Source organism: Juglans microcarpa x Juglans regia, chromosome 5S, assembly GCF_004785595.1.
Source record: "Juglans microcarpa x Juglans regia isolate MS1-56 chromosome 5S, Jm3101_v1.0, whole genome shotgun sequence".
NCBI classification, from domain to species: Eukaryota; Viridiplantae; Streptophyta; class Magnoliopsida; order Fagales; family Juglandaceae; genus Juglans; species Juglans microcarpa x Juglans regia.
This window is the reverse complement of record NC_054603.1, coordinates 4,103,610-4,173,853: the sequence shown is the minus strand read 5'-3', so window position 1 is coordinate 4,173,853 and position 70,244 is coordinate 4,103,610. Positions and strand designations below refer to the sequence as shown.

Sequence of the window (70,244 nt, the reverse complement as noted above, 5' to 3'; positions counted from 1 at the left end):
TATAGAATTTCGCAAAGTTTATGTAAGGAGGTATCTGGGTTTGTAGTTGTATTGATGCTTCTGCTTGATTCTGAATCATAAACTTAGATTGACTGAGTTTGGCGCTCATGAAAGTCTGTGGAATGTGTGTTTATGGGTGTTAAGTCTTTTGCTGGATGATCCTAGCTATTACGGAAGGTGAATTAACAATATGGAAAATGGTTCCTACTTGCCTCATACGGTGAATTTGGAGGGAAATGAATGATAAAAGTTTTGGCAATCATTAACCAATAGGAGCTTAAGATGTTCTTCTTCAATACTCCTCTCCTTTTAGCAACTTCTATAGGCTTCAATGGGTTAATTTACATATTTTTTATAAGTAAAAGATTTTATTCGTACTAGAATAGGCATAGCCCAAGTACACGGGTAATGGGTTCATTTACATGATTTTCTTGTATCATTTTTGCTTTCTAGATAAGTGTATTTCATGTATGCATCCTGTACACTTGGATTGCGCCTTTTGTGCTGTTTAATGAAGTTATTATTACTCATAAACAAAAGAAAGTATTTGGATCTCAGAGGATTTGTGTTAAGAATATAATACAAATAATTAAATCTACCTCTTCTTATCAGCTTGAGTTTTTGGGATAAGTGGTGATTTCATATGGTATCAGAGTAGAGGTCATGAATTCGAACTCTTGACTCTACACTCTATTCTATTTAATTAAATACTCCACTTGTTAGGCCACCCAATTAGGAGCAGTCTAGCCCACATGTGAGGGAGAGTCTAGCCCACATGTGAGGGGGAGTGTTAAGAATATAATACAAATAATTAAATCTAGCTCTTCCCATCAACTTAAGTTTTTGGGACAAGTGGTGATTTCACAATTTACTCAATTATGTGTCTTGTAATTTACTTTTTTAGTTCCCTTCTTATTGATGCAAGGACTGATTTTCCCTTAGCTTCATTACATTTGTATAATTTATCCCGAGCATTTGCTGATTAGTAGGGCTGATTTGAAGTATGCCTCTGTCTCATGAATGTGCATGAGTCTGGCTTGTGGCTTGAAATATGTGAAAGTGTTTGTATGTGAATTACGAACATCCTCTTTATTGTTTTATATTAGAACAAATGTCATTTTTGATGCTTTTAATCAATAGAGTAGTTTCTTTTTTGTAAAATCTTGACATTTGTCAATTCTTTAATCCAAACATAACCTAGTTACTTCTTGTTTCCTCCTTTTATCATGCCAAGAGTACCCATTTCTATTCCCTTGCTGAAATCGAAATTGCTGTGCAAGGTTGGGCATGTCTTACCCTAATCTTTGAGGTACCTTATTTTCAGGATGGCAAAGACGATAGTTGACGCTATTTTGGATCTTAGCTTTGATGACTCACCCAGCAATCTGGCTGCTGCAGCTCTTTTCTGTGTTTTAGCCAGTGATGTAAGCAATTGCAAATCTGCAGGCAAAAGCACAATTTTAGTGAACTGTGAAAAGATGACAATTCTCATTTTGAAGATCTTTTGTCCAGATAATCGTGGGCCTATTAAGAATAACTTCATTTTCTTTTGTGGTATTTTTTGAGTATGGAACAAAAAGTTGAATGATTTTGAGCTGCCAACACCCTACATCAGGCCCATGGATGCATGGAAATTAAGTTCAGGGACGTGAATTTTGACTCAAAAGTGATAGGGATGAGTGGTTTTCGTGTTAACTGAACTGGATGCAAATTCTGAACAATGCATTTGTCACACACAGTGGGATTCTCTTGGGTTATAAAAGATTTTTCCCTTATGGATATTGAAAAAGCATCATATCATAGGTTATATCTCCCATTTTGCGACATTTTTTATGATGTCATATGTGACTTTTAGCTCAAAAGAGAAGAAAAAGATCCTATCTTTGTTGGTGCCATGTGATGAATACGGAGAAGGAAAGTGTATATAGATATGAAGTGTTTGTTGTTAATTCTGCACCTCCCTCATTATTCTGCACATATCAGATTTTTTTTTTCACTTTTCTTTTTCAATTTAATCATGCACTAGGAACTTTTGATCATTCAGAAATGCACGTTTTCAGTTGCAACATTTTGTTTTTTACTTTCAAAATAGACCACCATTTTTTTTACACACCTTTCATCATAGAAGTACTTCCCCGAAGGCCTGTCTAACTGTACTATTTCAGGGTCAAGATGATCATCTTTTGGAATCACCCAACTGCATTCGTTTTCTAATCAAGCTGTTGAAACCAACGGTCTCAATGTCTGATGAAGACAAAGCACCAAAAATAGGCCGCAAGCTTCTATCATTATGTAATGTTGCCGACATATGTCGTGATAAAATGAAAAGATTAGATTCCAGTTATGTCGCTATTGTTTCCAAGGTTCAGGAAGTTCTGGTAAGTTGCAAGGAACTGAAATCAAGTTGTGCGGATGACAGTGGAATTGGGAGACTAGAGCTATGCCCAAAATGGATAGCTTTGCTGACTATGGAAAAAGCTTGCTTAACCACCATCTCTCTTGAAGGTAATGTGGGGATATACCCCTTCTACGCTTTTATGATAAGATTATAGTTATTTATATACTGGGATGAACTGTGATAGGGGTCCGTGCTGTCAAGATTAAGAGGGTTGCAACCGTTTATATTTTTTGGTAAAAATAATTCAATCCAATAAGTTCAAATAGATCTACAACCATAAAGACAAGAATTTGTTCCGTTTTGTACTAATTGGTGGAGCCAAATGAGTGATATTTTTTGTTATGTGTAATCCAGTATGCCTTTGTTTTTATCCATAAAACTCTTGATTACTTATAAAAAGAAGATTTACATTCTTTTTGTCTGGTATGTTATCCATTGATGTGAACAGTTTCAACGATCTCGCTTGCAATCAAATTATTACATACAAATACACCAACAAAGGAAAATTATGTAGGTCTTTTCAAGCTGTTATTCGAAGAGCTTATTAAATTTAGGTGCTTACCAACTAGAAATTGAATTAGGCCTCGTTTAGATGTTATCATGTTGAGATGAGATGAAAAAAATGTGAATGGTAGTGAAATAGTATGTGAATAGTAATTAAATGGTTTGAGCTAAGATGTTTTATGAGGTTTTGGGTAAGGAGAGAGAAAATTTGAATAAAAAAATTATAAAGTTAAAATATTGTTAGAATATAATTTTTTAATATAATTTTTTTTTTTGAGATATGAAAAAGTTGAATTGGTTTTTGTGTTTTGTTTGGAAGTTTGGGAAGGTTGTAAACTTGTAATGATTAGGTAATGATTAGACTTATCAAAAAAGATTAGGTAATGATAAGATGAAAAAGTTGAAAAGTTGAAAATTTGAAAATTTGAAATTGAAAAGTGTTAGTGTTTGATTGGTGTTTGGATGTTGAGACGATACAAGATGAGATGGGTTGAGGAGACCATCTCAACATCCAAACGGGGCCTTAGGGTTTTCATTTGTTTTGAGTTCTGATGTTCTTTTTCCTTGCATTCATTTGACCGGCTCAGGATCTGTTTTTTCCCATTGCAAGTCACTTCAAATGTATGTAAGTTTACTATAATCAATTGTCAGTCTAATTTAAACTGACAGTTAATCCTTGAAGACGTGCTGTTTTCTGCTTGTCAATTGCGGGTCTGAATTGCTAGTTTTCCTGTATTCAAATTTTTTACTTCTCACAATCGTGACTGCTTGTTTAATGATTTATAGGTAAACTGTCATGCCCTTTGTATCAATATTATATGACTTTCTTTTTCTTTTATTGTTATCTTCTGTTGCTCTGTTTTTTTATTTTTTATTTATTTTTTTATTTTAAACCATCATGCCCTTTATATCCATATTATATGACTCTCTTTTTCCTTTGTTGTTTTCTGTTACGCTTTTTTTTTTTTTTTTTTGTTTCTTATTTGTCTTTGCATCCATATAGAAACCACTGGTGCAGTAAGAAAGACGGGGGGCAATTTCAAGGAAAAGTTAAGAGAGCTTGGAGGACTTGATGCTGTCTTTGAGGTCATCATGAATTGTCATTCCGATATGGAGGTGTGAGCCTGTATGTTTGTTTGATCTCATTATCCGTTTCCTTATGGTACAAATGAAATGGTCTAAATAAAGGAGAAGAAATGAAGATATGTAGGTGCTATAATATGTGAAGAATATGTGCTTACCAAGAAAAAGCATGAACATTTTTCAACCGCCATTTCTTTCTCCAGTTAGTCCCCTGTGAGAATTTGTGTTTCAGTTTTTGAGTTTTCTTATTGGATAAGCTTCAGTACTGACACTACCTTCTGTCATTTCTCTATGGTATCTAAATTGATGTTGGCACAATAATATTGTTGTTTGTACTTGATAAGCATCTGAATTCTGGAGTTATGGTTGGTCCACTGCATAATATTAAAGAAAATCAATTTACAGTGTATAATCTCCTGTTGGTTTCTAAAGAGTTGATGGTATTTGATTATTATTTAGGGAAGTTCTCAAACTTGCAAATCTCATTGCAGGGTTGGATGGAACATAGTTCACCTTCTACTCAGGATGTCAAGACTGACCTGCATTTACAAAGTCCGATGCAGCTATTGAAATGTTTGAAGATAATGGAAAATGCCACATTCCTAAGTACAAATAATCAGGTAAAGTGGAATATGCATTATTTGAGTTTTATTTGTTTTCTTTTTTGATAAGTCTTTTACGTAGAATTTCCTGTAACAGAGTCATTTGCTTGGAATGAGAGGAAACTTGGATCCTCTGGGAACCTTACTATCTTTTATAGAGGTCATTGTAAATCTTATCAAGATTCTCTCAGGTAACTGAGAATAAAAGGGGCTGCTTCTTACATCAGCTACTACATCCGCCTTATTTGTTTTTTAGAGAGCATGACTGTTGTAAATCAATTCTTGGTCCAGCATCTTCGCCATAAATAGCATTTCTATGTTTAACTTTTTTTATGATTGATTGTTTTGAATTTTAGGTCTTTATCTACTTAGAAGTTCTTCTGCCGCCTCCAAGGATGAAAAGTCTTATAATCTGCCCAATGGGACAGGTCATGCTTCTGAGTTGACTTTAATTGAAGACTACAAAGGTACTTGGTTGCAAACTGCTTTATCTCTACTGTTTGTATCTTCATGGTTCAGATCCCTCATCACAATATGCCAGTTCTCATATGTTTTTCTAGAGTTTGCATAATATTTGATATGATATGACTAAGGAGCTTAAAATTGAACTAAAAGAAAGTCAGTTGTAAATATCTTCTCTTCATGACTTGCAGATGATGTACATTTGGGTAGAGCAGTTAAAATTTTATGATAAAAAAGCTGATAAAACTGATAAACTTAAAATATGAATGACTTGGGTATTCAATTTAGGGGCTTTACCGCATGACCCCTGGATTTTCTTTCTCCTGGATTTATCTTTTTGTTCAAGCTCTTATCTGAGATAGAAAATTATTTTTCCCCATGGTTTCGTACTATAATTCCCTTCTCCTAAATTTTAGTAACTCTGCAAAGTTGTTCTTTGAGATGTGAATTGTTCACCAAATTGTAAATGGAAACAGTAAAACTAAATTGATGGCTGTCAGCTGCTTGGTGGTTACAGCTCTGTAGACTGTAATCCTTAAGTTGACAAAACTCTGTTGACTCTAAATTCTAAAATGATGTTCTAATCCTCGTTGCAGTGGACAGCATTGAGTCCTTTTCCATCAATTCCTCTAGAAAATTCTGTAGCACGGAGAGGACCTCCTCTCAGAAGAGCTTCAATGTATCTGGGAGCAGAAAATTGTTACCAAGTACCGGGGAACAGAATTATTGTAGATCCAGTTCTGAGACTACAGGCACTTTAGTGACTGATACTTATTCATTAAAGATGAGAGTCAATTCTTCCATGGGTGGCTTGTGCAGTGGGACTTCAAGGGGTTCGAACAGTGGAATATTAACAACGGATAATGGTTCCAGTAAGCTTTTTGGTCTTGGCAAGAGACCAAACTTTACCGAAGATGCCAAGCTTGAACTTGAGGATGGTGAGGATCCTTTTGCTTTTGATGAAGATGAATTTGAGCCCTCAAAATGGGACGTATTATCTGGGAAGAAAAAAACATCTCGAACTCGAAAAAGTGGGGTATCATACAGGGAACTTGAAGATGGGTGTCAAGCTCAGATTTTGACGAGCCAACAAGAATCGAGTAATGGTGACAACAATCATTCCCATGAACTTTCCTGTCCAAGCGCTGTTGATGAAGTGGGTTCCAGTCTTCTAGCTGATTGCCTTCTGACTGCTGTTAAGGTTTTTCACCGATTTAATATTATGATTTTCCACATTTTAGTTTTGAGCTTTTGTGGTTCATTGACTTCTAGGCTATCAAGTGGAGGGGTGATGATATACTACTATGTCACATTATTGACAGCCTAGTAAACGAGATGTCTCTCCACTGGAACTTATAGTGTCCTTTAATACGCATCAGCCGATTGATTGAATTATGTTATGGAGGGTGATTGTTTCATCTCATTGTGGGAAATTTGAAATCAATTTAAATTTGTGTAGTAATTACTGGTTTTCATTCGTGACAGGTTCTTATGAACTTAACGAATGACAATCCTGTTGGCTGTCGGCAAATTGCTGCTTATGGAGGACTGGAGACCATGTCATCTCTGATTGCTGGCCACTTTCCTTCATTCAGCTCATCGTCATCCCCTTCTAGTGATATGAAGGAGAATGGTTCTAGCAGTGATCTTGACCACCAGAATGATTGGCACCTCACTGATCAAGAGTTGGATTTTCTTGTTGCTATTTTGGGTCTACTTGTGAACTTGGTTGAAAAAGATGGTCATAACAGGTTTCTTTCACTTCTTATTTATATATGTGCCTGCATTTGTATATCGTTCTTGGAGATGTGGTGCCTTTGACAATGAATTATTATTCTGATTCTAAATTCACCCCCATTCCCCCCCCCCCCCCCCCCCCCCCCCCCCCCCCCCCCCCCCCCCCCAATGCTTGTTCAATTTATACATTTTGGCCATTGGAAGTTAAGGTCAGTGCCTTTTTCAATTTTTAATGAGTCCTTTCTCAATTTTTATCTGTTTTATATTTTCCCTTACTGGGTTTCCCATAATCAGAAGAAGGAAACCGTTGAATTAGTAATCAAGTTTGAATTCTATTAAATGTAGAAGGAAATATTGATCCTTCAGATGGGTTTGAGCATTTCTATTCTTGATCACCTTGAAGGCAGGGGCAAGTTGGATGAGTCCTCTTTAGGTGGATTTCTAAACAAAATGACAGTGGAAGAAGGCATCGTGTTAAACACACCTAACTTTCGATGTTGAGATCTGCAGCTCCTAGTGCATGATGCTGATCCTCTCATATTATATGCGCCGATGCCAATCCTCGCTGAAAACTTTTCTTTGTTTCTTGCTTGCAAGTTGCAAGTTTGCTGATTAGACTTTCATTTTATTGATCTTGAAGTTCAGCCACTTAGATGCCTTTCGTATCTTGTCTCCTGCAGCATGGAAAGGAGTTGTCATGCAATATTTAGCAATACTTACAATTAAGTTTCCTGCAGATCACGGCTTGCAGCAGCCAGTGTTCAATTGCCTAGCTTGGAAGGGTTAGTAGAGGAGAGTCACAGGGATGTAATTCCACTACTGTGCTCTATCTTTTTGGCAAACCAAGGAGCAGGCGAGGGAGCTGGGGAAGGAAATCATTTGACGTTGGTGAGTGACCCACTGTTCAAACTTTGAAGAAGCTGACTTTTTTTAGGAAAATACTGTTCAAATTCAATTCAATTAGCCTAAATGATTAGAATTAATGGAGAAAGTGAAAGCAATTGATGGAAAAATGAAGAAAACTGAAAATACACTTATTTACATTCTAGACAGAAGGAATTTGATCCTAGCTGAAACCTAATCTGCATTGTGTTTCTTGTTACAGAATGATGAGGCGGCTGTGTTACAAGGAGAGCAAGAAGCTGAGAAGATGATTGTAGAAGCATATGCAGCCCTTCTTCTAGCATTCCTTTCAACAGAAAGGTTCATTTACCATTTCAAGATTTTCTTCTGTTAATCAAGCTTCAATTCAGGTTTTCTCTAAGCCTAAGGTGATGTTTACTTTTCTGTTTACAGTAAGACCATACGCGATGCCATTGCTGACTGTCTCCCAAATCGCAGCTTGACAATTCTTGTACCTGTGTTGGAAAGATTTGTGGTATGTAATTCTTTTGGCTTGTAAGTGGTGCAGTTGATGAAGCATGAAACCAGCAAACAATCAATATGTGAAACCCTGTGTGTCAAATAATAAATTGAAGAGGACCATCTTGTTGATTTAGCTCATCCCTTTATGAGGCCACCACTGGGAATTATGACAACTTTTAAAGGCATATAGCCCATCCAGTGGTCGGGTTATAAATTATACGGGGATGTGTATCTTGGTTTACTGGGCGTGCCTTTCTTTAGCTGCTAACTTACTGAGTTGCCTTGGTTCTTGGACAATTCATGCTTTCATTCTGGCATCATAAGGGTGAGAACATCATTGCAGAATTGAATTGTTTCCATATACCCAAAATAATTTACTGTCCTTTCCTACACTCTGTTGACCGTTCCCATTTATATACGCCCCGTGATCAATAACTTATGGCCAATGCATGCATGTCCATGATGAAGCAGTCGAAACCTGGAGACTCTTTTTGTCTTGGAGTGATATTATTACTAAATGGCGATTTATTTAGCTCCCAGTTATTATAACATAAATGTCTTTTCTTCTCTCTTGATGCAGGCATTTCATTTGACATTAAACATGATTTCTCCGGAAACACATAAAGCTGTGAGCGAAGTGATTGAATCATGCAGGATTCCATGAGAGCTCAAGAGAGACTTTGTACAGCCTCAGCATTCATTTCACATATCAGGCAAACAAGCTCTATCAAACTGAGGAAAATCATGTGTTATATAGTCTGACTGATCGTTTTGTTTGCTTCTCTTATTTTCTTTCTTATTAGGATCCTTTCCTTTTCTTTTCTTTTTTAATCTTTTTTGGGTTTCTTTAGCACATCGAATTCTTTCTTTTAGGTCTTTCTGCGCCATTTCAGGCTGAGACGAGACGCTTGTTGTATACACGAAAAAAAGGAATGATAATAGAATGAAAGTGTTCACGTTTGTGCATTATCCCTGTATTTTCATTCTGTTTTATTCATACTCTTTGTAGGCAATTCATCTCTTGCCTCTATGAATCATTTTCCCATGACATTGTGTGAAAATATTGATTTGGGTGCTTTTGGCCATGGATTCTAACACTTATTTTAATCATGTTAAAAAGAAATTTCTGCCGTCAATTATGATCTATTTTAATTAGAATGGAGGGTTTCTGTAGAGATCTTCCCCCCTTCTTCTTGTCTCTTTAATTTTACTTTCACTATTGAATTTTTTAGAAAAATAAAATCTCAAACTGTAAAAACTACAGTTTCGCCCCCAGGTTGAAATATAATTTAACGGTCATAATTTTTTACAATTCCATCAATAAAAATAAGAATTCTATACCATTGTTTTTAATTATATTATAGGTTTATAAAAAATTTCTTGCGAATTCTAAAATTTTATTAATTATTGTTATCCAATTTCCAATTATGTGTATTCCGTCTTCTATCAAAATTTTATAACGGGCAATGATACGTACATTCGTGAAGTGTGTAAATATTGTGTAATTTTTTTTAAAAAAAAATGAGTAAATATGTCACTCATATGAAAAAAAATTAATTTTTTAACAATAGATTATATTATTTTTTAAAATAATTATGTGGTATTTACGTATTTTACGATTATATGTATCATTACTGAAAAGAAAAAGGGAAAGAAGTTATGGATAGATGTGATGCGATCTCAACCATCGACTCCATAGACCGGTCAACGAAACAAAAGAAGTTGGGGCCGAAATGTAATTTCTTGAGTATTGGGGCACTTTCGAGAAATATGCAATTCCTTCCGTCGTTCGTACTGTCTCTCGCTTTATAAGCTTACAAGTTACATTAGTATCAAAGTGCTTCAAAGTTCAATCCCATTGATCCAGACTTCCTGGATGAGTCGATAGCTCAACAGAACAAAGAGCCTCCTGTTTAACCAGAACCCGAAGGAGAAAGGAGGATCTGGGCTTCAACGACCTAATATCTTCCAACAAGGTAATATAAGTTCTGCTCGATCTTTCCTTGCTAGGGTTTGTTTCGATGTATGTTTCTGAATATCCGAACTCGGTTTTTTACGTCGAAGAAATTATACTTAAAGGGGATAAAAGAATATTGATTTTTTCTAGCGTTTTATTTGCTCTCCTTCGATGTTTTCTCCAGTATTGGAGATTAATTTTAGGTTTTTCTTAAAGAGTTTTTACGAACAATGGGCTTTTCTTTTGTGGTTGTAATTTTTTAAAGTACATTTTTTTTTTCTCTAAAAGTTCGTATTTCAAGTGAGGAAATACTGGTATGTTGCACATGAATTTGTGCTAAAAAACAAAACTAGATCGCAAAATAGTGTGTAGGCGTGTATTATATATGAAATTTAGCTTAACGTGTTGTGCACAGGGTTTGTAAAGAAGTAATGTTGAGGATTTTTATATTAGCTTTGGAACGATTTTTCATAGGTTAACTTGTATAAAAAAATGATTTTTCATAGATTAGGAAAAAAGGAGATATGCTAATGTGCTTTAAATTGTTTTTTCCATTAAAAAAAATTGAAAGTCGTTGATATACATCTTTAGTAATTTTATAACTCAGAAAAACTACCAATTCAGCTAGTTAATCAAACTCTAAAAATTTTCAGGAGGGCGTGTAATATCAGAGCTTATACAAACGTAGCAGATCATGGCAGACCTAGAGAATTTGCTCCTGGAGGCTGCAGGAAGAACCAGTTCAGCTGGCAGAAACCGGAATTCACGTCCACCATCTAGAAGGCGGCGTGAAGGCTCATATTCTGATGGTGGAAGTGATTATAGGGATGATGACTCCGATGATGATCGTGGTTATGCTAGCAGAAAGCCCTCTGGATCTCAAGTTCCTTTGAAGAAGAGGTTAGACCCTACTGAAAGAGATGATGATCTGGGCAGCCAGGAAGAAGGCGATGATGGTGGGCTTTCTGACCGTGAGGGTGACAGCAGTGATGAATCTGATGTTGGTGATGATCTTTATAAGAATGAAGATGACAGACGAAAGCTTGCACAGATGACTGAACTTGAAAGGGAGATGATCTTGTCAGATAGAGCTTCTAAGAAAATCGATAAAAATTTACGGGAGAAAATAAGATCAAAGCGGGAGAGTGGAAAAACCACCCAATCTAGAAAAGAGACTCCACCACTTCCATCATCTCGTATGCGCTTGTCAGCGAGATCTGCTGACAGATCAGCTGCCAAAGATGATGCATTGAATGAATTGCGAGCAAAACGGTTGAAGCAGCAGGACCCAGAAGCTCACCGTAAATTGAGAGATGCAACGAGAGGCAGTTCAGGGGGTCGAACTTTCTCACCAAAGAGAAAAGCCTTCACTAGAACAAGTCTGAGCAGCTCTAGTCAGAGTGAGAGTGAAAGTAGGTCCCACAGTGAAGATGAAGGGTCAACAGGAGATGGTGCCATGGTTGACAGTGATGAGGAGAGAGGCATGCTGGGATCTGACGTGCCGTCTTTTGATGATATAAAGGAAATTACCATTCGAAGGTCTAAACTTGCAAAATGGTTTATGGAGCCATTCTTTGAGGAGCTGATTGTGGGTTGCTTTGTGAGGGTTGGAATTGGGAGGTCAAAGTCTGGGCCTATATACAGGCTCTGCATGGTCCGGAATGTCGATGCCACAGAACCTGACCGGCAGTACAAACTAGAAAATAAAACCACATATAAGTATCTAAATGTTGTTTGGGGCAATGAAAGCTCTGCGGCCAGGTGGCAGATGGCTATGGTTTCAGACTCCACGCCACAGGAGGAGGAGTATAAACAGTGGATTAGGGAGGTAGAACGAAGTGGTGGCCGGTTGCCAAGTAAACAGGACGTGTTGGAAAAGAAGGAGGCCATTAAAAAGACCAACACATATGTTTACTCTGCAGCCACCGTGAAGCAGATGTTACAAGAGAAAAAATCTGCTTCATCAAGACCATTAAACATTGCAGCCGAGAAGGACCGGCTGAGGAGGGAGTTGGAAATTGCACAAAGCAAGCACGATGAGGCAGAGGTGGAGAGGATCAAGACAAGACTGCAGCAATTAGAGGCATCCAGGCGAACACATGAGAAAGATTCCAAGGCTGTTAGACTAGCTGAGATGAACAGAAAGAACAGGGTTGAGAATTTCAAGAATGCTTCCGGACTGAAACCTGTAAACACGGGTTTGAAAGCAGGGGAGGCTGGTTATGATCCCTTTTCAAGGAGATGGACTAGGTCAAGGAATTACTATGTTTCAAAGCCCGGTGGAGCAGCAGCTGCAGTGGCAAATGTTGATGCTAATGGTGCATCTACGAATGCAAACAGTAATGGGGTAGGAGAAAAGGTAACCACAGAAGCTGGAATGGCAGCTACAGCTGCTGCCTTGGAAGCTGCAGAGTATGCGGGGAAGTTGGTTGATACCAGTGCTCCCGTGGATCAAGGGACCGTGTCAAATGTGTTGCATAATTTCGAGCTACCAATTTCATTGGCTGCTCTTCAGAGGTTTGGTGGGCCTCAGGGAGCTCAGGCTGGATTCATGGCAAGGAAACAAAGGGTAGAAGCCACCGTTGGATGTAAAGTCCCAGAGAATGATGGAGGGAGGCATGCACTGACCCTGACAGTTAGTGACTATAAGAGAAGAAGAGGCCTTCTCGAATAAATCTACCCTTCATCCGGTTTTACCATCACACGCCACACGAAGGCTGATGTGGCAAACCCGGTTTATTTACATTCCGGTCAGTGGTTAAATCTCCATCTTCTCTCTTCTCCTGTGAATCCCTAAACAAAAATTTCTCATCTAAGAACTACTTTCCGCGTAAACTTCTTTCTCGTAACTTCTTTTGCTGCAATGAGTTGAAAATTCCAATTTTAGAGGTGGCCATGTTCAATAGGAAGTAGACAAAAAATACAAAAGAAAAAAAAAACTCAAAAACTTTCACAGCTGTGATTTTCGGTGCATGATAAAAATTAAAAAAAAAAAAATACCCAAACTTTATCTAACAAACAAGCACTGATCTGGAGGCCTATAACCATCATTTTTCTTTAACCATAGATGCTTGAAAGAAACTTACAGGGCATAAGAAAATGAGAATAACTTCAAATAGGTGTCTCCATTGTTCTTCAAATAACGGAAACCAATCACAATGGGCCACGTGGGATACATATCTTCTTATTAGTAAGATGCGTTGCAGAGGAAAAAAAATGGATCACTGCTCTGTTGAAACCCACCCCCTTCTCCATCCTCTCTCTCTATCTCTTGATTTTGTCGGAACTCACTACTCTCTCTTGTCTCTTTTAGTTCTTCAATTCTTGCTAGACTGACGAATTCTTGACAAACCCCCACCATGGCCTTCTGGAGCTCCACCTCGAGGAGGGCGCGCTCATTTATCTCTTATACTTCTTCAATTCTTTTGTTTTTATTTTTATTTTTGATGGGTTTACTTCTTTAATTCACTAACTAAAAACTTGTTTGATTTGTATTTCAAGGAAGCAAATGTGAGTTGAATAGAGGCAGTGCTTCCCACACAAAAATTCCCAGAATCTCTCTCTCTCTCTCTCTCCTTCCCACCAAAAATTTCCAGATTTTTTTTTTTTTATTTGAAAACAAACATGAACGGCGATTGTACTGCATATGGATAACCCACTATCAAGAGCTGCTGTTCTGGAGAATGAAAAACTTTGGTCGCAAGGTTTTTTTTTTCTCAGATTTTTTTCTCTCATTCCCACCGAAAAATTCCCAGAATTTTTTTTATTTGAAAACAAACATGAACGACGATTGTACTGCATATGGATAACCCATTATCAAGAGCTGCTGTTTCGGAGAATGAAAAACTTTGGTCGCAAGGTTTTTTTTTCCTGCAAGCGATACTTGTATCTTAACTTCCATATGCACCGATGAAAAAATTGAAAACTATAAGTTTATGTGACAATGCTTCAAATTTATATAAGATTGTGTGGTTGATTAAAATTTTTGCTCTTGTGCAAATCGTGCAGCTGGGTTTATATAAAGGGGACGAGATGAATTTGTGAGGATAAAGTACTGCTGTGAGGATAAAGTTGCAGGTCTTGAGGTCCTCGACGGGTAAAGTTGCAGGATTTGAGATCCTCGATGGTAAAATTGTAGGTCTTCAGGCCACGAGAGGGAAGGGGAGAGAGAGAGAGAGAGAGAGAGAGGTTAAGGATTTTAGTTTCTTGAAGAGAGAATGAGAGCAGACAGATGGGGTGTTGGGAGTCTCGATTCAAATCTCCTACTGTGCGTCTCACACTGATTTTGCTTGTACCCATTTCGTGGCGAGTCTCCATTGGTATCTGATAATTTGGCTTCGTAGGAGATACCTGTTAGAAGCGTTTCTGTAAGAAAAATAGAAAAAAAAAAGATTTTTCAGGATTAAAAAAGAAAGAGAAAACATGTGTGAGTCAGTCGTGGTTGGGTTTTGTCCGTCGCTCGGTCAGAGCTTTCTTGTCGGAGATCCCGAGGGGTGGGGGAACCAACGATGCTCTGTTCTGCTTTGAGTTGGGTATGAAAGGGATTAGTTGTAAAATTAAACGCAACGTTTAGTTAAAAGATAAAAACTAAATCATCAGTTCGTGTGTTGAATGTGGAAAGGAGGCAAATGGGTAGCTTTACTCCCCAGTACCCTCACCAATATCAAACGTGATGGACTCACCCCAAATCACTATTTACAAAATGATGTTCATAGCTCAAAAACTCAAAATACTTCATAATGTTGGTCTACATTTTTAGGTTTATAAAATGATATTTATAGTTTTAAGATGTATAAGTTTCATGTCTTCCTTTTGAAAAAAATAATAAATTTGGAATTTACATCAAAAATTATTTTTTTAATGATGAATCTTACTTTTTTATCAAAATGAGTTCGTAAGGCTTGCACATCTTAGAATTGTAATTAACAGTAATCTTTTAGCCTCTATTTTCTCAATATTGAGTTAAAAAAAATGCATAGTAAAATGCTTACATAATATAATTTGATTTGAAAAATAAATTTTAAAATTTAAATCTTACAAATTAAATTTTATTATTTAAATGATGTGAGTAGTGTGTTCTACACACAACCTTAAGAATATAATAATTTTTTTTATTTTTATATACAAGTAATGTTAGGTTCAAAATATTTAAAAACATAGAAATGTAGAAATATCGTACTTGCCTAAGGACCCATTTAGATAATGAAATAAGTTGAGATGATTTATGAATAATAATGAAATTATTAGTTGAATGAATTGAGATTAATTGAGATGAAATGAGATATAAGATGGTTTTATCTCACCTTTATATCCAAACTGGTGAGATAATATCAACAACAAATTATTACGCGGAGTAATTTCTTTTTAAGAAGAAATGTTATTCTAAGTTTTTGTATTATTACTATTATTATTTTCATCATCTTATATTATAACGTTAAATAATAAATAAAATTATGTTTTAATAAAAGACTTTAAAAATGTAATTTGGAGCAAGGTCGAAGTTTAAGCGATTTTCTCAACACTGTTCCTTCACTCGTCCTTCCGATATTTTGACGCCTCCGCCATTAAAATGCTTTTCAACCTTCTCCGCAGTATGCTCTCAGCTTCCCACTACACCAACAACACAAAAGAGAACCACACTCCAACTTCTTTTAATGAAACCCACTTTAGCTCAAACAAGCAAGACCATGTACGAATGCCCCGTCAAACCCTCCGAGTCTGATCCTTTCCTTCTCTTTCTTGTTCGTCAGTTACAGGACCTGAAGAGATACGTCCTAGCTCTTATCCTTTGCTTGCCCACTTCCCTTTTCGCTCTTATTCTCCTTCTCCTCTTAATATACAATGGCTTCTCTGTCTTCGACCTTCACCTCCCTTTTCCGGCCAAGTCCCCGGCCGTTCCCGCCAATTTCTCCCCGGGGAATTCCGCCGGAGAGTCGATGAAAAAAGGGTCCTCTTTTTCGTCTTCTTCTTCTTCGTCCTATTCTTCAAAGCTGGCTGCTTCAGTGATGTATGCAAGGAAAGAAGAAAAGCCATCTGTGATTTTGAAGACCCAGTCGCCCCTTTTGCGCAAATCACGCTTTTCAATCCTACCCATAACCAATTCTTCGATTTCCAGGCCGAGACGAGCCCGAAAGCACAAGCGCAAGCGCAAGCTCGAGAGTGTGCCCTCCGAAGTTCGGCCCATTCCTTTTTCAGCAAGAATCGAGAATTTCTTCGCTGGAAATTCTACTGCCTCTTGTAAGTTTCGGTTCTTTATGACCAGGATTTCGATGAAGTCATTTGGTGATAGAGAAGTGTTGGCTATGGAAAGCTTGTTTAAGTCTCACCCAAATGCTTGCCTGGTCATTGTCTCAAATTCAATGAAATCAAGCAGGGGAAGTCGAGTTCTGAAACCTTTCTTAGATGAGGGGTTCAGAGTAATGGCTATTAATCCGGATTATGATTATATATTCAAGAATACTCATGCGGAAGCGTGGTTTGATAGGCTAAGGAAAGGGATTGTGGATCCTGGGGTGGTTTCTTTGGGTCAAAATCTCTCTAATTTGCTTAGGCTCGCTTTACTTTATAAGTTTGGAGGTATTTATGTTGACACAGATGTTATAGTGCTGAGGAGTTTCTCACAGTTGAGAAATGTGATAGGTGCTCAAACTATTGATGATGAAACTGGGAATTGGAGCCGATTGAACAATGCTGTGTTGATATTCGACAAGAATCATCCTCTGCTTTACAAGTTCATTGAAGAATTTGCACTAACTTTCGATGGGAACAAGTGGGGGCATAATGGCCCTTACCTAGTCTCAAGAGTTGTTTCCAGGCTGAGTGGAAGGCCTGGATTTAATTTCACTGTGTTGCTGCCATCGGCATTTTATCCTGTTGATTGGAGTCGGATTCGAAGTCTGTTTCGAGGGCCTAGAGACGAGCTGCATTCAAAATGGTTGCTTAAAAAGTTGAGGCAGATCCAGTCCAGAAGTTTGGTCGTTCACTTGTGGAATAGGCAGAGTAGGAAGCTAGAGGTTGAAAAGGGAAGCATCATCAGTCATATAGTCTCCGATTGTTGTATCTTCTGCAATTCTGCGCTTTACAGCTTGTAATTACTGAATAAGTACGACAATGGCAAATTGTCTTCTGCAATCGTTCGTTGTTGTTGAATGTGGTTATGCCTTATGAACAACTTGGTTCATTCCACCATTACAGTCCAGAAAGAAAGAATGTTAGGAATTGCTAACCGCTTTTTCTTTCTTTAAAATCAACGGGTACTCATAGTTCAGAAATTATGTCTGTGGCATTAAAATTGTTGCTCCTGTATCTTTATATGAGATCTAGAATGCAAAAGAACATAGTTTTAAGCTTCCATATTTTTGTTACCGTTCATGATGATACATAAGATGGCAAGTCTCAAATAGAATTTGATTGTTCAAGAACTAAAGAAAGAAACTCATCACCATCTTGAAGGACATTTGAGATATATGCCACCAACTTTCTGGCCTCATATTTATTTGCTTATGTAATTTCTCTCATTTGTCTCTGCATCTATGAAGATTCTAACATCTATTTTTTGTATTGAGTTTGGAAATTTTAACAGTTGGCAGCCAGTTGGGCCACCCCATTGAGGGCACGAGTCATTATGTGTGAATAAATATATATGGGTCTCACCCATGTGGATCAAAAGGTCTCACCCATGTGGATCAAAAAGTTGTATACAAGTCAAAATACATATTAATGCCACAATATCTTCTGTGCTTGATGCAGACTCACCATCCAGAATTCCGTTTCTAATTAGTAAGTTGGCTTGTTTTTGTAGTCTAGCTCTCTGCTCAATGAGCAATTTTTGTCTCCTGTTATCCGCTAAAACAGTCCTCCCCACTCACTTTTTTCCTCTCCAAGGAAAAATAAAGGAAATGAAGAAACAGGACGAAAATATTCTCTAGATTTGTTGCCTTCAGAATTCAGGGGACAGAATTTGGTTGCATTTTGTTTTTCGTTTTGAGTAAATCTACTCAGCGCCCTTTTGCGTCTATTTTTACACTGCACTCTTTGCTGATATGTATTTTTTTTCTCTTTTTGCATAAAAACGTACTGGAGGATGAGATTCACATCGACAGTCGTGTGGAAGAGGAGCGACGCATGATGGCCCGTTTGGATACAGAGATGAGATCAATTCATCTCATCTCATCTCACTATCCAAACGGGTAAACATTCGTTACTGAACAAGGCAAAGCACTCAAAGTCAAAACCCATCATAAAATGGACTTCCTTTATTTGACTAGGCAATTCTGATTCAATTAATGACGTTGATTTTGATTTTTGCGTTGCACTAATGAGTGACCAGTAATTTCTCACAGAAAAATGATACATTCAGTCACCTCATCTAAGCGTTGCGTAAGCGGCTGCTGATGTGGAAAAAAAACTAAAACTAAAACATCCCGTTTTGGACAACGAAGCCATGAGCCCTTGATCATTCCCTCAGTTTCCATTTGCAATTCCCTCCCTCTCTGCGTTTCCTCTCTATCCTTCCATGAAATCCCTCCCCTTGAAGCGCCTCCCTTCCTTGACGGCACATCCCTCCCTCGAAGCCGCCGCCCTCCCTCCCTCAATGTCGTGATGGAAGTTTGAGACCCACACTGAGCCGCCTTCGATTCCTCTTTTCTTCAGTTTCGTCTCCCATAGAAGCCATCGTTACGTCGTCTTCAACTTCTTCTTCTTCCCACGAAGCCTCCTTCTTGGTCACCATTAACCCTTCATCAGTTTTCCTATCTCGAACCCTAACCCTAGCCTGCCATTTCCAGTTCATCCCAAAACCCTAACCTTAACCTTAGCCCCTTCCCCTTTATCTTGAAGGCAAGCATTTCTTCAAATTGTACTAGGCATAAGCTATTAGTAATAGTTGTATAAGAATTCATTGAATTTCCTAGTGAGACTGGAGTCTAAGTTATGGCTCGAATTTGAGTTGAGAGAGTGCTTAGGCTTCTCATAGTCTAAGTTCCTTTTATCCGATTCCAGATCTTCACAGATAAGATGCTATTATGGTCCCCCCACTCCCCCACTCACTATAGTGTAAATATATGTATCATTTTTCTTTTGATAATAGGATAACAGGGGGGGGGGGGGGGTAGACATTTGCATACCAAATTGCCACCCTTTGCAATGAGGTATCAAAACTACAACTTTTGACATGTTATGGTCCAAGCAAATGTTTCTAGCATATAGAAATGAAAGATCACAAGATAAGACACCAAATATAAAAAGTCAGTGTCTCAAAACATCAATATTGAATGAGATGATTAGCTTTGAGACAATATTGAATGAGATGATTAGCTTCATAAATTAAACTGGGCGATAACTAGTATAAATTAAACAACCTAAAGCACACAACTGAGCACTTATCTTTGTACTCCATAAGTTTTTTTTTGTTTTTGTCATGATCTTTGATGCCAAAGCATACTGGGAAGGATAAAGGATATGTGCTTGCTTAAGGGACCAAAATGCTTTAAAGTGGGGAAATTGGGTGTTTTGAGCAACAATTCTACAAGAGATTGTTCTGTATTGTTGTCAAATTTGAGATACAATAGTGTAAAGTTTTGTTTATTTCAACCCCTTCACTATATATGAGACTAAAAATAAATATTGGAGATTATTGTATCGTAAAATCCAATATTGGAGATTCAACTTTATAGCATCCATATGCCTACAAACATAATACGCAAATGTAAAAATTGCAGCTTGAATATGCATTTCTACGGCATAAACACATGACATAGAGCTATTTTCAAATACACACAAAACACACATAACATGTGTTTATCCGAAGCACAAAACATATGCATTTCTGAGTAATAAACTCAACCAATGTGCAATATTGTTCCTACCAATAGATTTTGTTAACATTGTTCCTAAAACAGCAACTCCCAGGAAATCATGAAACAAGAGCAAGTAAAAAAAGGTGCTTTACCTTTGTACAGTTTCTTCAATTTTTTACTAGGTGTTTCACAGGTGAAGTTGTTTGATCTTGAGGCGTTACTTCTTGGCTGACTGGCATCCACCGTGCTAGAACTTCACTCGAGTTCTGTTTGGAATCTATGAGGAACTAGAAAATACCCACGAAAGTGACCCACACAGAGGAGAAGACCAGTTCAGTGAAGATCGGTTCGGTGGTAATGGCTACGGCCTCTTGAAGATGACCCACACGAGAAAGATGACCCACACAAATACCCGCACATATCCACTTGAAGATTTGAAGACCACGAAGCCAAATACGAGCTAGAGAGGAAGACCACACTAGTGACACCACGAAGCCAAAGACGAGCTTAAAGACCACTGACCATAGCACCAACGCAAGAAGTGAGAATTTGAAAATGCATTCTCTGTTTTTGTTCTGTACATAGCAAAATTGTTTCTCACAAGTTTTAGGCGGATGTTGAGTTGAGTTGAGATGTGTTGAGTTTTTTTTTTAATAATAGTGAGTTGAGATGGTAGAGTGAGTTTTGTGGAATCCACCTAAAATGAGTTTAGATGTGTTTAGATGTTAAGATGAGATTAGATGTATTTATGATAAGTTAAAAAAGATTGTGGGTTCTGCATATAAAAATATGTTGAATTGAAAAAGGTTGTGGATCCTACGTGTAAAGATGTTTTGAATTGAAATGAGTTTAGTGATTTGAGAGTTGGGTGTTTGAATATTAGATTCAACTTTAGATTGATCTCAATTCAGTCCAACTTTGGGGCCTTATTTTCCTTGTAGAAGTTGAGCACACGCAGCTCTGATGATCCATCTGATGTCAAGTATCCCCCGGTTAGTTGAATCACTATCTTCTACCTCATTTCTGGAATATGCATAGTGTACTTCAGGGATGGGCTCAACATTCTTATCTTCTAAGGCTGTGTTTGGTTGTAAGATTCAGCTGATCTCAGCTCAGTTCAATCTAGTTTTAAACTGAGTCTAACATCCAAACATCCAATTCTCAAATTACTAAATTCATTTCAACTCAAAATCTCTTTAAATGTGAGACCCACAATTTTTTTCAACTTAATACATCTTTATACGGTAGACTCACAATATTTTTCAATTTTTCATAAAAAGTATTAAACTCATCTTAACATCCAAACACACTTTAAACTGTTTAGATGGGTTCTACATAACTTCCTCCACTACTCAACTCACTATTGTTCATAAAAAACTGAACTGAACTCAGCTTAACTCAACATCCAAATACAGTCTAAGAATTCTTTGGAAGTATTTGAGGAAAAATAAAACAAATAAATGAAATAGGAAAATGCTACTGCTTCTGTACTATTTTTTTTCTTTTTATTTAATAATTAAAAAAATATTTTTTAATGATGTCATGATTTTTTTTTTAAATATTGAAAAGTATTAAAAAATACATGTGAAAAAAGAGTAAAAAAATAATATAGAAGAAATATACTAATGGAAAGTTGGAAACTGCCACCCAATGAAATAACGCGACAACTTTCACCTCAGTCAATGACTATTGCATGCAGCCACATGCATAACAGTAACACCAACTTCCACAACCATTGATGATAAAAATAGTTTTTAGTAGCAACCTCGACAAGTATATATGTGTTATAGAAAATGACGAACATATTATACTTTTTATAGCACTTTATAATTTATAAAAATAATATTCTATTTTATAGAAATGTTGTCAATTTAAAATATAATTGTGGAGAATAAAATACTCAACCTGAAGGCTAGACCTAACCCACCAAATTACACTAAAGGACAAAATGGAGAGGGAGCGAATATGAGACAAGAGTAATTATAGGTGCAGAGGAGGGTGTGAGAAAGAAGTGAAAATGGAAAGAATGTTCAGATACACCAAGGGTCAGACCTGACCTCCATTGACAGACATGCAAAGGGATTAGTCACCTCTTGGTAAGCAGGCACACACAATGGAGAGTTAGATAAAAGTAAAGGGCCAGAGGACTAAGGGACAGATCTTCTTCTTCTTCAAACTCTCAAGAAAGACATCTTCTCCACAGGAAGAGCTCCAGCTATCTTTGTACAGTGAGAAATGAGAGGTCATGAAAGACTGTAAATAAATATATTATAGTAGATTTTTCCTTCCCAAACACCCGTAGACGTAGACGATATGCCGAACTATGTAAATATGTATGTCTCTTATCTTATTTTCTCTGCACTTGTTTTTCCATTCACCACCATATACATACGCATTAATATCGTGCAGCCGTACCGGAACACTGTCAGATACTCTAAACAACACTGATCAAGGTCCAAGTCGACTAGTGGGTCGAGAATAACTCTCTCTCCTTTTGACTTATTGTGTGATTTTTCTATCTTCAACAATGATTATATAAAAAGTTATAAAAAAATATTATTATATAAAAGCATACATATACAGTCAAGATATATGCATGCCTTTAAAATTTTAATCCAAGTAATCTTTCAAATCTACTTATATATCTTTACAAATATCAATACAAAATACACTTATAAACGATTCTTATTCAAACAACTTCTCATTTTAATGCACATTCTCATAAATATCCATACAAAACATATTTTTAACTTTCTATTATTTTAAAAAATTATCAAAACTCTACCTGACAATACTTCCTACATACATTCTCAAATGAGAAATGATTTGTACAAATTTTAAATAGATAAACCTCACATAATTTTTTGTAAAAAAGTAAACCCCACCCTAAAAAATTATAAAAAAAATTATTCTTTATTAGTGAAACTCATTTTTTATAAGGGTTTGTATGAGGCGTGTCTATTTGAGATTTGTACCTGGCACTACTCTAATTATACTTTTATTTTTATTTGCCTTTTTAGACCATATGTGGAAGACATAGGCTCGTTTGGTTTCACAGATAGTCTCTACTCATCTCATATAATCATTACTTAATTATTACAATTTTACCAAACTTTCAAACAAAACACAAAAATCAATTCAAATTTTTCAAATCTCAAAACAAAAATTATATTAAAAAATTATATTCTAACAATATTTTAATTTTATAATATTTTTATTCAATTTTTTCTCTCTCATTTTTCAAAATCTCATAAAACATCTTAACTAAAATAATTTCCTACGTACATTCTCAAATGAGAAATGATTTGTACAAGTCTTAAATAGGCAAACCTCACATAAATCTTTGTAAAAAAGTGGACCCCACCTTAAAAATAAAAAAAAATTATTCTTTATTAGGAAGACCCATTTTATAAGGGCTTTCACTACACTTATCCATTTGAAGCTTGTACTTGACATTATTCCAATCATACTTCTATTTTTATTCGCCTTTTTAGACTATACGTGAAAAACATAGGTCCGTTTGATTTCACAAATAGTCTCCACTCATCTAATATAATCATTACCTAATTATTACAACTTTAACGAACTTCCAAACAAAACATAAAAACCAATTCAAGTCTTTCAAATCTCAAAACAGAAATTATATTAAAAAATTATATTCTAACAATATTTTGATTTTATAATATTTTTATTCAACTTTTTCTCTCTTATTTTTTAAAATCTCATAAAATATCTTAATTAAAACAATTTCACTATTATTCGTAAACTATCTTTCTACTATTCACACATTTTTTATCTCATCCTATCTCATTTATGTAACCCAACGAGGACATAAAGTGCGAGTTTAAAAGTTCCAAAACAAAGAAAAAAATAGATAACATGATGATCATTCCTTTGTTAGAAAGCAACAATTTCATGTAATATTTAGCGTACTTATTCAAAGATAATCCACGTTACATGCCTCTTTTGACATAACCAGACCAAAACCATGCAAACATGCAGTACTTCAACACTCTAATTGGCCACAACAATACTCTATTCCAGGCCAAGCCCCTTCCTCCTCTCCATCACAAACTCATAGATCTTCTTCGGATCAGGAAGACTCCTGGCGACACTCTCCCTCTGCATGCACCTCTTTGCCCATGCAATAATCTTGGGAAACTTAGCCTCCATGCTGAATTTTCCAAACATCTCCAAGACATGGAACCAAGTGCAGAAAGTAATGAGAGAAATGTCTACAGATCCAAATGTTTCAGCCTGAAAATAAGGTCCGTCTCCCAGCTCCTCCTCCAATATCTTGAAGGTCTCAAAGAACTTATTTACTGCCTCCTGTTCTTCTCCTTTTGTGCTCCATGGTACTCCTTTGATAGTCTCATGCACCTACAATTTTGCACCCATTTACGTTAATAATACTTTTCATATTGTGAGGGAGGACCTTCTAAGAGAAGGTTCGGGCCCAAGCCATGAAGACCCAACCCGGGCCACTCGAGGAGAGAATTGAAGCAGGCAAAGAGCCCAGGCCGGGAAGCCCAACAAAGCCCGTGACCTAGTTGACGGCCCCCAAAGATTTGGTTCTCAAGCCCAACCCGGCATCAGGAAGCAATCCCCACCCAATAAATCGCCTGATCCCACGATATGAGCATGTGGTAGACAAACAATCGTGGGATGCGGGCAGTGGGGCCTTCCACAGTGGGGGACCATTCGGTTTGTTGCAGGCCCAGCTGGCTTGGAATCGTGATGCGGCCTAGGTGGTGAAACATGACATCAACACATATGGTACAAAACAAATGGAGGAGGAGAGTATTAAGTATCTCTTTAGTTTTCTCATACTTATTTTGGATCCAGAAAGAAGTTAAAAAGACTATTAGAATTTATTATGGATAACTCAAGCTCAACTAACCAGATCAGAATCGATTCGAAACAATAAAGATAAATAAATAAATAAATAATAAATTTTTTTTGACTAAATGATGTTTTGCTGAAGAGAGACGCTCTCAGCCGGTCGAGTGGCATAATTTCTTTTACACCCACGAATAAGACACTGCCACATATAGGTTGCACCAAAATAAATAATAAATCACATACAGATGATCACAATATTTTATTTTTTCCATCACTTTTCCTCTCTCTCCCCCTCATCCGTTGCGCTCTCTCTCTCTCCCTCCCTCCTTCCCACCCATCGTCCTGCTCAGATTTCTACAACTCATAAAATTCGTCCTTTGCTTAGGAAGATCGATCACCAAGGCATAAGGCATCTCATGACGGTTCACTTTGGTAAGCTAATAGACATCCTTGACCAAATGATTAGCGAACGTCTGCAGTTGAGAAAAATATCTAGTTATAGATGTCATTCTCAACATTAGTGAAGAGAACAGTGAGGTACGCTTTCTCCTTTGTGGTGAAGTGTTCAAGGTTTATGAAAAACACTTCCCATAGGTCCTCTCTCACCTGTTCGCAGGAAAAAATACAACCCAACGCCAAAAAACAACACTAATTTGCAACAAAAAAAGTCTGCAATTGCAAAAAAAAAAAAAAAAATCCAGCAACAAAGAAAAACAAAGTTTCAAAAACCCAAAAAACAATGAAATACAAAAGAGTTTTTGAAAAAAAGCATGCGCAAGGCAGCGAGCTATGCTAAGATCAAGAGAGGGCGTTGGAGAAGAGAGCTGCTGGAGGAGAGAAGAAGATATTCAAAATCAAAGAAGAGAACTGCAGTGTAATTCAATAAACTCGCATACACCATAAGATGCATAAGTCTTGTATCTGTTGAAATTTGATTGGCTGGTGTAAAATAAAAAATAACACGCAACCTGTTTGAAGTTTTTCTCTTTGCTGAAAGGTAACGCTAAAGCTCAATCAATCCAACAAAATCGTGAATACCTTCTTATCGACAAAATCAGCCTAGAACCTAGCTTGCACTTTCTGGTAAGGATCGGAGGGCAGCAATGGAGACCTATCATTCCAAACCTCATCTATGAACTGAACAATGATGAGGGATTCACATACCGATTTCCCATTGTGAATTAGAGTTGGGATCTTCTTGTGAACCGGGTTCATTTTGAGAAGCAGATCGCTCTTGTTTTTCGAGTCTTCCTCACAGTGCTCATACTTGATCCCCTTCTCAATCAACGCAATTCTAACCCTCATCCCAAACGCGCTAATCGAGGAATTCAGTAGAATAACTTGATCTGCCATTATCACGTACAGGCCTCAAAGACTGAAGAAGAAGAAGAAATTAAGGTGAGATAGAGGTGGATCAGCTATCACTCATGTGAACTCAATCCTTCTATTTATAATTTGAATAATTATTATTATCATCCTTCATGAGAGTCCCTGCAGCCAGATATTTTGATAGGAACATGAATATCCATAATAAAAATAATTATTTGCATGAAAATTTATTATTTTAATATAAAATAATTATTTTGATAAAAATAAATAAATAAATAACAACAACAAATAAAAATAGTATTTTCTTTTCTAATTTATGGCAGTTTGCCTAATTTCAAGCCGCCATAAAACCTAGCTAGCAACTAGCGAGGATCACTCTCTGCCTCTAGCCTACCATCCATCCAATCCCCCCAACTGAGGGACGAAATCATACTTAGTTAAAGGTCAACCATATATAACCCTTCTTATAAAATAAAATTAAAATATCTACACACGGCTATATATAAAAAAATTATTAATCAATTCAACGTAGAATACACTTAATAAATATTTGCATGATATAATTTAATTTAAAAAATAAATTTTAAATTTCAAATATTAAAAATTAAATTATATCATTTAATGTAGATTGTATAATCTCTATATCGAATTGAAAATAGAATATCTGTTATATATTAATTATTAAATTTGAATGTACAATAATATTAAAAGAATTTTGATAGAAACATGAAGTCCCTGCATACAGACCGTCTTGAGCTTCTCGGTTATTAATTATATTAATTGAACTTGTTATTAATAAATAAAAAAGTTGTTGATTATCACATTTGTACTATTTTTGTAGTATTTTAATTTATATTTTAGGTAATAGGATATGAGTGGTTTGGATACAGAGATGAGTTGATATGGTTTGTGAATAATAAAATAAAAGTTGAATTGTTTATTATATTTTATGTCGAAATTTGAGAAAGTTGTTTTAAATTTAAAAAAATTGAATTGTTTATTATATTTTATGTTGAAATTTAAAAAAATTATAATGATGAGATCAGATGAATTAAAATGAATTGAGATATGTTTTGAATTCAAACGAAACCTTAGTCTCCGTGAAAAACTAGAACCGGGGCCATTTGTGCCAAAAGGCATTGACATCCAACAGAAAGTTTTGCACGCTTTGCTCTAATAAAGAATTAGGCAAATAACCTGAAACTATGGATGCATAATTTGGGTGTACATGCATTCTTTAAACAGCAATATCTTATGGATGAAAGAAAAAATAGACTAATGTTACGGACAACTTTAAAGTGTGTAAGAGAACTTTGAATAGATTCTTTAATCCTATTCTTTAAAATACATTATCAAAACTTTTTTTATTTTTTTATTTTACATACTAATTTTTACAATATGTCATTCATCAGTTTATTTATTTTTTTTTATATTATTTAAATATTTTTTTTAATTCTTTTTAAATATTTCATTTCTGCCAATAAATTTATAATATCCATATATCTTTTTATATTTGAAATTTGTTTTTATATACAATGTAAAATTATTCAGTCCTATACACATAAAATAAAAATATATAAGTTAAATAAAAATTAAAAATAAAATTAAAATTAAAATCATAAAAGAATTTTGATAGACACATGAAATCTGTGCATACAGACCGTCAGCTTTTCGGTAATATTAATTGTATTAATTGAACTCGATATTAATAAATAAAAAAGTTGTTGTTTATCACATTTGTACTATTTTTTTAATATTTTAATTTTAAAATTTAGGTAATAGGGTAGGGGATTGAACCGTAGTAATTTATTATTATTTATAAATTATTTATTATTTTATTATGATCATTATTGGCAAATCATTTAAAGATTACGTCAGCATCTAATAAAGAATTAGGCAAATAACCTGAGTCTCCGTGAAAAACTAGAACCGGTGCCATTTAAAGTTTATTATTTTTTTTTATCAAATATTTAATATATGAATAATAAATAGAAGAATTGAATTAATTTAAAAAAAAATAAAAAAAAAATTTAAGAATATTAAAAAATTTAAAAATTTAAAAAAATATGATACGTAGAGATTAGAAAAGTTGTATAGCATTACTCTTATACCAAAAGGCATTGACATCCAACATAAAGTTTTGCATGGTTTTCTCTAATAAAGAATTAGGCAAATAACCTGAAACTATGGATGCATAATTTGGGTGTATATGCATTCTTTAAACAGCAATATCTGATAGAAGAAAGAAAAGATAGACTAATGTTACATATAATCTTAAAAGGTAAGTTCTACATACTTATTTTTTGAAAAAAAAAATAAAATCTATTATTGAAAAAATAATTTTTTCATATAAATTATAAATTTATTCACTCTTTTAAATGGAGTGTGTGATACTTGAATACTTTAAAATTAGAAATATCATTTTTCAAAAAAATAACAACACTGAATGTTAGTAAATTTGCTCGCTACTTTGAGCAAGAGTGCAAGACCGACCGTATTTGCTACTTGATAGAAATCCAGACTCTAATTTTGATGAACATGTTTTTTAACTCAGAAATACTTTAATCAGAAATAAATATCATAAAAATAAATTTATAAATTAACGTGATTTGATGTAGTACGTTTTTATGAATAATGAGAGTTAAACACTTAACCAAATTAGTATCCAATAGTCTTTGTATTTTTGGATCAATGGTTGGGTCTTTAACAATTGGTATCATAGCAAAAACCATATCACGAGTTCAAGTCATGGAAGGGAGGCGACCTATAGATTAGATTAAAATGTTTTGGTACTATGTATGAGCATAGTGTTAAGTTATTGAATATTGATAGATGAGTGAAGCCATTAAAAAGAAAATGGCTACCATCGAGATAGTGTCGATAGAGTGGGTCACTGTGGGTATCATAGCGAAGACCATATCATAAGTTCAAGTCATGGAAGGGGCGACCTATAGATTAGATTAAAATGTTTTAGTACTATGTATAAGCATAGTGTTAAGTTATTGAATATTGATAGATGAGTGAAACCGTTAAAAAGAAAATGGCTACTATCGGGTTAGTGTCGATAGAGTGGGTCACTGTGGATATTAGATTCGAAAACGTGGTGGAATATTATGATCTTGAGGATTAAAAGTTTAATCAAATTAGTATCTAACAATTCTATAACTTTTGGATTCATGGTTGAATATTTAACAGTTTAACTAGCGTTAAATTATAAAATTATTTTATTATAAAATAAATTTAGCCTAACACATACTATATTAATAGACTTATTTTTAAGGATGGTGCTAGCGGGCTGCCCAGCATTTATCGGTGGGCGTAACTCTAGTTATAAATTTTTTGTTTTTGTTGTTGTTTTTTTTTTCAAGTATTGTTTTTGACATTCTTATAATTAAGAAAAAGATAAAAAAGATATAATTTTATTAATAATCACTTTCTTAATCATTAAGTAAAAAAAATAAAAATGTATTAGCAATACGATTGAGCAATAAGTTTGATAAAATCCAATTGCATTTTCTTATTTTTAAATCCCTTTTTATTAGGCTGCATTTGGATATTAAGCTTAGCTCAATTGAGTGAAGTCCTTTATGAATAGTAGTAAGTTGTGTGGTGGAGAGAGTTATGTAAAGTCCATCTAAATGGAGTTTAAAGTATGTTTAGATGTTAAGATAAGTTTAATAATTTAAGAGTTGAATATTTAAATATTAAATTAAACTTAAAATTAAATTAAACTCAATTAGACTCAACTAGTTTGTAACCAAACTCAGCCTAAAGCTGCGTTTGGACGTTGAACTGAATTGAATTGAGATGATAAAATATTATTAGAATATTATTTTTTAATATTATTATTATTTTGAGAGTTGAAAAAGGTAAATTATTTATTATATTTTATGTTAAAATTTAAAAAAATTATAATGATGAGTTAAAATGAGTTAAGTTTAATTTGGTTTCTAATCGTACACTAAGGCTTCGTTTGGTAACTAAAATCATCTCAACTTATTATTATAATTTTTTTAAATTCTAACACAAAATATAATAAACAATTCAATTTTTTTTAATTTTAAAATAATAATAACATTAAAAAATAATATTCTAATAATATTTTATCATCTCAATTTAATTTAACTCAATTCAATTCAACATCTAAATACAACCTAATTCTTATCTTTTAAACATCTTTAAAAACTCCACATGGCCACATGGCTGGGACAGTCTGGCTATTCCCCAGTTGCCTAATTTGAACTGAATTTTAAAACATGATAGGACGAAGTCTTTATGATCAATCAGCATTAACTTTATTTAGGGTACGGCTATTATACCGCCTCATGTTACCGTTGGCTGTCCAGTGTAAAGTTTTTTTTATTTTTTCATATTTTTTTAATATATTTAAATATTTAAAAAAAATTAATAATCTTAAAATTATTTTTTTAATCATTAAATAAATAAATAAATAAATTTTTTTGAGTAGCGGTAAAATGAAGTGAGTAAAGTGGAGAGTAAAGTAACTTTGCCCTTTATTTACATGTGGACGATGTCATTGCTGCAGTCGGATCTATCCCCCTTCAGTTTTTAAATAATAATATTTTTATTTATATAATTAAGAAATAATAAGTTTGGCCCCATCACAATTATATAAGTCATCTCGGTGAATTGCTGAAAAATCGAACACCTATAACCATTTTTTTAAATAATGCAATAAAAAAATTGTCTATTGGTAGGTTTGTGGCGCGAGTAGTATGCCTTTTTTTTTTTTTTAAATTAGAAGTCATCGCACCTTCGCTGCAACACATTTTTTTATATCTAAAAAGTAATCTTTTAAAATAGAAGTGGGCTACAGCCCCCGTACCCCGCCCCCCGTCCCGCCCTACATGGAGAAGGCCTAGCAGGGACAAGGGGAGGAATGACCCTAGCATGGCCCCGTCCAACCCCGCCACTCCCTCCGTTCTACATATATAATTTTTTTATATTTATATAAATATATATTGTATATAGATATATATACAATTTATTAAATACTTGAAATTGTATTCAAGTCATTTAGTAAGTCTCACATTGCTTAAGGATAACTATTGTATTATCTTTGTCTCCTATATAAAGGTTGGTTTAGGAGGTTAAGACAATCCAAAATCTAATTCTAATGAGTTTAAGTCTCATTAAGTTCTTTTTGTATATATAAATTTTAATTATATTATAATTTGGATTTAAGAAAATATTTTTGGACAAAAATTTTTTTTTTTAGATCCAATGTGTTGGCTTAAGTGGGGGGTGGGACGGAGGGAGAAAAAACACCCACCCCCACATAGTGCGGGGTGGGCTGCAGGGAAGGGTACACCTTGACTCGCACCATGCGGGTATCAGCCCTATATCTTAAAGTATAAAAAGTCTTTAGAGTTCTTAAATTCTTAAGCTCGTTTGGATGTTGAGATGAGTTGAGTTTTTTATGAATAGTAGTAAGTTGAGATGATAGAGTGAGTTTTTGAAATCCATGACCTAAGATGAGTTTAGATATTTTTTTTAGTCCTATGAAATTACTTTATTTTTATCGTTGAGTAACAAGAGTGGGTGAAGGAGCCTCGTCCACTCGTCAAGCCCCGTTTGTCAGATGCAAGCTAAGAGGCATCCACCCAAACATTAAATACATAGGGGGACGGGGCTCAACTTGTTTGGGATATACCCTATCCGGTATTATATATGTATAATAGATTTGTAATGAATGAAATTACATTATTTTGGATGTCCCAAAACGGCGTTGTTTCAAAACATAACCCTGACTATAAAAGAAAAATTCCTCTCTCACCTCTCGTTTTTTGTATGATTTATATTATGTAAGATTTGTATCCCAGTCCTCGAATTTGTAATGTAGTATAGGACGAAATGGCAGACATACATTGGAGGGGTGGGAGGAACAAGGAGACCTCTCGTCATATTGAATAAAACAATATGATTAGATTCCGACACCTTAAATAGCAGTTAATATCGTATGCATTTATCAAAGTTTCAGATTCGATTGGCTTATACATACACATGGATACACGCACAAACATAAATGCATACAAAAATACATACACATACATATATAACCATTAAACTTAGTTACAAAAAAAGTTGTGAAAAGTATTCATGCATGTCTATTATTATACTTTTGTCACCTCACATTTTTAGAATCTGAATTAATGCTTGTCAAACGTTTGTTTATTTTGTTTGGTCGCTTTTTAGACTATACATCATGTATAAAGTGCACCAAAAGTTCAAAAGCAAAAGAAGATAAACACCATTCGTGGCACTAGGGGTGGCCACCCCTTCCACGCACCCCGCCCTGCATGCGAGGCTGGGGGTGGGGTCTTCACCCCCGTCCCCCGCCCCCGCCCCCGCATCCTGCATATTTTGTGTAAATTATAACGTATTAGCTTTTACACTACGTAATTTTTAAATTTGTCAATATATATTTTGTGAACAAATCTAACAAATTGTAATATATATTTATATATACACAATTTGTAAAATATAAATATTTATTTATATTTATATATAACATATATATATATAAATGTAAGCGGGGGCGGGGTTGGGCCCTCCTAGCCACCCGCCCCGGCTAGAGGCCCTAGATGCGGGGCGGGGCAGTGGAGTGCGAGCCTCGCTGCCCACCCCTAATTCATGCCTCTCTTGACCTAAACAAAAGATGGTTTTTATTAAAAGATCATAATTTACGTTACACGTTTCTCTTGGCCTAACACACGACTGACATTTATTTACCTAAACTATAAGTATACAACAAACTCAACGCGTGGACGACACAGTACATGACGACCATGATCAAAACTGTGCAAGTATGCACGCTAACACGAATTCAACAGTACTCTTGCCAAAACATTACTCTAATCCAAGCCAAGCTCCTTCCTACGCTCCATGGCAAACTCCAAGATCTTCTCCGGATCAGGAAGACTCTTGGCGACACTCTCCCTCTGCATGCACCTCTTTGTCCATGCAATTATCTTCGGGAACTCCACCTCCATGCTAAAGTTACCAAACGTCTCCAAGGTATGGAACCAGCAGGAGAAAGTAATGAGAGAAATGTCGACAAACCCAAATGCTTCACCCTGAAAATAAGGCTTGTCTCCCAGCTCTCCCTCTAATATCTCGAAGATCTCAAAGAACTCTTTCTTTGCTGCTTCCTGCTCTTCTCCTTTTGTGGTCCGTATTCTCCTTGTGGGCGTATACACCTGCATTAATTTACACTCTATACGTCAAAAGTACTGTTCATATATTACAAAACAGGTGGAGGAGAGTTTAAAGCACTAAAAATAAATAAATTTGTCAAACAAATCAAGTCGTAAAAGAAATTAGAATTCATGCCTTCTTATCGATAAAATCGGCCCAAAATCTAGCTTGAGCTCTCTCGTAAGGATCAAAGGGCATCAATGGAGACCTATCCTTCCAAACCTCATCTATATATTGAACAATGATGAGAGATTCACAAACCGGTTTCCCGTTGTGGATTAAAACTGGAATTTTCTTATGAACTGGGTTCATCTTGAGAAGCAGATCGCTCTTGTTCTTCAAGTCCTTGTTCCTGTACCCATACTTGATCTCCTTCTCAGCTAAGGCGATCCTGACTCTCATCCCAAACATGCTGGCCCAGAAATCCAGCAGAATCACCTGATCATCACCCGCCATTGTAGATACCTCAAAGGATTGAAGAAGAAATTAAGGTGAGATATATAGAGGAAGCAAAAGAGATTGTGGAGCACGTTAAGAACTTTATCCTTTTATTTATAGTTTGTTATGGCGGCATGCACGGATTGAGAAGCTTCAATAACTTATCGAGTGCTTGCAGCCCTAAAGATAACTTTGGTGCGTTTTGATAATACTATACGTAAGTTAGAAATAAAAGTTGAAAGTTAGAATATTTTATTTTAATATTATTTTAAAATTTAAAAAAATTAAATTATTTATTTTATTTTATACTAAAGTTTAAAAAAATTATAATATTAAAATGAGATTACTATACAAATGAGCCTAATATCACAAATTGAAGATTTTATATATTAGATATATCTTATAATAAAAATAATTTTATAATTAACGAATTCTATACTTAATTACGAAGTGAAAAAAAAAACCAAAAAAACAAAAGAAATGACCAGCGGGAGCCCAACAGTAAGCATATCATTTTCCTTTTCTTAATTCATTTGACTCTACCAACTACCTACCCTTGTGTGTCGTTTTTTAAAGCCTAATAGTCTCCCCTGCATCCTTCTGCGTAATTCCAGATGGTCCGGATAATGAAGTGATGTCACTGCTTACGTAGTGTAAATGTACCACTTGCTTTGTTACGAGGTTGTTTTGCCTGCTTTTTATTGTTTATGTTAAGATGATTTGGACGGAATAGTGATAGGTAGTTGAATAAAATATTATTTTTTAATATTATTATTATTTTAAAATTTAAAAAAATTAAATTATTTATTATATTTTGTGTAAGAATTTAAAAAAAATTATAATAATAAAATAAAATGAATTAAGATAAATTTTTAATCTAAATTGAACTTAATTTCAACGAATATTATATACAAATATCACTTTTTATATAGTATAGGCTGCCTATTTTTACCATAAAGCATATTCGAGAACTTCGAACTCAAGTTCTATTCACTATAAAAAAAAATCGAGCTAGATAGAGAAGCTCTGCTTTTTAGAAAGAAAACAAATCCTTCCAAGGGCTGTCCACCGAAGCTCACCCCTTCCTCTCCATTTCCATATCTCCTTTTCGTTTTTCTCTTTCTTTCTTTTTATTATTTATTTGTGAATATATTTTTATAATAATATTTTTTCATCGCGCATGGATTTTCTTAGACTTGTTGCACTCTAGCTATGAACAGTCGACACGCACCTCACCACGACATTTCCCTCCTGCCAATCTATTGGGACAATGCAGAACTGCATCCAATATGTCGACGTGTGGCCCTCATGCACGATTTGTTTCTGTGCGTAGTTTTCACGCGCCGTCGAACTTCGACAGCTCTGTTGGCTACACGCGTCGCACCAGCAAAATCACCACCCTCTGATCCTTTAGATCGGCCAGACGCCTTCTCCCTTTTATAGACGGATGGTCCTCACGCTCCACTCCAGAGGCATGGGTTGACTATTCCTCCTCTGCAGATCTGCTCTTCCCTTACTGGTATATCCGGGTTATTGCTTTCCCTAATTGATGATCTTGTGAGAGAGACTAGAGACCTCACCAACAAATACCTTAAGACTATCAACTACAGTGCATCTACTTGCACTGCTTCCAGCGGTGGCTTGCCTTCAAAACGTCTTTTAAGACGGTTCCCTCTTAATAGGGTTTGGGTAGAGACCAAGAAAATTGGTCTCAAAACTTTTTTTTTCTTTTTTTCCACCACATTTGCACTGTATTTGTTGTTTTGGGGTATTTTGTTGAGGAACCTCACCCCTCTAATATGTATCATCTTTTTTTAATGAAGTTTGCTTGCTTAGGAAAAAAAGAAAAAAAAAAAAGAAAGAAGTTCTATTCACTATTTAAATGATGAATAAAATTACTATGCCTCTCCACTTTGATCGCTCTATTTAACCGTTGGTCAAATTTTTTTTTTTTTTACTTAATAATTAAGGAAGTGATTTTAAGTATATTGGTACATTTTTATTTATTTTTTAAAAATATTTAAAAATATTAAAAAAAAAAAAAAAAATCACTGAGCGATACGCCAGCGGTAAGAGTGGGTCGGCGTAATAGCCCCACTCTTAAATGATTAAAGGAGTAATTGTTCAAAATGAACACGTTACCCCAAAGTTTGAAATCAACGTGTTAACCAAAAGTCACATAAACTGACAAGTTAGTTTATTCCGAAAAGATTAGACCAAAAAAAAACAAAAATAATAATAATAAAAAAAGGATCAGTACTCACAACAATAATTAACACTTATTTTATTATTTTAACAAATCATCTTTTCGTAACAAATATTTAACCCCTCATAAGCATTTATCTTATAATGCCAGTATTAGAACTGATTTTATTAGAATTAAAGAAAAATTCTCGATTGCCATGGGCGAAACTAGAAATCTAATTTGGTATGTGTGCACATCACCTTATACTTAAAAAGAACCTATAAGTAAGTGAACAGGAATGTGCAGGAAATTTTGTTTGACACCTTTCATTCCATTTATAGTCTTGTGTGAGAAGTCGATCAGGCATCACACGATAAGGGGTAAAACTGTAATAAAGGGTAAAAATGTAATAATACTCAAATGGAAGAGGGCATCAACGGAAGAAATAAAGTACATAACAAATGAATCAGAGGTAAAGGTTTAATAACGGTGACTTACATAAGTGCACATGAAAAGTAAAACATAAAAGTAAGGACAAAATCGTATTCTAGTTACTTGGAATTTTTGTTCATGCATTTGTTGTCACGTTTCAAAAAAAAAGTGCATTTGTTGTCACATGGCAGCAAAACAAAACCTGCAGGTACGTTTGTATGACCAAATAATTTGTTAAGGTTAATGATAGGCTTATTATTTTCGTATTATCTATTTATTATATTTTTTTATTTTTTATTTTATTTAATAGTTAAGAAAATGACTATTAATAATCAGTTTAGGAGGGTAACCGATAATCGATTTATAGCTGGCCTCTAATTTTTTTTTTCAGCATTTCTCATTTATTATGCTCTTCATCTACTTTACCTTCATCTTTTAAGATATAGAGATATTATATTATTCGTTTTTTTTTTTAAATTTAAAATAGTAATAATGATAATTAAACTTATGGCCCTATAGGAGACAAAAACTGTATAGATTCGATTATTATCATAACAATACATAAATGATTTTCTCGTTAATTTATGTGCAGGTGATAACTGTGATGTCTTCAAAAATGCTATTTATCAGCAATGTAACAATCAAAGTTACTGGTTGTCATATGTATTTGTGTTTAGCTCTATCATTATTGTATTTTCTTTTATTTCATTGATTAACAAATGAACTATGGCCTACTTGATTACTTCCTATGATGTTTTCTATGATATTCTTGTTGCATGTGGCACCCCAACATATATGATTTGGTTGTTCATTAGAAGTAATTAATGATGTCTATGTGTTGACCCATTAGGCTGATTGTCTGTAAACTAATTCTAGATATGGTCAATTTATTTTGGTTTGAAAATATTTATAATCTGAAAAAATCCATATATATGATATATATATATATATATATATATATATATATATATATTTCAACCGCTCGCACGTTTGCCCCCACGTTTGCCCCACTACTAGTGTGTATATATATATATATATATATATATAATAAAAATATATATTTTTTAAGTACTAGTTTGACTGCATAAAAAAAAAATATATATATATATATATAATCAATTATGCTAAATAACATCGTCGCTCTTTCATTAAATATAATTAATCAAATATGGCATCCATACTAAATCTTTTAGTAATTTTCTTCTCAATAATAGCAATATAGACTACTAAATAATCTCCAAGAAAGCCATCATCTATTTTATTTTGAGGCTTTATCTTAACGATATTCATAGTCGAAATAGTTCGCTTAATAGTTACTGTTGAAACTGAAAATGTTAAGACAAGTTGAGTCAATCTATTAACAGATAATATACCTTGGCCTTTCTTGTAGTTTTCAATACCCGGCCATAAATAAGAAATTGTGGATAAGTCTTGTAGATCTGGATGATAAGATAGAATCGTGCTCATAATGTTGCAGCTAAAATCTGATCTTTTAGTTGAAAATACATGATTTTCTTTATCCAATTTGAGGCAATGCAATTGAGAACCAAATTAATTTGGGGACCAAATTTTATCGTGTTTTTAACTTCTCTAGTATTCCCATAATTTATTTATTTATTTGAGATTTTTGGGGGTACTTGGCCCTTGGCCCGGCCTACATTCATCCCTGCCGATAGGAGTATAATCGGTCCGGTCCGGTTCGGTTTTAGATAAAATTTAGGACTGAATCGGTATGTACCAGTTTTATATTTTCCAAAACCGATTACGTACCGGTTACCATCCTAAACCGGTATTTCCAGTTTTACTAATTTCCAGTACGGTCCGGTCCGACTTTCCGGTTTTTTAAAATATAAGTTTGTCATTAAAAAATAAAAATCTGTTAATAAAAAAAAAAAACTGTTTCAAAAAGTTTGTTCTAAAAATCTGTTCCTATTACAAAATTTGCACTACTAAAAAAATCTGTTTGAGTAAAAAAATTAGTATTAGTTATAAACTTATATATTAGTATAGCTATATAATATATTAGACTATATAATAGTGTTAATATTATACTATTAGTATAGTTATATATTAGTATTAGTCATAAACTTATATATTAGTATAGCTATTAATATATTAGACTATATATCATATAATTTAATATATATATTTTAGTTTAAAGCATATGATCAATTAAATTTTCATTTTCAAGATTAAACTTTTATTTTGTAAATTATAATAACATTATCTTATATATAATTATATTAATAACATATGATCAAACAAATTACAAATGTTCATATTTAAGATTAACATTTTATGTTATAATTTATAAATTATAATATGAAATTATTTCATATATGATATATAAGTATATATAAAAATTTCACATATAATTATATATTATATATAAAACTTATATATAAAATATTAATTTTTATATTTTTTTCCCCAACCTGTCCGGTCCGGTCCTGGAAATCGTAGAACCGGAACCGGACCGGTTTCGGCCAGTTTGCATAATTCAAGAACCGGTTTTCCAGTTTAAATTTACACCCCTACCAACCGATTGCTTTCCATTTTATTTGATAATTAGATAAATCTTTTAAAAACATTAAATATTCAATTAGATAGATATATAATATATATTTGAATAGTGCTACATGTACTTACAGTTTTACTTATAAAAAATGCATAAGATCTATTTTATCAGTTTTATAATCTTCAACATATCAATAATTCTCAGCATATTAATAACTGACACGTGAAGAAGTAAGTCTTTTATAAGTACAATTAACATTTCTCTATATATTTCTCTCCTATTTTAGATTTAATACATCACATATTTATATACCGCAATCATATAAGAAATGCATGCAATTGGGAAGTTATAATTGTCTGAAACCTTTCATTAACTGCATCTTAATGAAATAACCTCAGGGATTTTCTAGCAAATGAAATAATTCCCATTAGATTTTCCTGGTGACCAGACATACATTATTCCTAATTAATTCAGTCCTTCGCACAAAAAGCAACATCGAAATATCAAAAAGACATTATGGTAGAGAGTACTCTAGTCTTATTGTAAATGAGGCGAAGTTGTGCGCACATAGGTTCTTTTGCAAAGTACATTATATTAATTTCAAAAGAAAATGAATGCCCTGTGAACCTCTATTAATCATCAAGGCCCTTCCTCTTCCTTATCTCTACGACAAATTCATGGACATTGTTGGGGTCAAGAAGAGTCTTGGCCACACTCTCCTTCTGCATGCACCTCTTTGCTCGTGCAATAATCTTTGGGAACTCCGCCTCCATGCTGAATTTTCCAAACGTCCCAAAGGTATGAAACCAGCTCTAGAAACTGATGAGAGCAATATCAGCGTACCCAAATGTTTCACCCCCAAAATAAGGCTTGTCTCCTAGCTCTTCCTCCAATATCTTAACAGTCTCAAATAACTCATTCTTAGCTACCTCCTGATCTTCTCTTTTTGTGGTCCATAGTAGTCCCTTTGAAGTCACCTGCATTAATTTTGAATACTCATTTGCATTAATATAACTCTTCACATGTTACATGAAAGCAGATGGAGGAGACTAGTATTGAGTTATATTTTCAGTTTTCGTTCCAAGAAAAAGTTTTCAAGTCAAAATTTATTAGGGTGTTGAATAGATAACTCAGACTCAATTAACCAGAGAATTTATTAACACTGTTGATGTTGTGTTTCGCAATCCGAGCAACTCCGCGAGGGGTTGACCTATTCTTGTGAATATGGGGAAATGAGGGCTCGGGATGATGAAAAACATCTCTGATACCTAAGTTAGATTGGGTTCTCAGCCTGTGATTTAAGGAAGCTCAAACGAAAGTGCATAGAGAGTTTTCTACCCCAGCAAGGGGGATATATATACCCAATTAAAGTGGTCCCCTGACAAGCTGATCGTGGCGATGTTGCTCCGTACTCAGGTCGTGTCTTCTTCCCACGTTTTGCCACGCGATAGGCAGTCCATGCCTGATCGTGGCAACTGCTGACAGTCCAGGGTGCATGTTGTGGTGTGCCTGACCCCAACCTTCATTAAATGTAGTGTGGTTTCGGCCTGGCGCGCCCACCTTCCAGGTCTGTCCAGTTGTCAGTGTCCAGGGACCAGGTTGTCTTTGACACTGTGTATGGGGATGGTCGACCAGTAGTGGTGTCAGACTTTTTGACTCAAGGATCCTTGTTCCACGTGTCCAACTTCACTGCTCCTCTCTAGGCTTCCTTGGGCGACCTTGCCCTTCCCGACCTGGCCCATCCTATCATTTCATACTAATTGCCGGGTTACTCTTAGACCCATTGGTGCCTTGTGGGTTGGACCCATGTGGATCGGCCCGACCTTGGGAACGGCCTCGGCCATCACAAACACTATAAAAATAAAAATAAACACTAAAGTACTCCTTTTGACTCATATATTTTGGGACCGATTGATTTCTTACTACAAAGGGTAAAAAAAAAAAAAAAATCAAACCGTGAGATCAGAAACTAAATCAGCCCAAATGAAGCCGTGCATGCCTTGTTATCGATAAAATTAGCCAAACATCTGGCTTGAGCTCTCTGTTAAGGATCAGAGGTCAGTAATGGAGATCTATCATTCCAAACTTCATCTATGTACTGAATAATTATGAGTGGTTCACATATAGGTTTCCCGTTGTGGATTATAACTGGGATTTTCTTGTAAATTGGTTTCATCTCGAGAAGCAGATTGCTCTTTTTTTCTGATCAAATCCTCCTCCATACACTCATACTTGATCTTCTTCTCAGCCAACGCAATCTTGACCCTCATTCCATACATGCTGACCCAGAAATCCAATAGAGTTAGCTGGTGATCTGCCGTTGTCACCGGCCTCAAAGGATTAAAGAGGAAATTAAGGGGAGATGGAGGAAGCAAATGAGATGTGGAGTAGTACTCTTGTGGACTTCATAACCCTCCTATTTATAATTTGTATAAAGGCACATCCATTAATGAAAGATTGTGCCGTATGCTTTTATATTCTTTTATTTTTCTTTTTTGTTAAATCATTCTTTTTTAACGTTCTTTTTTTTAAACTATCGTTTTTTTTTTTAAATTCATATATTCTCAAAAATCGTATTTTAAGATTAGCCTCATTTGTTTTCACAACTTCTTTCAACTTATCTCATATAATCATTACAAATTTTTTAAACTCTCACACAAAATAAAATAAACAATTCAACTTTTTTAAATCTCAAAACAAAAATAATATTAAAAAAATATATTTTAACAATATTTTATTCAACTTTTAACTTTGATCTAAACTCATCTTATCTATAAAAACAAACGAACTATATGTCTTCTGATGGTAATATTTTAGAAATCTGTCTCTAGGTGGCCAATAAATATTAAAAACCAGAGTAATAATGGTTAGCTTTGCTGTAGAGGCTCTCCAAAATTGGGATGTTTAGTTTAGCAAAGTTAAAAGCTTACTGTATTTGGAAGAGCCACCTGTTTTCTAACTTGACATAAATCAGTAGCTAATCTCATTAAACCCCCTGCTGAAAAATTTGAAAAACTTCCTTAAAATTTAATATTTACATATTATTTATATACAGCAAACTCTTAAAATTGAATTTTACCCTCGTAAAAAAATTCTTTTATAATTTCACCCCCAAACTAGGTATCCTTGTTCTAGCTCTTTAGATAAAGTTACGTCTTACAAGCTGGGCACATGACATGAGGAGCTTAGGCAATCCTATCAACGACAGTTTTTGCTAGCATTTTTGTAGAACATGTATTTTTCTTAAAAAAATGTTAATGTCGCATGCATGCCACATCACCCGTGCATAATGCCCGTGATCTGCTTAGCATGTAGATACATATATAAAATGAGAAAGTATACACATACAACCTTTTTCACAATCATATATAATCATTTTCACAACTCTTTATACAATCCTGTTTTAAATTAAGGATATTTTTATAAAATAACTTATAAAAGTAATATATCATTTTAGAGAAATACCTCTAACAGTGGAAGCAGAGGAAGAACAAAAGGCCTCCCAGACGTAACGCCAATTTTCTTTCTCTAGTACTGCAGTTGACCTCTAATTAAGGTTATATGAACTTTTAGATAATGGCCGATGGGGTATTCAAGCACATTATTGGGTTGTTCAATAAAAAGGACGTGGTTCGATTGCAACTTTTAGAGAATAAGTTGGCAAATACAATTCAAGGAGATCTTTCTATTTCTCATTTTTTCTTAAAGATTAAAAATCTTTGTTCAGAAATTTCTACTCTTGATCCGGAAGAGAGCCTATATTTGAGGCACGAATGAAGTAAAGCGTCATATCATTTGTAGATTGAAGAGGAGTATATTGCCTTATATCCCACTATAGATTCCCAAAGAGAGAGTGATATCTTGTTTTACTCAACTTTCCTCTATCTTGTGCAAGTATAAAAAAGGAGTTTTCTTATTCAAACATAACTGATGTTTCATGCCTCTTTTAACCTAAAGCATATATAGGATCAGACACGTACACCATAAGGCATAAGCATCCAAAAAACTCAACGGACGACACATATGAAAATCAAGACCCTCAGCCAAAACCATACAAATTCAGACATTCACAGCTTCTACCCTCTGGCAAAAACATTACTCTATTCGAGGCCAAGGCTCTTCCTATACTCCACAACAAACTCATCGACCTTCTTGGGTTCCTGAAGACTCTTGGCGACACTCTCCCTCTGCATGCACCTTTTTGCCCATTCAGTGATCTTGGGGAACTCTGCCTCCATGCTGAATTTCCCAAACATCTCAAAGGCATGGAACCAGCAGGAGAAAGTGACGAGTGAAATGTCGACAAACCCAAATGTTTCACCCCCAAAATAAGGCTTGTCTCCCAGCTCTCCCTCCAATATCTTGAAAGTCTCAAGTAACTCGTTCTTTGCTGCCTCCTGCTCTTCTACTTTTCCCCATAGTACTCCCCTTGGAGCCACCTGCAATTTTGCACTTATTTGCATTAACATTACTCTTTATATTACAAAATAAATGGAGGAGATCAGTTGAGTTATTTCTTCAATTTTTCTATACTTCTTTTACATCCAGAAAAAACAAAAAAAAAAAAACAAGTCATAATTTATTAGGGATCATAATAGATAACCCAAGATCAATTAACCAAAGAATTTAAAACAATAAAATAGATGAACAAACACTTATAAATTCCTGTTGACTCATGAATATCTTGCTTCAAGGGCACCCAAATGAATCTTTGCTGAGAGCAGATGCTAAAACACAATCAAATTCATCAAACATATCAGCCAAGATGAAAGACGCGCATACCTTCTTATCGACAAAATCAGCCCAGAACCTAGCTTGAGCTCTCTGATAAGGATCAGAGGGCAGCAATGGAGACCTATCATTCCAAATCTCATCTATGTATTGAACGATGATGAGGGATTCACATACAGGTTTCCCGTTGTGGATTAGAACTGGAATCTTCTTGTAAATCGGGTTCATCTTGAGAAGCAGATCGCTCTTGTTTCCAAACAAGTCCTCCTCCCGACTCGTACTTGATCTCCTTCTCAGCCAACGCAATCCTGACCCTCATCCCAAACACGCTAACCCAGTAATCCAGTAGAACCACCTGATCATCTGCCATTGTCACACGCCCCAAAGTATTGAACAAGAAATTAAGTGGTCGAAGATAGAGAAAGCAAAAGAGACGTGGAGTACTTTCTGAACTTATCCTCTATTTATAATGAGGAGTTTATTTTATCTCTCCAACATGACACTTTTATTTGATGATTAGTTAAAATTTTTTATTTTTTTTTACTTAATAATTAAGAAAATAATTTTAAATATATTGATATATTTTTTTTATTTTTAAAATATATTTAAATATGTTAAAAAATGTGAAAAAAAAAAAAAAAAAAAATTTACGCTGAGCATATCGCCCAGCGGTCAAAATGGGGCGGCATAGTAGCCGCCCCCATTTATAATATGTATAAAGGTGCTCGTGGGATATTTTTTTTTATATTCTCGTGATTCATATCGTTCTTTTCTTAAATTTTATAATTTTTTTAAGCTATAATATTTTTCAAATTTCATATATTCTCAAATTTTTTTCCTTAAATTTCATAGATTGGATTAAAAAAAGAAAGTCAGGTGGCTAATATAAACTGAAGTCTCCAAATTTGAGAGGTTACTGTAACAGAGTTAAGAGCTTGCTACCTGTTTCGTGGTTTTATTGCCGAAATTGGCTTAGCAATTTGATTAGCCTGATGAGATCCATTCAAGTTTAGAATCCACATGCAATTTTTAACTTTGACATCATATCTGTAGTTAATACCAGTGCTCATTTAATGCTACTCTAATTATTTATACAAATATCAATAAATGTTATAAAATTGATCAAGTATCCTTTTTTTTTTTTTGTTTTTCATTTAAAACTCTTAAATTTGTACAATAATTTGAGGGAAGCCCTTGATTTGGAGACGATTCAGTTGTGGTCTGGATAGTGATATCAAATAAAATGGGTTGAAATGAAAGTTGAATAAAATATTATTAAATAATATTTTTAATATTATTATTATTTTAAAATTTAAAAAAATTAAATTATTTATTATATTTTATGTAAAAATTTGATAAAACTATAATAATTAAATGATATTAAAATGAAACACTTCTTATATTTAAGATCTCGTTTGTTTTCAGAAAACATCTCATCTCATCTCATCTCATCTAATCATTACAACTTTCATAACTTTCAATATAAAATAAAATAAATAATTTAATATTTTCAAATCTCAAAATAAAAATAATATTAAAAAATATTTCTAATAATATTTTATTTAATTTTTTAAATTTAAATTTAATTTATCTCATTTTATCTGCGAAAACAAACTATAACTAAACTGCCTCAATCAAGTTTTCTACCGGTGATTAAATAATTAATGATGCTTCGGAAAATATGATTAATGTATTCCAAATGAACAGTTTAACGGTTTACCAAAAGTCGCAAAAGTTGACGAGTTTTATTTGCATTCAAAGCAACTAACATTTTCACATTATTTTTTTTATCATCAATTTTTTTATAACGTGATATTAAATTATTAAAAATTATTTATTATGAACTATCATATAATTTTGTGTCAAGAAACGTTGAGAAGACATAATAAAAAAAGTGATAAATAGATTTTTTTTAATTTAAATAAAATTTTCTGATCTATTTGATTTGATTTGATTTGATAATATTAAATATATTAATATACTTTTTCTCTCTTAGATTTTATAATTTAAGACAACTTATTTTATTATACCAAATAGGTAAATTTTTTTTATTCGCGTACCAAATAGTACTTATTTGGACAAGTCTTGTACTCGGTCATGGTTAATTTTTATAATAATAATTACCAATATCTTAGCATTAATTTAATTTTTATTTATTTTTTAAACATTTTACTAAAATAATTGATTATATATTTTTTTAATATACAATAATTATTTTAATCAATCATAATGTATAAAGAATATATATAAAAATGTCTGTATATAGTAAAATTTTTAAAAAAATTTGTACGAAATTTATATATATATATATATATTTTTGAGAAAACTCCACAGTCCACACCCACGTTTGGTAGTGCCGACTACTGATGCTCACGTGCCAACAGCCTCACATGTCTCAAGTTTCTCGGATATTTCTCGATCGAATCGGACGGCCCGTAAGCGTCCTTCCTCTTTCGCATCCATTCCTCCCTACCTCCCGAGTCTTGCACATTTTACTGTTACGCTCAGAACCCTTTCGATTCGTGCCAGTCTCAACGCACACCCGAAGATGGTCGCGGAAACTCTCCTGCTCCCGAACGGAGATCTGAACTTCAACCCTAATCCGACATCCGCCAAGAAGTCGCGCGACAGCGAGCGGCGTCGTCGCCGGCGGAAGCAGAAGAAGAATAGCAAGGCCTCCCAGGCGGCCGACCCCTCTTCCGTAGACGATAGCGACGCTCCCGATGATGATTCCAAGGAGAATAACCATCCTCAGCTGGTTTTTCCTCTCGCTCTCTCCCTCTAGTATCCTCTTTGTTTAAAATTCTAGTTGATTATTCGGGTTCAGAAATTGTTTATTCTACGTGCTTTTGTGTGGCTGTTATGAACCTGTGATAACTGAAATAAAGCTGGTGTTGGAGATTTTTTTAGTGGATTTTGGAAATGGATAGGCCACATTAGGGTTTTTGGTTAACATTTGGTCCGTGATTCGCGTCGTGCTTATTTTGTGTGTTTGTTTGTCTAGAGAGTAGCGGAAAACGAAAAAAATGTGTCAAGGAAATGTCAGGGATCTATATTCAATCATGTCGAGAAATAAAGTGACCGTGCTTTTGTAAACTTGAATAGAGTGAACATAAGCTTCAAGTGTTAGTCCTCCATTTTTCAACCCTTGGAGGAATTTTTTGTTCTGATTCAACTCTGTTTGGGGAGGGATAAAGGAAATGCAAATTGAAACCCTACGGATTCATAGTCTCATGGTGATTATTACTGGGTATTGTGTTTTCATTTTACTTCTAGAATCTGGTTAAAGAAAGTGACAGGAATTGGGTTTAATAATCCTTTTGGAAGGATTATTAAACTCAATTCCTTTCATTTCTTTCTATTATGGAGCTTGGTTGATTTTTGTCGTCAATTTCAGTTTTTTTTTTTTTTTTTTTTCACTTTTACTTTTGAGGAGGAATAATCGAGTAAAATATATGTTTCATTTTCAGTTTAGGCTGATGATCTCCCATTTGCTTGAAAAGCTTTTTAAGATCTTATAATAGATCCATATTGCTGTCGTTTGATGCTTTCAGAAACCCAGTAGTTTTTATACGTGGATCTGAACATGTGTATTACTCTTAATTTCATTGAACAATTTAGCTTGTGGAGCAAGTTGAAGTGGAGTATGTCCCAGAGCAGGCAGAGCTTGATGATGGCATGGATGAAGAATTTAGAAAAATCTTTGAAAAGTTCAGTTTCCGTGAAACTGCTGGTATTCAGGTAAACGGAATTATTTATCGTCTTAGTGCAATTTTACATCTTGTAATTATTCTAACCTTTTTGTTAAGGAAATTAGTCTGATGGATTGATATTCTTCTCATCCAGGAGAATGATATCAAGGATGAATCTGCTCCAAATGCAGTCTTGAGCAAGAAGGCCAACTCAGACTCAGACTCAGAAGAGGAAGAACAGGATAACCAACAAAAAGAGAGAGGTGTGTCAAATAAGAAGAAAAAGGTATGAACAACTCTTTATTGTTTTGTTATTTTTTCGTTATTGTCATCTCATCATCAGGGTATCAACTTTTGTTATAAAAAATGATAAAGGAATTCTTTTCTTATCTTTTTCAGCTTCAACGGCGGATGAAGATTGCTGAATTGAAGCAAATATCCTCAAGGCCTGATGTTGTTGAGGTATGGATATTTGATTGTGATTTTTTTGCTTCTTCAAAATCTTCTTCTGTAACGTTACCTAAATATACATATGTTTTATATGTATCCTCTTATTCATTTCCAGGTGTGGGATGCAACCGCTGCAGACCCAAAGTTGCTGGTTTTTTTGAAATCATACCGAAATACTGTACCAGTCCCTAGGCATTGGTGCCAGAAGAGGAAATTTTTGCAGGTTAACTAGCCTCACTAAATTGAAGACTTATGGGTTGAAATGTGCATACATGATTGATAAATAAAGTGAACATGTGGGGTTTAGGAAATAGGGGTGGAAGATCACGCTGATAAGGTTTCTCTTATATGTATATATGTGGTTCTTGCAGGGGAGCTGCTGTGACAATCATGGAGCCTGGACTTGTAGGTGTTTGGCAATGGGCACCCTTATATGATTTCCCTTTTTATGTATTCACTAGTATGGTTGAGGGCTGTAGACATTATATGATGCTATTCATGGGGAATTTTAAGTTTTTAGTTCTATCAGAACCTTTGCATGATAGATGTTGGGGATTTGTTTACAGTTAAAGGTGCTAATTAATCTGCTTTGAATTTACAGATGAGTTTCGGTTGTGCTTAATGCTCCAGCTGAATTCCTCTTAATTTTGAAAGAATCTAATTACCAACCTGATTTAGATGCAGAATTGATTCCATATTTGTAATTACTTGTATCTCATCGGGCATTGGGTATTGTTTTGCAGGGAAAGCGTGGTATTGAGAAACAACCTTTTCAGCTTCCTGATTTTATTGCTGCAACAGGAATTGAGAAAATCAGACAGGCAAGTCTACTTTCATGAGTTCCTTTGTGTGAATGAAGAATAAATCTTGTGTTGCTCTAAGACTACCTTATCCGTGTCAAAATAAATATATAAGTTTTCTATAGCTGTTTTCACCCCTAGCTATGGTCCAAGGTGTTGATACTTTTCTGTTCTTAATCTGGAAACTTCTTTCTCAGAAGGCCAATGGAGATGAGAATGCAACTTCGATATCTCATCTCCTCATCCTTTTCATGATGTTTTCAGTCAACCGTATCCATCAACATCTGACTTTTATTTGAGATCTGTTTAGGGGTTTTGTTCCAGCATGACTCATCTGCCAATATATATTCATCTCACCATGTCTGATAATGACCAGTTACATTGTTTCCTGGTGGTCTATACAGGCATACATTGAAAAAGAGGACAGTAAGAAGTTGAAGCAGAAGCAACGAGAGAGGATGCAGCCAAAGATGGGAAAGATGGATATAGACTATCAGGTTTTTTTTGGTTGTTATTTTTTGTTTATGAATAACTGACCCTATAAAGTTATTTTTAGATTCTTTTGTCTGCATGTCTTATTTCAGCTGCTGTGTGTGTTCAGAATGATTCTTTCTTGTCTAATTAACCTTTTTATGGTTACTATTTGTTAGGTTCTCCATGATGCATTCTTTAAATACCAAACTAAGCCAAAGCTTACAAGCCTTGGAGATCTGTATCATGAAGGGAAAGAGTTTGAGGTATCGCTCTTGCTTCTTTTTTTCTTCCGGGCATATGTTTTATCTGTAGATTATGGAGATATTGGCAAAACTTAATCTTTTATGATGACTGAGGAAAAAAGGATTAACTTGATCATCTTTTCTTTTCAATATTTGGGTGAATGGATATAATCTTACTTTTAGATTCAACATACCCGTTAGTTTGTAGGTGTTTCCTCATATTCATCCTGTGTGCTTGGACTATGGCTATTCCATTTATTCAATATATTATTACTTTTACCAATAAAAAAAAAAAAAAAGATTTGGGTGAATGAATGTATTCTTGATGTATATATAATAATATAATTGGTCTACATGCTCATCATCTTCTATTCCCAGGACATCAAAACTCCTTACTTAGAAGGGTCATAACCTTAAGAAAGATGGTTTTGGTAGACTGCAACTTAGTGGGTGATTTAAATTGTATTCTTTTTCCTGGTTTATAGGTGAAGTTAAGGGAAATGAAGCCAGGCATGCTGTCACAAGATCTGAAAGAAGCCCTTGGTATGCCAGATGGTGCTCCTCCCCCATGGCTCATCAACATGCAGGTTTGTTTTTTTTTTTTTTTTTTACACATATGGACCCTTTCTTCCCTTTTCTTCTTTCTTTTTAAAGGTTATTGCCTTCTGTAATATTTGTCTACTGTCAATGTTTGTTCAGAGGTACGGTCCGCCACCGTCATACCCACATCTGAAAATTCCTGGGCTGAATGCTCCTATACCTCCTGGAGCTAGCTTTGGTTACCATCCTGGTGGCTGGGGCAAGCCTCCTGTTGATGAAGTAGGTTTCTTTGCATTGATAGCTTCCTTATGTGCCCTACTGTTTATGTTCATGTTTTAGTTCCACAGCTCTCTGTAAATAATCACTTCACTGGTCCTTGTCTATGTTTAGTTTGGACGTCCTTTATATGGAGATGTATTTGGTGTTCATCAACAAGATCAGCCTAACTATGAGGTACTTTCACATAATATGGTTCTGCTTACGATTGGTTTAGTCAGTTCTGTGTTTTTAGTTTTAATTTCTGAAGCTGACTAAGATGGCCATAACGAGATGTCGGCTGGATTAATGTGAAGTTGAATGAGAATTCTGCATCCGATTTGGATTATTGACTGGCAGTGGTTTATTATTGATTGAATATCACGCATGTTTTAATTATAAATTGTATTTTTGTTTAGGAAGAGCCAGTTGATAAGACCAAGCATTGGGGTGATTTGGAGGAGGAAGAGGAAGAGGAGGAGGAGGAGGAAGAGGAAGAAGAGATTGAAGAAGAGGAATTAGAGGCCGGCATTCAATCTGTAGATAGCCTCTCAAGGTATACAGGATTCCTTTCATGACAATGTTCCCGATTCCTGTTTTTGTCCTCAGAGGTCTTATGGTCGAGCACCTCCACTTTTGGGCTAGGCTCTGCACACGTGTACTTAAATATCTTATTGTAGATCATTGCCTGATCCTGTCTTGTATACTGCATTTTCCATTACTTTTATGTGTTTTTTTCTTTTCAGCACTCCTACTGGTGTTGAGACACCTGATGTTATTGACCTTCGAAAGCAGCAGAGAAAGGAACCCGAGAGGCCTCTTTACCAAGTCAGTATAGTGATTTAAGACTGGCTCTGTTTTATTAACTGTCTGTTTGTATTTAATGCTCCAATTGATGATATCATCTTAACTGTCTTTGTTTGTGTTTTTTTAAAGGTACTTGAAGAAAAAGAGGAGAGGATTGCTCCTGGAACCTTGCTTGGAACAACGCACACGTATACAATGTTTTTTGTTTTAGTTTTTTTCCCCTTTTTGCTCCTTGGTTTTATTGCTTTACATTTGTTTTATTGCACCTTTCTCCCTACAGATACGTTGTTAACACTGGCACTCAAGACAAGACAGCTGCCAAAAGGGTAAGAATGTCTATTTTATTTTTAAATAAAAAAAGTTGTGACCTTAGCTACCAAGCCCTTCTGGTTCTTTCTTGAAGAAGCTGATGTGCTTGATTATATTTATAGCTCATAAAAAACCTCTAGTATTATAGGATGATGAACTCATGCATTATGCTTCTGGTCAAAAGTATTTTTCCTTTGTTATGCTGATATAAGATGTGAGTTTGAGGGTAGGAATGAGATAAAAGGTGGAAAAAGAGAATTACATGGAGGGCCACACTCTTACTTATTTAAAAGGCATATCATTGGATGGAGAAGCTTTCCACTTTATGACTATGTGAACGGTGCTTGGTATAATTCTAGAGAGGGACCCTGGGATCTAGGTACTAGCACAATCATCAAATTGGAAGATCATTGTATAAATGTGGAAATTTTTTCTGAAGAATATGGTAATTGGATTTGAAGCCTCAGTGATCACAATTCACTTTCCAGCAAATTGGGATGTATTGATCTGTAAGAGTATGGTTCACTGGATACTAGTTGGTTCTATTCTTGCAGGTTGATCTGCTTAGAGGTCAGAAATCAGACAAAGTGGATGTCACTCTACTACCAGAAGAGTTGGAAGCCATGGAGAATGTGTTGCCGGCGAAGTAAGTGATATACTTCCATATACCTATTATTACTATTGTTGTTTTAGCTTTCTATGGCAGAATGAGTTCTCAAATTTGTTGCTTTTTTCATAGGTATGAGGAAGCTAGAGAGGAAGAGAAGCAGCGGAGTCAGCGGGAAGATTTCAGTGACATGGTTGCTGAGGTGTGTCTCATATATATTTTTATATATATATATATATCAAATTTTTTTATAACAAATTTTTTGGAGGGAAACTTGGATACAAAAAGGGGCGTTTGGGATATAAGAAATGAGCTTTCCCGCTTAAGTGGACTTTTCATTCGGTTCTGTTCATAAGATACAAGATATATTATTTGTGCAGAATGAGAAGAAAAGGAAGCGGAAGATGCAGGAAAAGGACGGGAAGTCGAAGAAGAAGGATTTCAAGTTCTAGGTATGCCGCAGTTGTGTTTCTGGCGAGATTAGCCAGGGAATCATGCTTTACTTGAAGCTAGCACCATTTTCCAAGGTGTTTAGAATGTTATTGCCAATTTGTGTTTTGAAATAGAGTAGTCAGACCTGTTATATACGTAACTTTCTATGTAGTGAACAAACCGGGACTTATCGTGCGTTCATTTGGATGGAAGTTTTGCAACATAACGGTACGACGTATTGAGAATGGCCCTGATCCAAAAAAAGAAGGGAAAAAAAACTAATATATTATTTGCAGTTCCTACGTGTACATCCTGCATTTGATATGATGTAAGATGGCATTAAAAGAATACGATGGCCACTTCTTTGTGACGGTTGTTTCTTTTTTTCTCTTAATTGAATAAAACTTTACGTATTTATGGTAAATGGTAAGATTAAAGATGAAGACTAGCCATCCATTGATCACATTTGAGAACTACTACTGATTTAAAGAGATTATATAAAAGTAAATTTATAAATTGATGTGATTTTATGACATTATTTTTTTTATAATAAAAATAATTTTACAATTTGACGTATCATATCAAATCATGTATGTCAGTTGATAAACTTATGGCGTAACTTATTTCAAGCCCCACGTTGACACTCATAATGGCTGTTTGGGGAGATTTGAATGTTGCAGTCGCACGTGGTGAAGGTCAAAATGATGAGTGGCGGACCATAATCATGGCACTAAAAATCATATTCGTGTGTCACGAACCTTGATGAAGGATGTTTTGTTTTTCTTTTTTCTTAACTAATCTTTAGAGGAAAGGGTTGAATTGGACTTTTGGTTTTGCAATTTGCAGGGACCCTTTCCCCCCTCTTTTTTTTTTTTTTTTTTGGGCATGGACAAAGCATCCAAAGCCAAAAAGTGAAAAAAAGATGGGCGATTCAAATGTGAATCATCGTCATAATCTATGGGCAATTTTATTAATGTTGTCCAACAACTTCTTCACCATTAAGAAAAAAGAGCAGAGATGCTGTGGGTTCATTTCATGTTTAATTAATTAGTCCATAAACTTTCTTTGCTTTGCCAACTGCCAAGTAAAGACCCACTTTTGCCGCAGTCCATTTTGTTCGAAGCCTGCTTGAAGCACTGACGAAGGAAGGTTGCTATCGCTATCATAATCAAAGCCTACTTTGGTAGTACTTTTGATTTATTGTTGCTGATTAGAGTCCAAAATTTTTGCACTTTAGTACGTAATAGTGCGCGACTACTCTCTCTCTCTCTCTCTCTCTCTCCAGACGTCTGCATGCAGCTTGACCATACCCATATGGAAAATACTATTTCCACATAAAATTGTTACCGAAATTTTATACCGAAATGCATTTTATTTTTTTTTAAAATTTTTTTTACTTAATGATTAAGAAAGTATTTTTAAATGAATTTGTAATTTTTTTTGTATTTTTTAAAAATATTTAAAATGTTTAAAAAAAATGATTAAAAAAAAGCAAAAATAAAAAAAATAAAACATTTGCCTGTCGGCAATCTTCTGTGGGTGTAGCAGTTTCCTTCGAATCATGCATCATGTTAAAAATATAATTCAAATAATAAAATCTATCATTTTTTTATAGGCCTAAGCTTTTAGAATAAGTAGTGATTTCACATAGTATTAGAACATAAATCTTGAGTTCGAACCCTAACTCTACATTCTATCTATTTAATTAAATATTTCACATTTTAGACTTACTCATTAAGGAAGAAATTGGCTCACACGTAAAGGGAAGTGTTAAGAATATAATATAAATAATAAAATCTACTTCTTCTCATATGCTAATCAGGTGAAGTTTGGATAGTGACTTTAGTTGAGATAAAAGTTAAAAGTTAAATAAAATACTATTAGAATATTATTTTTTAATATTATTATTATTTTGAAATTTGAAAAAGTTAAATTGTTTATTATATTTTGTATAAGAATTTGAAAATATTATAATGATTAGATGAGATGAGTTGAAGATTTTCTTGTATCTAAACCATTTGAATCTTAAATTTTTGATATAATTGATGATTTTATGGTCCTACCCATCACACCGCCATTCTCTACCACAAGTGGAAGGATCTGATGCACGGTTTATGTACCATTTATTGATGGGTGACTGTTTTTTCTTCAGTGGAGATTAACTGTTCCTCCTCAGGCTCTACATGGTATCTTTCACTAGAGATGATAAAATTTGCTATCAGCCATATTTTCCCAGAATATTCCTTTACCCTTTTTCTTTTGGTTCCAGTTTTTCATCCTAGCTAGCTTGTTGAGTATAGGGGATCTTTCAATTAGTTTGCTTTTGTTTTTAGCACGAAAAAATCTTTCTTGGAACAGAAAATTGAAGTAGTCTAGTATGATCTCCTAAGCTAGTTTCAAGTACAAGTACTCAAATTAATAAATATAGTGCTAGTGTACCGCTCAGTTTTGATGGCCGGTCGTGTCCACTAGTATAAATTTTACTTTTTTATTTTTTTTCTTCTTTTCTTTACATTTTGTTAACATATTTAAATATTTTTAAAAAATAAAAAAATATACCAATACATTAATAGCCAATTCCTTCATTAGTAAGTAAAAGAAAAAAAATTAAATACATAAACGATCAAAATGAGTGAACAAAATAAAGCGACATAGTAACATTATTCAATTAATAAACCCAATAGATACAAAACCATTATTTTTCATCTTTTCAGGAATTAAGGTACTGCATGCTCATTTTTCTTTTTTCCTTTTTCTTGTTGATTAGTTTTCTACAAAAAGCAGCCAATTTAGGGGCAAATTCCTAGTCCACAAAGTGACTGGACTCTTGTTGCAGGTCTTGGCTTTTGCAGGATTTTACCCCATGATAGATCCGTGCACTTGGGTGTGCTCCATGAACACTGCTAGTTATAATTGCCACTTTAACCAATGAACTTGATTGGGTAGCTACGAAGTCTATTAATGTTAGGTAACATTAAGCTTTCAATTGAGAAGAAGCTTAATCAATGTATAAATGATATCATTAAAGACGAGTAATTGAGCACATGATGTTTGGAAAGGTCCTGGAACTTTCCCTATAGAACTACCTACATATAAACCTCAGCACAGTCATTAAATCATGGTAAACATATAATCTGAAAAACAAATTAATTAATAATTCTAAACTAAATTCTCCTACCATCTAAATTGTTAATTTGTTATTATTTTATGTAGTAGCTAATTAATTTTCTGCATCAAAGACCTTAATTCAGACATTTGATCTTTAGAAAGAAAAAACAGAAAAAAGTCATAATTTATCAGATGGTGACAAATGACAACAGATCAAAATGCACAGAATTTGGTGTAGTCTATGTAGTAACATTGCAGGCAGACCGAGCCATGCATGATGCATGCATCATCACAGGTGCATGCAGTTTGCAGATAGCGTCAGAGAGTAGTAGTACTAATCCTGAATTTTCCACGTATCAGTACCGTGCTGTTTATTACTTTGTGCACAAGTTTCATTTTCATGTTCCACTGCATGCATTTGGATTTACCTTTGACAATAACGTAGTGTTCCACCGTACGTTGCTTTCCATATAATTTGTAGTGCATGTCCGGCTTTCCATATCATCGCTTTTTAACGTTTTATGTCTTCATTCTGTTACATGCTAGGAAAGCAAATGCACTTCGAAACAAGCTTAATATTGAAATTGGGCATTTTATTTTCATTACAACTTTAATGATTCTAGCTGCTACATACGGTGGCTTGCCAATGTTGTTCATTTTCAATCACACTTATATATATATATATTAATTGTATATATTAATTGGTTTTATATATCAATTATTTAAATAGACAAAAACTTAAAATATGTCACTACATATATATATATATATATATATATATATATAGCAGATGTGATTAAAAAAGAACAACAAATTTTCTTTTCAAATAAATATATTTAAGTAGCTATATAGCAGAAGAATTAGATGCAAAAAGATCTATTTTGCACCTACCTAAATATATATATAGACACACACATGAATTTAATTGTGTGGCCAAGCTGGAACCATCATGAATCGCACAAGTGGTAAGGGGGGGGCCATTGCCCCATCATGCAGTGAACACGTGCGAGACTTAACCTTTAGATGATTGCTCCTAACACTAAATTGATTGTGATAAATCTTTAATCAATAAGAACAGTCATATATATATATATATATATATATATATATATATATATAGAGTTTGGTTATGTATAAGCAAGTTTGCATATCAATATGCGTATTAATATTGTTGTCTTCATATTCTAAATTCAAATTAGCACTGTTTTCAATAAAATCTACTTTCTGACCAATCATATTAAATGAGTATGCGTATTAATGCGCAGAATCACTTACAATTAGATTTTTACATACATATATATATATATGTGTGTACACTAAACTGAGGGGGCTGCTTAATTAATGTTGCAGCCACCAAACATTGGCACGCGAATGAATTGTTTAAACTGCATGATCATCTTGAGTTCTTTTATCTGCTCATATATATATATATATATATAACTGGTAAAATTGATGAATTATTTTATTTTAATTTATTTATATAAAATTAAAGTGTCATTGTGTGACGTGTCAAAGTTATATATATAATGGATTAAGTTGGCCTAGCTCTCTCTCTCGCAGGTGGCCATCTTGTTTGGAATATCTTTCTTTCTCGGAAAGATCATGTTTGCATTGTTTGGTTGTAAAAACTTAATATATATATTCAGCAAGTCATGTTCTAAGTTGCAGACAGACATTCTTTTGTCCTTCTGAAAATGCAGAAAACGACCATATATACAAAGACACTTTACCTAACCAACCGACCAAGTTTGATTTCCATTAAAATTAACCTCATATGTACCGACCTTGGCTTAGCGCATGATATGAGAATGTCGCACTTTTGCTCCTAATTGGTGACCTTTTTTGATCAACTTCTTAATTGACGGAGTATATGCATATTATGGCATGAGACATTGTCCAAGCTGGTTTGGAACATTAGCGTAAGCTGATCATGAATGAGATCTATTCACCATACAAAACTTACCACAAAATAGAAAAAGGAAAACAAAAGACAAATTAGCACATGATAAATGGTCTATTTGTTGTGCAAAAACACACATCAACGATGTCAAACTAAAGTAAAAGCAAGCACGATCAAACACACGACACACAATACACGTGGTTCGGCAAATTGTCTACGTTCACAAAGCTGCAGAGATCTTATTAACCAGAGGAGATTACAATCACTCAATCTCAACTCACACTCTCTAGAATTTTTTGCTCTCTCATACAATATGCACACATTTGACAATTGTTCTCTCTCAAAATATGCTAAAAAAATCATACAAAACAAGTTAAATATAACATATTTATAGTAAACGGCGCTAAAAACCCTAATATGGCAAAAACTACGTTCTTCGCTCGAGTGGCGTGTCAAGTGCTCTTCAAGCGGGATGTCAAGTGTGGTTCGAACGAATACTAGAATTTGTGTTTCGCTCGAGCCCACTATTGAGCGTACCTTGAACGAACTCACGGGTTAAGTTTCGCTCGAGTCCACTGTCGAGCGAACTCCTTATTTCTCGATTTTCTTCTCACAGATTAGTCTCCACATGCAATCAAACACTATTAATCCTAGTGTAAATGGTTGTCATAAAGATAATTATCAGAGCAATTTATTGATCCGATTATTTTGAAAGGGGAAGATGCATGCACGAAGTGATCTCCTAATGTATATGTATATATTATGAATTAAGGGGTATCAACCCCAAAAAGGTATATATATATATATATATATATATATATATATACTCGCTCGTGCGAACCACACGTGCATGCATGAAACACTGGTACTGCATGACCAAATTGATTGAATTTAGCAACATGTAATCACATGTACATAGGCCCATAGGATCATCACTGCATTTATTCTGGTACCCCCACTGGAAACCACGTGATGCCAACTGTTTTTAACCATACAATTTCTCGCGGTCCCACATTATAACCCCCCCCCCCCCCCCCCCCCCCCCCCCCCCATATTTCTATAGAAACCTAGTAGAAAAAAATAATAATTCAGCCGAAGAAGAAGTAACACATGGACCGTAGTGTACTTTCATTCATTCGTGCCAACTCTTTATGTAATGTACTCATTCTTTCATAAAACTATTTTTATCACAGCATGCAGATCTACGTTCTTTTGACAACCCAAGCACGCAACTCCACTATCGACGGTCTAAATCCATCCACGTGTAACCAACCCACATTTAGTACTACACCTTAGCGGCTAAGCATATATCTCTCTCTCTCCTCCCTTATTTCCACCCCCAACCCCTAAGTCTTGCTGCTATAAGATTTGGATTGTTGGTACCATTAGCTTTGTCACCAAAACTGCATAATTTCGTAGGGTTGCCACCTCCACTACTGCTACTACACCCCACAAATGTCAATCAAAACTCTTTTGGTCCATTCAAGGCTCTCAAGTAATTTTTGATTTTTTTTTTTTATCCATCTTTTTCATTACAGAAGATTATAAAATTCATGCATTATATAGGATTATAGCCATAGAAAACTTGCATAAAAAGATTGACTCAAAGTCATGCTCGCTTCTCCCCACTTTCCTAGCTATTTCCTTGCATCTAACCATATTCTCCGCTCACCAATTCTTTCAGAACGACTCAGCTTTAGGTTGTTGATAAGCAACAATCTCATCCTCTTGCTCTTTTTCAGATTCATTTCTCTTCTATTTCCTCGATCCAAAGGCTAGAACTCTTATTTTTGTTTCTGTTCGCTGGAAATCAATTCTCAGTCCGTAGATATCATTCTTTGTTTGGTTTTCTCTTTCAGAGTTCTTGGCCGGGTGTACGTTGAGAGAAATCATGGGTTTGAGTTCTAAGCAGGTTTCTGGTGATGGGCTTGATCATTGGAGCCAGACCTTGTTGGAGGCTCAAACTTTAGAGCTCCCAAAGCCTCCTCCGATAAGGCGACAGCAGCAGCAGCAGCAACAATCTGAGCCATTAAAGTGTCCAAGGTGCGATTCAACAAACACCAAGTTCTGTTACTACAACAACTATAATCAGTCCCAGCCACGGCATTTCTGCAGAACTTGTAAAAGGCATTGGACCAAGGGTGGAACTCTACGCAACGTTCCTGTTGGAGGCGGCCGCAAGAATAATAAGAGGCTGAAAAAATCAACAAATTCGGCCTCCGCCAGTACCGACTCCAGCGGTAGTGCAGCCACCACAACCACCAAGAACAGCGATGTCAATAATAGGCTCAAGACGCACATGGCATTTCAAGCTCAGCAGCAGATGCAGATTAATCTTCCGCTTTCAAATATTGATGGTCAGAAACGCATAATATCTGATATCTTCCACCAGGCTTTGCTTCGTCCACCATCTTTTCCGCCGCAAAATAATTTGATCAGCTGCAGCAACTTGGAGAGCAATAATTTCAGTGGCAACAACATATATTTGGACTCAACTCTGCGTCCTCCTCTAGACCAAAACCAACACTTTCCCTTCTCAAGTTCAAGCTCTTTTAACACAAAACCATGTTCAATTTCAACCTCTTTCCAGTCCTCAAATGTAATTCCTAACTACACTGAAGAGTTGAAAACCATGGAGGAGCCAACCATTACCAACATCATGGGCAAAACAAGCAGCACCGCCATTCAACCATGGCAAATACCTACAACAAGCAGTGGCATGGATATGTCATCTTACTGGAATTGGGATGACATTAATACCTTTGCCTCTACTGATCTCAATCTACCTTGGGATGATTTTGAAATCAAACCATAAAAGAGTTTTAACCATGTTAGCAGTGTCTACAAGTTTGCATCAACGGGTGTTTATTTATGTTTGTCAGAAGAAAGTTCTTTTCCAGTGTCACAGGTTTTATGTTCTTCTTTTACAGGTCATAATCTCTTTTGTATGATCTGTAAGCGTAAGAGAGAGATGTATACTGTTTGAAGCGGTCTTTTTTTTTTTTTTTTTTCAGTTTCAGCTTCAGGCTAAGGTGTCCATCAGTATACGTCCCTCTCTTATTAGCTACTTTCCTCTGATGGAATCATGGATTAGTGTCATGTACGTAAGGAGCTTAGTTTTGTTCTTAACCATAGATGTTGATGGAATTTCGAGGAGTGCTTCAGATGATCACAGATAGAAGGGTCTCCAGCAGTCCTGATCTGACAGAATGTGACGGAAGATTCTTGTGGATATATATATATATATATATATATATGTATATTCGGATTGATTTGAATGATATTACTTGGATTTGTTTGATCTTCAGCTCGTGGTTCATGACCACTTTTTGAGAATCATTCTCTCTCTCTCCAAGCCACCTAGTTTGGTTGTAAAGTAACTCTTTCGATATTATTATTAAGCTAAAAAATCTCTTTCCAAGGTGGGCATTTCCTTCCCTTCCAGTTTAACTGAGCACCTGCCATGTTGGGCCACCATTAAAACATGTATTCCTCTGAGCTTGGCTTATATTGTTTTTCATTCGGCTCAATCATCAATGGTTGAGCCAACTGCATTAAGAACTCAGCTGTGCAAATTCAGTTCTGCAACAAATTATCAAGTGGAGTGAAGTTCAGAGTCATAAGGCTTCAAATTAATTGGCACCCATGTTGAAAACCAAGCCAATTATAGAGTACTCGGGCTCGGGCCCGGGCCCAGCTAATATTTTTATGACTACATATATATCTACTATATAAATAAACGCTAATGTTAAGTAAACAGTATTTTTGTCTAACATTTTTTTTTTCTAATTTTGGCCCTGCTTTTACATTTGTTTTACCTTTCTCTCCTTGATTTCTGTTATTTCTGTTCTTATTTTTACAGTTTTACCCTTATTTTGCCAACTACTTTTTTGGTCTTTATCCATCATTTGTTTTCTTTTATTCCAGTTTTTACGTTTTTATCCCTCTGTTTTATTGGCATATTTATGGATTTGCCCTTAGTTTTGTTACATTCTTCAAATAACCGTCAACTTTTTGATCTTTTTCTTTGCTATGTTTATCCTGCTGTTTTATCTATTTACCCACCATCTTTATATATAATTTTTTATCTTCTTCAACCTACAGTTTTATCTATTTACCAAAATCTCTGAAAACTTTGTTCTCTGCTTCTCACGGTTTGCACCGTCTGATATGATTTCTTATTTTCCTTCTTTTGAGTTAAATTTTTTTGATTGCTTATTACATAATTTGCTTACAGAGCACTTAGATGTAAAAAACAATTACATCTAATGTATGAAAAACATTACAAGGCCAAGCAAGAACAAAGCCAAACAACAGGAACAATTGAAATTGTTTGTTGTTCACCGCTCTTATTTGTTGTTCAAGCTTCCATTTGTATGTCCATTTCTGTGTTACATTAGAAGATGCTAACTATTAACCTATACAATATTCCCAAAAAAACAAAGTAAAATAAGACCATCAGATATAAAACAATATTACAGGAAAATATTGATAAAAAATGAGAATAGAAAACAAACAAGCTAGCCCAAGTATTTGTATTACTTCATATGAAGATTGATGGTACCTTCGTGATGTCAATCCATGTCTTGGAGATGTAACTAAACAAGCTAGAGGGGCCGGCCTATTTGCTCTGAGGCTCAACCCATACCATTTGTTCTTCAAGTTGAGAGTAACACATTAAAGTTTTTATTTTTCTTCAAAGAAGAGTACGATACTTCAATTTTATTAATAATAAATCACGCTTATAGTGGATAAAAAACATATTCTAAAATTATAGTTACAAACCTTCGATATCTTTCTGGAAACCTGTAACCCTATGCACCACATAATTTTTGAGGAGAATCAAAGAAGTAATCCATCTTCTACCAATAGATCGAGTAGCAGATAGATTATTGCTGAAAAATCACTTGTTGTTTTGTTATGAATCCAGTTAAAGGAATAGTAATATAGACAATAAAAGAGAATCAAGAACAAGAAGATAAAGATAATGGCTACGCCTTGGGGTATTCGAGATCCCCAATTCCTCCCAAATGAAGATAGCAACTGTTTCAAAGATAATTTCCAAATCCTTTTCTCGATGCCATTCCTGGCTTACATATATGGAGGTCGCCCATGACTAACAGAACTATGAAAATGCAACACGTGGAAAGTAAAATAGAATGGAAATAACAGATTGCAACAACTATTATTCTAAACTGCAAGCTATATACGACTTGTAGTTTAGCTTCCTTTCTTGGCATTCAAAACAATGCGGTTGTTTAATTGGGAATCATAACAAATTCCCTCCCTTTAAAAAACCTTGTTCTCAAGGTTGCGATATTGATGCAACTCTGTAGTATTGACGAGCACGTGCAGATTGCTAGTGATGATTTTCTTATCACAACCCCCGCACATAACCCAACTGTTAAATCTCCTTGCAATGCCTGAAAGATAACCCAAATAATGACTGGAAGCTTATCATTGTTGAACCCCCTGGATCCCTTGGCAGCAACCGTCTTTGCAACACTAGATCCACATCCATAAAATGACCAACCACGGTATGAACATTGCAAGTTGCCACCTTCATCAATCTGCCCTTCTGCAAATACCTTCATCTCAAGTGTCGAGAAACAAAAGTGAAGGCACTCAACATTTCTACCACATCCTTTCCCTTTCCTCTATTAAATGGCCACAAGATTTGTTTCTTTATCCAATGGTACTTCCAAATTTTTAGCAAATTTATTCCTTCCCACCTCAGAACATCCCTAAGTGTCAATATTGGAAACAATTGAGGTGCACTAATCATTGTTCCAACCACTTGTAATCTAGAGCTTGCTTCAGCTTCAGTATCGACACAACTCATTGTGTAAAGATCTTCCCCATCCTTTATCACCACAATTAAGATTAAGAATATGACATTATCAAGGTGTAACACTCTCTCAAGCAATTCATCAGACATGTTAAAGACAACCCAGGAATTTTTTAAATAAATCTCATAGCAAAGAGTCTCTCTCATTTCCTTAAGGCAATCCCACAATATAATAGTAATCTGCTTACTACTTCGCAGGATATTGACCAAGCTTTGATCATCCTCAAAATTTTGTTTAACCCCCCCCCCCCCCCCCCAATTATCATAGGTCCCTTCAACGCTCCCCTCCCAGCATAAAAAAATGCGTCCACGCATTTTATCGAGCATGTTGAGTGCAAAATTTGCACAACCATGCATACCTTTGATTGTTGAAGCACGGGAGTGATATCATATCATAGTCCTCCTCAGGTAGCTCAACGGTCAACTTAGCAACTCTTGCTTTCACTTTCTCAACCAAGGTATCAACAACAGATTCTATCACTAAGATGACCTTAACTTTTGTGCATCTTTGACCACAATAAGAAAAAATGCCCTTTATTACGTTTGCTGCTACCAAATCTAGGTCAGCATCCATCCCTGTTATTTTTGAAATTGCAACACGTGTCGCCACTAGAGAAGCTTGTACAGTTGACCCCAGGCTGCATAATAAGGAAATCATCCATCTCCGAGCCTCTTCCAGTAACACAACTAATAAGGCCTTTGGGAAAACCAGCCCAGTGAAAACAGTGAACCATATGAAGAGCAGCAACATCACCCTGGGTTGGAGGCTTGAGCACGATGACCATCATCTGAGCAAGAATCGACTTTGCACAAATCTAAGAGGTGCCACTCAATCTGCCTATAAGCTTAACCATTCCAATTCCATTTCCCACACTTTTGACCTCTAGTTGTGCAACATTAATGGTCCTCTGAGCTTCTTCAATAACAGTGTCAAAACCAAAGATTTTTTTATGACAGCAATATCATTATCAATTATCTTTGGAATCCCAACAACTGCCACTTGAAGGTCACATTCATTCTTTTCCATTATTACAGCAATATCCACAAGCACAGCCTTGAAAATTAGATTTGCTCGCTTTTGGGTTCCACCACCCCCAATAATACACACTGGACTGATTCCCCAGTCCTCATTATTATCAACCGTCTTGATGGTATCATGGCCTCTTCGTGAAACTCGAAGGAAGATGGAGATCAAGAAAGGCGAGAGAAAGACCCATCGGAAACATTGAGTCAGTGACGTCGTGGCCATGGATTTTTGTGGGCTTCTTCTATGCTTGAGGTATGAATTTCCAAGAACAGAGAGTTTGAGGAATGAAACAAAATATTTGATGACTTCTAAGAATTGATGGGGAAATCGATTTCGGACAATGGATTTTTTTGGAAAATGATAGAGGGTTGTAGAGAAGTTAGCGGTCAGGGGCAAACGAGGATGGTGAGGAACAGAGATCTTGAAATTTGCCACCACCAGGATCGAATACCCTCTCTCTCGCACATGCCGACGTGCACCCCGAAAACAAAGCATCACCATCTCTGAGATCTGCAATATGACCCCAATATCGGCGTTTGAGCTTGACAAGGGAAAAAATGATTTTGGAGGAGTCATGGTCGTCGTCGTCATCTTCTTTTTCTTCTTCTTGTTTATGCTTCTCCTCCATGCTCTCATCCTCAAATTTCAAATCCTCCTCTATTGTATTATTTTCCTCTTTTGTTGTACCTTCTACGCTGTCCAACACAGTCGCTATTTCATCTTCTACAACTACAGATTTTTCTTCGGCCACCATTGTAGTCTTGTTGGGGATTTCGTTGAAATCTTGAGCAATTTCACGAAGATGCTCCTGAATGGTGGTGTGGACAATTTCTTCCACCTCTGTTGGAATATTTCCCTCTTCTGTTGTATCTTCTATGCCGTCCTCCATAGACTCTACTGCCTCTTCTTCTTCATCCTCCTGGTCATCCCACTGCGTGAGAGATTCCTTCATCCTCTTGGAATTTTGTTCCATTCCGTCGAGTATTTCACTCATATGATCTAATTTCTCCAAAATCTTTTCTAACAACAATAATTATTGTTTATTTAAACGTACTACACCCATGAAGAATCGGTGGCTCTAGATATCAATTGTTATGAACCTAGTTAAAGGAATAGTAATATAGACAATAAAAGTGAATGAAGAACAAGAAGATAAAGACAATGGCTAAGCCTTGGGTATTCGAGGTCCCCAATTCCTCCCAAATGAAGATACCAACTATTTCAAAGATAATTTTCGAATCATTTTCTCGATGCCATTCCTGGCTTATATATGGAGGTCGCTCATGACTAACAAAACTATGAAAATGCAACACGTGGAAAGGAAAATAGAATGGAAATAACAGATTGCAACAACTATTATTCTAAACTGCAAGCTATACACGATTTGTAGTTTAGCTTCCTTTCTTGGCCTTCAAAACAGTGCAGTTGTTTAATTGGAAATCATAAAATTTTTTTTAGCCACCAAAATTATTGATAATTTCACAGGACAAGTTTGTGTGTGGACAACCTCGGCAAGGCTTAAAGGTCTGCATGGTGGTAATGACCTCTAATTAAAACACATAATTACAAATCATGACATTTGGCAAGCTGGATCAGAGTCAAATTTCGTTCTGAGTCAACAAGAGGGACTCGTAGTAAAGCTTCGGCTGTTTCCAAGATGCTAATTCTGAGATCTTAACATGAAAATCACCATTTGTCCCAATAATTTAAGCTGATGGAAAGAAATAGATTTTATTATTTGTTTTATCTTCCCCTCACATCTGGACTAGACTCTCTATCAATGAATGACCCAACACGTAGAATGTTTAATTAAATGAGACAGAATGTAGAGTCAAAATTCAAACTTAGGACCCCTGCTCTTATACCATATGAAAATCACCACTTGTACCAACAAGTAAAGTTGATAGAAAGAGATGTATTTTATTATTTATTTTATATCTTAACACTTAAAAAGGAGAAAAATCATCAAATTTCTTTCAAAGAGCCACCTGATTTTTAGACCTTGGCATTAGAAAAACAATAATACTGCTCTTTACTTTTAATTTTTTTCATTCGCAACCTACTTTCACAATTCCAATACAAAATATATTTCAAAAAAATTATTTAAATTTTTTAATCTACTTTCACAAAACTCAATAAACAGTACATCTCCAAAAAAAATTCTCCTAACTAAACATATCCCTTATTTCACGTACAAAAGAAAGATACTAGGCAAGCACAAAGGTTTGGCAGTACATGTATAAAACACAAAATAGGTCTACAGAGATGAATCCTAATGCAACTCCATGTATAAGATGTGCATACCCAATTACATGAACTAACACTTACGTTTTCATACACATGATGTGAAAATCAATTAACTGAACTATTACACATTAGAATATCTCAAGTCTCTCTCCAAATAGTGCTCAACTTAGCCTATAGGCTCCCCATCCTCACACCAGTGTCCCTGGCATAGGAAGACATATGATCGTCGTTGGCCTTGGAATAGCTAACATAATAAAGCTCAGAGAATACGCCTGTTAAGACCACAAAAGCGGCCCCAGCACCGAAGATCCCTCTTCTCAACATCTCGCATGAAGGGGGGTTGTCTGTCAATTTAGTCGTGTATTTGGTGTGGTAGGCATTCCTCACAGAACCAGCCAGCAAGCACGCCTCGGCAATAACAAATGTCACCCTGAAATGTAAATACTACTGCAAGTCAATGAAAATTTGAAATAATTACAAGGGAAAACATATTAATTTATTTGTTTGGCAATATATGAACCTAAAAGTTAGCCTAACCCTGCACTGCCCTTACCGCTTCACCCAACACCAGAGGGCAATGAAAGGTACATTTGTTGGGGCAAAAGTTCAGAAGCAATTCCAAAGCTCATCAAGCCAGGGTTGATTTTGTACAACATCTAAAACAAGTCATATTGGTGAAAAGGACCAAATCCTTGAATAGAAGTATTGATGGTAAGCACATACCAGCAGGTGATGAATAAGCATATTGCCCATGCCCTTGGAGCACTTGGTCTCAAAGCTTTCCCACAGCACAAGCAACGACTTGCCACTGCTACCAGGACTTGACTAGCCATTAGGAACAGGAATGAACCCACCCCTAAGCCAGTTGCAATGTCAGAATCATAGACACAATAATTGCGTGTTGCATCTGTAGTTTGCTTGCCCTGTCAGGACAAAGCAACCGCTGAGTTAGGAGACCATCTCCTACAGGAATATAAAATCTACCCTGGAATCCAATTGCCCATGCTGAGCAGGAAAAGAGTCCATTTTAATGTACTCCGAGTTAAAATTTTACGGTTTGCAAACTGCTGTTGATTCAGAATCAAAAAACTGTTACAACCCTCTCAAGAAAAGAAAAAAACAGAGGAAAAAAATATACAGGTCTGCAGGAACAACTAAACTGATAGCCAATCAAATATGTCTTCCAAACATGCTGGGAATTTATCCCCAACCCGATTTGTGATACCAAAACAGAACAATTCAACTAAATTTCCCCCTTAGCACCAAAGTTCAGGCAGTGTAGTATGTTTCAGCCGTCTAGGATATCAATCAATATTGCCACCTATGGTATTCTAGACGAAAGAGTGGCCAGCTTTATAATTCTATTTACCTTTCAAATTTTAGGATATGTTACCTCCTAGTACATGCTGATGTCAATTAGCAATTACAATATAATATGACTATTGACAATATTGAGAAATGGATTGAACATAAATATTTTCTGCCTTGGTATTTAAGAGCTTTAAGTGTCAACAATACAAATTGATGGGACAATCTATCCTAGACTCATCTACACTAAATAAAGTTATTCTATTCTCAAGCTGGTGTGTAGAGCACACCATTCACATCACTTAAATGGTAAGATTTGATTTGTAAGATTTAAATTTTAAATTTTATCTTTTAAATCAAATTATGCCATGTAAGCACTTTACTAGGTGTGTTATCCACATCGACTTATAAATAAAACTTTTCTACTAAATAAGAACAGTGATATATACCCAGGTAAATGTGCAAAAAAAAAAAAAAAAAGAGTAATCAGCGGGTACTGTTCACGTACATTGAATCAAGGGTTGTTGGGAACAGCAATTCAAGTTGAACTAACAAAGTCAGTTGAGAGAAAGGAAGTGTATTTAATATCAATCAAATACAGCTGGGGAAATACATTGAAAAGAAAGATGAAGCGATGTATAAATATACACGAGATTGGGTGCTCCAGCTCTTCACAGACATTTTTTAGTAGTATTATCTTTGACTAAATTAATAGTGAATTAAAGACCATAAATTTTTTATAGTGAATTAAAGTCTGCCCCAATCCAACCAATTATTTCATGCACAAGCCTATCCCCAGTTTGATCTCGGCGCCAATGCCTAAATTCAACTGTACCCGGATATCAAAGTCAAAACCATAATAAAGCCATGGTAAGGCAGTGTCGACAGTCTACCATGGTGAGTTCCATGTTTCTGAATTATTAATTTACTTAATATTTGTTAAGACTTAAGGCTAAGACCTAGGCCAACCCCACCCCATCTGTCTCACCATCCCATGAGCCAAAGACATATTAATTGCCTTTCTAATGGCATAAGGAAGTTCATCTCAGATCCGGTGCAGAAGGTTTACAGAGTACAGACAGTTGAGACAAAAGATTGACTTGGCTTTCACAAAGCAATAAATTATCACCGAACGCTACACATGTACTATGCCATAACCTTACAAGCAATACATAATAGACCTATTTCAGCAACTGGGGCATTTCATTTTAGTGTTTTATCCATTTTCAGAAACTGGGTATCCCTAATTTATAGCAAGATTTGTAGCAGATCCTAAAGTAATTAAAGAAACTAGCAAACTCAGGCCAAGACTGCCCCTTTCAAGTCTATAACCAAAACCCACATACCATATCATAGAAGAGAAATATGCTAAAGTAAATCTTTGTGGTGTTTTGCAACAAATTCTAAAGAAAGAAGAACTTACTTTGGTCCTTCTCTGCTCAGCAGCAACAGCAAGAGCAAAAGCTATCAGATCCAAAACGAACACCACGACGAGTAACAGCTTGGAAGCCATGCCTTCAACCCAGAAATGTGCAACTCTCTCTCTCTCTCTCTCTCTCTCTCTCTCTTCTCGCACACGGTCCCAGAGAAGATTATAAAAGAAAGTAGCGTGTTATAGAAAGCCAATAGCAAGAAAATAAAGAAAGAAACAAGGAGAAATACAAACTGTTTAACCAGACATCCGCATAAATGACATTCTATAATGCAAGCGATCTCTTCAAGCAACTTTACCTGTAGGAAAAGTGGACGAGAGCTCGACTATGATAAGAGACTCCCCATCTGGCTTAACGATGCACTCTCAGGCGTTCGGATTTGAGATGAGTTAAGATATTTTAATTGATTTGAATAAAATATTATTAAAATATTATTTTTTAATATTATTATTGTAAAATTTTATAAGATTAAATTATTTATTATATTTTGTATAAAAATTTTAAAAAATTATAATAATAAGATGAATTGAAATGAATTTCCAATCTAAGCCGGGCAGCCTTTTTCCATCGCATGCATATTGTTCACTCTTCCATCAAAATTTATTCGCGTCCAGCTTCATCGTCCAAATGATGTCAATTTGAATGTTTTTTCCTTTTCACGAAAAAAACGCGAGAATGTGATTTTTAGCCTCATATATATCACACATAAATGTCCATTTTACTGCCAAATTTGTTAAATAGTTTAAAAACAGATGTATTTCTAAAAAAGAGTGATTGAATTACAAATTTTACCCAAAAAGCTTGAAAGTGCGAGATTATGCCATTGTATTTGACCAACAATCATTTAATTTTGGTAGGCAACATTGTTAATGAAACCTTGTCTATATATTGGGTAATAGTCGTACGTGCATCGTCTTAGTTTATTTCTGTGCATGATTTATGGAATTTTACAAAGATAAATATGCCTCAATTGTCCATTCATTATAAATTATTAAGATATAAATTAAATAATAAAATCTTGGACTCATTTATTGAGAAGAAATTTGACCCATAGAATAATAAAATATAACTCTTCTTGTGACCTTAACTTTTTGGAATAAACAGTAATTTCACATAAATCAACCTCTTGATTTCATCTTGACTACCAAAAAAATGTTAGGACATTTA

General features: G+C 34.9%; 9 protein-coding genes and 1 pseudogene across 12 annotated transcripts in view; 5 read left to right on the top strand and 5 right to left on the bottom strand.

Moving 5' to 3' along the window:
• LOC121266802 (wings apart-like protein 1) overlaps positions 1–9,117 on the top strand; it is a 10,262-nt gene extending 1,145 nt beyond the window's left edge. The window contains exons 2-13 of the mRNA XM_041170627.1: positions 1,325–1,424; positions 2,166–2,505; positions 3,906–4,018; positions 4,477–4,605; positions 4,685–4,778; positions 4,944–5,054; positions 5,646–6,250; positions 6,535–6,800; positions 7,524–7,674; positions 7,892–7,989; positions 8,083–8,164; positions 8,732–9,117. Coding sequence (XP_041026561.1) covers positions 1,325–1,424; positions 2,166–2,505; positions 3,906–4,018; positions 4,477–4,605; positions 4,685–4,778; positions 4,944–5,054; positions 5,646–6,250; positions 6,535–6,800; positions 7,524–7,674; positions 7,892–7,989; positions 8,083–8,164; positions 8,732–8,815 — 2,173 coding nt within the window. The 3' untranslated portion in view covers positions 8,816–9,117. The remainder of the gene's footprint in view (positions 1–1,324; positions 1,425–2,165; positions 2,506–3,905; positions 4,019–4,476; positions 4,606–4,684; positions 4,779–4,943; positions 5,055–5,645; positions 6,251–6,534; positions 6,801–7,523; positions 7,675–7,891; positions 7,990–8,082; positions 8,165–8,731) is intronic.
• Positions 9,118–9,969: 852 nt separating this feature from the next.
• On the top strand, positions 9,970–13,208 carry LOC121266801 (protein RTF1 homolog). The gene is made up of 2 exons (XM_041170626.1): positions 9,970–10,127; positions 10,762–13,208. Exon 2 carries the CDS (start codon positions 10,803–10,805, stop codon positions 12,780–12,782), a length of 1,980 nt encoding a protein of 659 aa, XP_041026560.1. The 5' UTR covers positions 9,970–10,127; positions 10,762–10,802; the 3' UTR covers positions 12,783–13,208.
• A 2,321-nt stretch (positions 13,209–15,529) lies between these two features.
• On the top strand, positions 15,530–17,575 carry LOC121266800 (lactosylceramide 4-alpha-galactosyltransferase-like). Its single transcript, XM_041170625.1, has one exon. It carries the CDS (start codon positions 15,763–15,765, stop codon positions 17,197–17,199), a length of 1,437 nt encoding a protein of 478 aa, XP_041026559.1. The 5' UTR covers positions 15,530–15,762; the 3' UTR covers positions 17,200–17,575.
• Positions 17,576–23,798: 6,223 nt separating this feature from the next.
• Positions 23,799–26,230, bottom strand: LOC121266799 (glutathione S-transferase U19-like). The gene is made up of 2 exons (XM_041170624.1): positions 25,912–26,230; positions 23,799–24,285 (listed from the first exon to the last, which is right to left on the bottom strand). The coding sequence occupies exons 1-2, from the start codon at positions 26,098–26,100 to the stop codon at positions 23,941–23,943; spliced, it is 534 nt and encodes a 177-aa protein (XP_041026558.1). The 5' UTR covers positions 26,101–26,230; the 3' UTR covers positions 23,799–23,940.
• A 6,512-nt stretch (positions 26,231–32,742) lies between these two features.
• On the bottom strand, positions 32,743–33,827 carry LOC121266797 (probable glutathione S-transferase). The gene is made up of 2 exons (XM_041170621.1): positions 33,430–33,827; positions 32,743–33,296 (listed from the first exon to the last, which is right to left on the bottom strand). Exons 1-2 carry the CDS (start codon positions 33,748–33,750, stop codon positions 32,952–32,954), a joined length of 666 nt encoding a protein of 221 aa, XP_041026555.1. The 5' UTR covers positions 33,751–33,827; the 3' UTR covers positions 32,743–32,951.
• A 5,672-nt stretch (positions 33,828–39,499) lies between these two features.
• On the bottom strand, positions 39,500–42,657 carry LOC121267959 (annotated as a pseudogene).
• Positions 42,658–42,780: 123 nt separating this feature from the next.
• Positions 42,781–44,063, bottom strand: LOC121266798 (probable glutathione S-transferase). Its single transcript, XM_041170623.1, is given in 3 exon segments — positions 42,781–43,306; positions 43,650–43,872; positions 43,874–44,063. Coding segments are annotated over 3 exon segments (657 nt in total). The 5' UTR covers positions 43,969–44,063; the 3' UTR covers positions 42,781–42,967.
• Positions 44,064–46,033: 1,970 nt separating this feature from the next.
• On the top strand, positions 46,034–53,232 carry LOC121266796 (splicing factor 3B subunit 2). Of its 2 annotated transcripts, none has more exons than XM_041170620.1 (19): positions 46,034–46,356; positions 47,220–47,339; positions 47,445–47,576; positions 47,690–47,752; positions 47,856–47,963; positions 48,484–48,561; positions 48,945–49,037; positions 49,191–49,277; positions 49,742–49,843; positions 49,956–50,075; positions 50,187–50,249; positions 50,471–50,607; positions 50,798–50,879; positions 50,988–51,046; positions 51,139–51,184; positions 51,722–51,813; positions 51,907–51,976; positions 52,155–52,226; positions 52,836–53,232. In XM_041170620.1, the coding sequence occupies exons 1-18, from the start codon at positions 46,147–46,149 to the stop codon at positions 52,224–52,226; spliced, it is 1,734 nt and encodes a 577-aa protein (XP_041026554.1). In that variant the 5' UTR covers positions 46,034–46,146; the 3' UTR covers positions 52,836–53,232. The 2 variants fall into 2 exon arrangements, with proteins under 2 accessions (XP_041026554.1, XP_041026553.1); XM_041170619.1 differs by lacking the exon at positions 52,836–53,232 and adding an exon at positions 52,379–52,407.
• A 5,298-nt stretch (positions 53,233–58,530) lies between these two features.
• Positions 58,531–60,521, top strand: LOC121266794 (dof zinc finger protein DOF1.4-like). Of its 3 annotated transcripts, XR_005940919.1 has the most exons (3): positions 58,546–58,988; positions 59,074–60,122; positions 60,229–60,521. XR_005940919.1 is itself a non-coding variant. In XM_041170618.1 (2 exons), exons 1-2 carry the CDS (start codon positions 58,670–58,672, stop codon positions 60,027–60,029), a joined length of 996 nt encoding a protein of 331 aa, XP_041026552.1. In that variant the 5' UTR covers positions 58,531–58,669; the 3' UTR covers positions 60,030–60,521. The 3 variants fall into 3 exon arrangements, 2 of the variants coding, with proteins under 2 accessions (XP_041026552.1, XP_041026551.1); XM_041170618.1 differs by having other exon boundaries at positions 58,531–58,709; positions 59,074–60,521; XM_041170617.1 differs by having other exon boundaries at positions 59,074–60,521.
• Positions 60,522–66,303: 5,782 nt separating this feature from the next.
• LOC121266793 lies at positions 66,304–69,372 on the bottom strand. The gene is made up of 3 exons (XM_041170616.1): positions 69,068–69,372; positions 67,060–67,259; positions 66,304–66,766 (listed from the first exon to the last, which is right to left on the bottom strand). Exons 1-3 carry the CDS (start codon positions 69,155–69,157, stop codon positions 66,508–66,510), a joined length of 549 nt encoding a protein of 182 aa, XP_041026550.1. The 5' UTR covers positions 69,158–69,372; the 3' UTR covers positions 66,304–66,507.
• Positions 69,373–70,244: the final 872 nt, after the last annotated feature.

Excerpts from the sequence above, each read along its gene's own strand:
- LOC121266801 (XM_041170626.1), top strand. The coding sequence starts at position 10,803 with ATGGCAGACCTAGAGAATTTGCTCCTGGAGGCTGCAGGAAGAACCAGT.
- LOC121266800 (XM_041170625.1), top strand. The coding sequence starts at position 15,763 with ATGAAACCCACTTTAGCTCAAACAAGCAAGACCATGTACGAATGCCCC.
- LOC121266799 (XM_041170624.1), bottom strand. The coding sequence starts at position 26,100 with ATGGCAGATCAAGTTATTCTACTGAATTCCTCGATTAGCGCGTTTGGG. Across the intron at positions 24,286-25,911 it reads TAATTCACAATGGGAAATCG|GTGCATGAGACTATCAAAGG; the intron begins GTATGTGAATCC and ends GCAAAATTGTAG.
- LOC121266797 (XM_041170621.1), bottom strand. The coding sequence starts at position 33,750 with ATGGCGGGTGATGATCAGGTGATTCTGCTGGATTTCTGGGCCAGCATG. Across the intron at positions 33,297-33,429 it reads CCGATTTTATCGATAAGAAG|GTGTATACGCCCACAAGGAG; the intron begins GCATGAATTCTA and ends AAATTAATGCAG.
- LOC121266796 (XM_041170620.1), top strand. The coding sequence starts at position 46,147 with ATGGTCGCGGAAACTCTCCTGCTCCCGAACGGAGATCTGAACTTCAAC. Across the intron at positions 49,038-49,190 it reads AGATGGATATAGACTATCAG|GTTCTCCATGATGCATTCTT; the intron begins GTTTTTTTTGGT and ends ACTATTTGTTAG. Across the intron at positions 51,814-51,906 it reads GAGAATGTGTTGCCGGCGAA|GTATGAGGAAGCTAGAGAGG; the intron begins GTAAGTGATATA and ends CTTTTTTCATAG.
- LOC121266794 (XM_041170617.1), top strand. The coding sequence starts at position 58,826 with ATGCTCGCTTCTCCCCACTTTCCTAGCTATTTCCTTGCATCTAACCAT. Across the intron at positions 58,989-59,073 it reads TCTATTTCCTCGATCCAAAG|AGTTCTTGGCCGGGTGTACG; the intron begins GCTAGAACTCTT and ends TTTCTCTTTCAG.
- LOC121266793 (XM_041170616.1), bottom strand. The coding sequence starts at position 69,157 with ATGGCTTCCAAGCTGTTACTCGTCGTGGTGTTCGTTTTGGATCTGATA. Across the intron at positions 67,260-69,067 it reads CTGAGCAGAGAAGGACCAAA|GGCAAGCAAACTACAGATGC; the intron begins GTAAGTTCTTCT and ends TTGTCCTGACAG. Across the intron at positions 66,767-67,059 it reads TGCTTATTCATCACCTGCTG|GGTGACATTTGTTATTGCCG; the intron begins GTATGTGCTTAC and ends TTTACATTTCAG.